The sequence below is a fragment of the Lucilia sericata genome, unplaced genomic scaffold (assembly GCF_015586225.1).
Source record: "Lucilia sericata isolate MDLA Ls3-8-SP2 unplaced genomic scaffold, ASM1558622v1 Contig000336F_arrow, whole genome shotgun sequence".
NCBI classification, from domain to species: Eukaryota; Metazoa; Arthropoda; class Insecta; order Diptera; family Calliphoridae; genus Lucilia; species Lucilia sericata.
In genome coordinates this window covers 233,356-305,444 of record NW_023994356.1, presented here as the reverse complement: position 1 = coordinate 305,444, position 72,089 = coordinate 233,356, and the positions used below count along the sequence as shown (strand labels likewise).

Here is a 72,089-nt window from a genome sequence, read left to right as displayed (position 1 = left end):
ACGAACGAACGAACGAACGAACGAACGAACGAAACGAACGAACGAACGAACGAACGAACGAACGAACGAACGAAGCGAACGAGAGAAACGAACGAAACGAACGAACGAACGAAACGAACGAACGAACGAACGAACGAACGAACGAACGAACGAACGAACGAACGAACGAACGAACGAACGAACGAACGAACGAAAACGACGAACGAACGAACGAACGAACGAACGAACGAACGACGAACGAACGAACGAACGAACGAACGAACGAACGAAGAAGAACGACGAAGAACGAACGAACGAACGAAGAACGAACGAACGAACGAACGAACGAACGAAACGAACGAACGAACGAACGAATAACGAACGAACGAAACGAACAAAACGAAACGGAACGTAAACGAACGAACGAACGAACGAAACGAACGAACGACCGAACGAACGAACGAACGAGAACGAACGACGAACGAAACGAACGAACGAACGAACGAAAGAACGAACGAACGAAACGAACCGTAACGAAACGATAACGAACGAAACTTAACGAACGAACGAACGAACGAACAAGAAACGAAACGAACGAATACGAACGAACGAACGAACGAACGAACGAACGAACGAAAGAACAACGAACGAACGAACGAACGAACGAACGAAGAACGAACGAACGAACGAACGAACGAACGAACGAACGAACGAACGAACGAACGAACGAACGAACGAACCGAAACGAACGAAACGAACGAACGAACGAACGGAACGAACGAACGAACTAACGAACGAACACTTAATAACAGAACGAACTAACTAACGAACGAACTAATACTAACTAACCTAAACTAAACGAACTGAACGAACTAACTTAACTAACTAAACGACCGAAACGAAAACGTAACGAACTGAACTAATACTAACTAACTAACTAACTAACTACTAACTAAGAACTAACTAACTAACTAACTAACTAACTAACTAACTAACTAACGAACTAACGAACTACTAACTAACTGAACTGAACTAAACTAACCTAACGAACTAAAGAACTAACTAACGAACTAACTAACGAACGAACTAAACTAAACTAACGAACCTAACTAACTAAACTACCTAACTAACTAACTAACTAACTAACTAACTAACTAACTAACTAACGTGAGCGTGTTTTAGTAACAAACAGATGGACATAGCTAAATATTTGGAATTCCGATAATGCAGTAGTGCAGCCAATGACAAAATTTTAATCATATTTTCTATTATTGCTCTTGTTTCGTACGACCATTTCTCTCAACTTTTTTTATAAAGTATTAAGCAGAACTTTTCGCATTAATAACTTAGTGTTGTAAATGTTGCTGTCAATACAAACAGTTTTTGCAACGAATTACATCCGCCATGTAAAACTTATTTATTTGTTTTTTTCTTGCTATGGTGTTGAACGACACTTACAGCAGGAATTAGAATGACAAATTAGTTTACATTTTGTTGGTTTGTTTATGGTTTTACATATAAAGTTTATCATTGTACCCTACAACACCAGGGTAATATGAGTTTGTGTTAATGTGTGTAAATTACTGTTTAATTATTAAATGATTGTCAATATTAGCAGGTTATCGCATTTTCTCAATCATTGATATTCTATCAAACACGACGTATACGTGTTAATATTGGTAAACAAAATTAAGTATACGCTTCATGTTCAGTGTGTCCAGGTCTCAAAAAATGTTGCGTGTTTTTAAGTGTTTTTATGAACAATTCATATTAATTTGTAACTGAAATTCATTGTAATTTATAACAAGTAAGAAAGTATATTCTGCCGGGGCACAGTGGGGCAGAATGGAAATTTTTTGGAAATAAATCTGGCATTTCTAAACGGCTGATCCGATCGGGATAAAATTTGGCGTGAGCGTAGCCAAGGAGTATTCGAGTTTAAGTTTTGAAGATGAACCCTGCAGATGCCCCAGGGACGGCGCTGTGGCGGCTCAAAGTAGGGTACCTACGACATGTAAAATTTTTAAACTCGTGCCATTTTTTCACCCAAATACAAAGATTTTTATATTTTGTGAAAGCGCTCGACGAGATCTTGAAAAAACATGCTTGGACATACTACTTATCTCTTATAATATCCGAGTTATAGGCATTTAAAAATTTAGTGATACAAAATTTACCATACCTTGGTCCGCCTTTTTTTGAATACCGGGCGTAATTTTGGACCAAATGGACTAAATTTTTTCTTGTTAGTTAGACAACAAAATTTCCAATAATATACAAAAAATTTCAGATCAATATTGTTTACAGATCCAAAAATATACGTTTTTTAATCTAAAAATTCAAAAAATTTTAGATTTTTGGCGTTTTTTTGCCAAAAATGTGTCTTAACTCTTTTATTAATAAAATAAAATTTTTATTAAGAACATATAACAATTTTATAGTTTTCTAAAAGGTATCTTTACGCAGAACGCTTTGGCGTAAAAAACTTGTCCTATTTTTTGAAAATGTTGCCACTGCGTCCTTCCGAATATGACCTATTTTTTATCAAAACTTCAACTTTGGGCGACATGTTCTAAAATCCCAAAGCTGGGATCAGAAAACTGAAAGCAGTTTTGGAAACCTCAATATGTTTTCTATTTACTCCAAAAGTATTTTCCCAGCCCTGAAAGAAATGTGGACCCTATGGGCAAAAAAGTAAAAAATCCCATTTTTGGGATTTTCATTCCTATTTTTGGGAATTGCGGGATGCCCTTTGACCTTTTCAATTTTGCATATTCTTATTTGAAATGACAAATTTAACAAGCGTTGAAAATTTCATTGAGTTTTGTTCATAAATAAAGATTTTGTCATATATTACATATTTGTTTAATTTCTAAAACTATGATTTATATCAAAATTTTAATAGGATCGCAGATAGCTACAACAATTTAGTCCATATTTATCCCTTAATATCATTTTTTAGTTAGATATGGAAATTATCGACCCTTTACAAAAAATTTCAAGCCAATATCTCAATTACATTCAAAAATATGTTCATTTAAACCTGTGTCCTTTAATTTCATCTTTTTCATATTTTAGTATTAAGTATGACAGCACATATTTAAATCTTATATTTACCTATTTTCTATTTGTTTGCTTATCCTTATAATTGAAAGGTCCTATTATGCTTAAATTTTCAAAAATGTATAACTATTTTTTACCTAAATTTTTTCGACAGATCATTTCGTTCTGTTTCGTTTATGATCATGTAGGTAAAAATATACAGGTAAAATTATAAAAACTACATATAGTAGAAAAGTAGACAAAACAGGCATATCAAAAATTGAAAACTTTTTGATGTAAAAAGTAAGTCTGTGGATGGAAATCAAAAGAAATTTCGATTAAAATTTTGTAGTTGGATGGAAACTACTACGGAAATCTCAACTTACAACACATCAACAGGAGCGCCTTGAAAGTCATACGAAGACTTATGTTCCAGGTCAAAAAAAAGAGGGTCACACAAAAACTTTTTTCAATCTCAAATGAGGAAATTGCTGATACATTTAACGAAATGCTGAAAAAGGAAAACCAACCTATGGATGTCGTACATATTGCAACTATTCTTCCTAATGCATCACCAAGACGACTTAAGCGAATTGTGGAAAGTATACCAACTCCAACATCATAATCAAATTTTACTGAAGAGGAAGCAATAGCGCTTATGTTGGAACTGGATCTCAGTCGAAATAAGTACCAAATATTAAGGAAAGCTCTGCATGAAAAAGGACACAATATATTACCATCATACAAGGCGATCCAGGAAAAAAAAAAACTATCCTACTAAATCAACAAAAAATAATGAAGAATTGAAAGAACTGAGAGCTGCGGAAAAAAGCAGAATCCAAGAAGAATTTAAAGTTCAGATGGGATTAAACATCGACAAACCACTTTCAAGTTGCGGTAGTACAAATGACGGTAATACGGCGAGAAGGTTTTTTCGTGATTTTGAAATTACTTCAAAAATAACTGTAATCGACAAGGAGTTGCTTCGAAGAGTTAACACTATTTTAATGGCACTGAATAGTAAACATAAAATTAATGGAAATCGATTTGGGGAATACACATCTGAAATTTCTAAATTACTTGTATCTCTGTATCCATGGAGGGAACTAACACCAACAGTACACAAAGTATTGTGTCATGGTCAAATAATAATTGAATCGAATATTCTTCCACTTGGAGAGTTAACAGAAGAAGCCCAGGAAGCGAGGAATCGAGATTTTAAGCATGTTCAACTATTCAGTTCAAGAAAATGCTCCAGGCAATCACAGAATGAATATATTTTTAATAGTTTACTTTTATCTTCTGATCCTGTTCTTTCAACTATGCGAAAAAGATGGATTTGTTATGAAACTCTATCATCTCAAAACAAGGAAGATTTAAAGGACTTATATTACCTTCTGGATATGTATACCGATATGACAGATTATTTTATAGAAAATAAGTAGTGTTAGGAATTAACAATATAAGTAGGTTGTAAGAATTAATTGTATTATGTTTAAGATAAACAGTTCAAATAAAAAAAGCTATTATACTAACTGATGATATTGTGTTTTATATTTCGGTGGGCGGGAAAGGTAATTTGTGTGGGGTGATTTAGGTGTTGTTGTGCGTGGCTCATAATAAAATTATAATTTTTTAGTTAATATACAATATTATAATAAAATAATTAACTAAATAATTTTTAAAAATTGTCCAAATATTTTATTCAACACCAAATGTATGTTCTGTCATACTTAATACTAAAATATGAAAAAGATGAAATTAAAGGACACAGGTTTAAATGAACATATTTTTGAATGTAATTGAGATATTGGCTTGAAATTTTTTTGTAAAGGGTCGATAATTTCCATATCTAACTAAAAAATGATATTAAGGGATTAAAATTTTGATATAAATCATAGTCTTAGAAATTAAACAAATATGTAATATATGACAAAATCTTTATTTATGAACAAAACTCAATGAAATTTTCAACGCTTGTTAAATTTGTCATTTCAAATAAGAATATGCAAAATTGAAAAGGTCAAAGGGCATCCCGCAATTCCCAAAAATAGGAATGAAAATCCCAAAAATGGGATTTTTTACTTTTTTGCCCATAGGGTCCACATTTCTTTCAGGGCTGGGAAAATACTTTTGGAGTAAATAGAAAACATATTGAGGTTTCCAAAACTGCTTTCAGTTTTCTGATCCCAGCTTTGGGATTTTAGAACATGTCGCCCAAAGTTGAAGTTTTGATAAAAAATAGGTCATATTCGGAAGGACGCAGTGGCAACATTTTCAAAAAATAGGACAAGTTTTTTACGCCAAAGCGTTCTGCGTAAAGATACCTTTTAGAAAACTATAAAATTGTTATATGTTCTTAATAAAAATTTTATTTTATTAATAAAAGAGTTAAGACACATTTTTGGCAAAAAAACGCCAAAAATCTAAAATTTTTTGAATTTTTAAATTAAAAAACGTATATTTTTGGATCTGTAAACGATATTGATCTGAAATTTTTTGTATATTATTGGAAATTTTGTTGTCTAACTAACAAGAAAGTCCATTTGGTCCAAAATTACGCCCGGTATTCAAAAAAAGGCGGACCAAGGTATGGTAAATTTTGTATCACTAAATTTTTAAATGCCTATAACTCGGATATTATAAGAGATAAGTAGTATGTCCAAGCATGTTTTTTCAAGATCTCGTCGAGCGCTCTCACAAAATATAAAAATCTTTGTATTTGGGTGAAAAACAAAAAAATGGCACGAGTTTAAAAATTTTACATGTCGTAGGTACCCTACTTTGAGCCGCCACAGCGCCGTCCCTGGGGCATCTGCAGGGTTCATCTTCAAAACTCGAATACTCCTTGGCTACGCTCACGCCAAATTTTATCCCGATCGGATCAGCCGTTTAGAAATGCCAGATTTATTTCCAAAAAATTTCCATTCTGCCCCACTGTGCGGGGCTAGGTAAAATAAAGGACGGACTTTAACCATTTTTAAAAGGTTTTGTCATTGGATCAAAAAGCATACGTGCTTATTGTTTTGATAATTTCAACCTCTACCAGACGGTCAGACTTACATGGCTTAATCGATTCAGAAAATGATTCTTAACCGATTAGTATACTCAGACGTAGTATTGTGGAGTAGGGTAAAAAATTAAGTTCCGTGGTATTAAGATAAACGGAAATGCTAAAAATTTTTTCAAAATTTTTGTAAATTTAGCAATATGTAATGTCTCTAACTTTAAAATATTTCTGAATGCAAAAATTACATTAAAACTCTATTAATTACACTAGTTGCTCATGGTATATGTGTTTTTGGAAGGAAAAGTATAATATATCCAGTTTTACTTTTTTATATAAACAATTTTATTTGTCTTCCTCAAAACACTTTAAAAATGGTTTTCATGTCACAAAAATATTGAAAATTCCGTTGAAATAATTTTAAATCTCGGTGAATAGATGTCAGGTTTATAACTCATACTTCCAAGATTTTTTCGGAAAAATATATATGAGAATGTATGAAAGTAAAGTATTCACTTGTATTGGCGTAATTTTAAGTTATTTATCTTTATGAAGCTTTTTGCATTATTTTGAATTACTGTGTAAATTATTACATTTCTCATATTTCTTGTTGCTTGTGTTTGGGTAGACATTTAATTCTGATTTTTTCCGGTTAAACCTATTTCCAATATAAATCTTTTTTACAAAAATTTGTCTTTTGTTTTTTGTTTATATACTAAAATTGCAAAAAAAGCTAAAAATGCTAAAAATATTTTATAAAAATGCTAAATAAAATGCCAAATGCTAAATTAAAATTTTACAGCTAAATCAAAAAAAAAAAAATGCTAAATCTAGCTGCAAAAATGCCAAAATGGTCACACTGTTCATGTTACAGACGTTGGCGCTTAACTTATAGTACTAATTTATTAATGAAAAGCTTTTAGTATTAAGGTTTTTATGGTGTTTAATTAGTTAATATTTTGAAACTATATTTAATAAAAAAATTCATTATGATTAAGTTATAAACGAATAAAATTGTCAATGCAATTATAACATTAATAAGCAACATAAGGATTTAAGTAATTTTATTTATTCTTATTTCAAAGTTTATTTAACAGATTGCAGATTCAGTTGAATAAAACCTTAAAAACTAGTTTACATGACACAAATGATGTTAAGTTTAATTTCAATTTGTTAAAAAAAAACATTAATTTGAATAAAAAATCCGCATGCAACTAAAGCAGACATTCAGCAACTATATGACGAAGGAAAAAAAAACAACAAAATCGTAAATAGATATATAAACAACAAAACTTTTTAAAACCGCAAAAGTTTTCTTCATGTTTATCTACTATTCTAGTTATGTTTTTAATTCTTTTTCCCATTTGTGCAGTTGAAATTTTGATCCTATAATAAGTAAAATTTACATTGAAAGAGACAAAATGACAAATAAACACCTGTTCTTGGATATAACCACATCTGTAAACAAACACTTACATTGATATATACATACATATGTATATAAGTAAGTAGTGCTTTTGTTTATATCTTTGTATGTATATTTTTGTATTATTTTCTAGTCTTCATTTTAATTAAAATATTCTTCAACAAATATACAGGTCTTTTCTGAGAGATTAAAATATTAAAGGCCTTATTCATAAACAAATTTTTATTTTATAAACAGTTTATAAATCAAATTTTGTATGGAAATTTTGTTCTATAAACCTTTTATAAAATAAAATGTTGTTTATGAATAAGGGGGTAAAAATAAAAATGCTTTTTCTTTAGCATTTTAACTTATTACTTTAACACGGTGATGACATTATAGGCAAGTACAAATAACTTCTTAAATAAGTACTTACAAATAGGTAGTTATAAAGCCGTTTTACGCCTAACACCTTATTTTTGTTCGTTAGTTGGCTATCGTACTCACAACACCGCGACTTACATATGAGCATTATTGGTGTCTTCCGATTTGGATTTGCTCCAAGTGTAGTACTATTGGTAGCCGAGAAACCTTAGAGGTTTTAATGGCCGCTCACTTTCCAGGCTGTCAATCCTCGGAAAACGGGACTGATATGCAGTTAATAAATCTCCCAGTTAATACAGGAATATCCATAAATAAAGATAGGATCAACTGGGCGATAAACTGCTTCGACCTCTACAAATCAACGGGTCCTGACGGTGTTTATCTCATGCCTTGGCTAATGCGGATATATAATACCTACCTAAATGGTCTTATATACCCGAACCTAGGATCAAATGCACAATGGTCTTCATACCCAAAGAAGGAAAGACCTCTCACACGAAGTCAAAGGATTGTAGTCCAATTAGTCTATCTTCCTTTCTTCTTAAAACGTTGGAAAGAATAATTGATCTACATCTTAGAATGCATATCAAATGCATAGAACTCCACAAGGTGGAGTTCTATCTCCACTTCTGTGGAACCTAGCGTTGAATACACTTCTCATGGATCTTAGGTCTATGGGATTTAGGGTCATTGCGTATGCGGACGATGTGTCTGTAGTAGTATCTGTCAAATATCTGGATACTATATCGCAAAGGATGGAGATTGCACTCAAGTCACTCAGTACATGTAGCACAAGTAGTGGCCTTGGTGTAAATCCATCGAAAACGGAACTTGTTCTCTTTACTAAGAAGTACAAGGTACCTATCTTCACTCTTCCACGATTAAATTGGATATAATTGAAGTTATCTGATAGTGCCAAATATCTGGGAGTGATCCTGGATTCAAAACTATCGTGGCATTTGAACACTCAATCTAGGATGTCAAAAGCGGCTGCGTCCTTATACTCGTGTAAGAGAGCAATAGTTAAGTCATGGGACATAAACTCCAAGAATACCAAATGAATCTTTGATATGGTAGTTAAGCCCATACTATTATATGGTGCAGTCATCTGGTGGAAGTCTGTACAAAAAGACTCACATCGCAAAAGCTTTGAAGGAACCCTTCGTACATCAGCTCTGCTGATAACGGGGATGGGATGGCTACCTATTGATCTAATGGCCCAAGAGGCTATTAGACTCAACACAACTGTGGCATATGATTCAGTCAGGTCACTCTACTATTCTCAATTGTCTGGGAGAAATCCCTGACAATCCCTGACTGGGAGAAATCCCTGACAATATTGACTATTGCATCGCCAAACCATCTTTTGGTAGAAGCTTTTCAGTAACTATCCAACAGGATCCAAATATGATGGAAACAATCCTCCATGACGGATCGTATAAGGTATTCACCGATATTTTATTTATTTATTGATTTATTAATTCATTTACAGATATTCTTATTCCTAGTCCCGCGAAGTTTAAATAGCTTGTCTGCAGGATAGCCAGGAAGCCCTTAAGGTTCTAAGTTGTGTCTACACACCATCAAACTTAGTCCTAGAATGCCGGGCATCCCTTAATGAGATGGCGAAACATTGCACAATAGGACTGTATTGGATTTCAGGACATTAACAAATTCCATTGCGGACTCTCTTGCCAAGTTGGGTTCCTCACTTTCAAGAGAGCACACCGACCCTTTCGTCGGCATACCGCTTTCAACTTGCAAATGCTCTATACGTAAAAACTATATGAGCTTGCGCAATTCAGATGGTCGATTGAGGCCAACTGCAGACAGGCGAGGCTGTCTGCAGAAAGATGTGACCATCATTCAACCCACAAAGATCCGAAGCCCTTCTTCATATTCCGAGAGTTAATCTACGGAACTTAACGGCGATGGTAACTGGCCACTGGCCCTTCGGGCTCCATGCAAGAAGACTTAAGTTACCCAGTAATGATTTCTGCGGGTGCTGCCAGGATGAAGAGGAAGAAGAGAGTATAGCTCACATTATCCCGCCCTAGCAGATAGAATGAGTCTGCTAGATAGCTACTTCTTGCATGACTTAGCGGATCTATTGAAGGTCGATATCCGAAAGATAGATTCCTATATTCGTGCGACAAACTGGTTCGGTTTAGGAAATCAGAGTAATTAGGTCGAAGTGTACTAACACGCTGACCTTTTTCTCTCGTTTCAGGTATCACAAAGGGATCAATTCACTGGACCCAAGTGTGTCCCCAGTGAAGACATCGCGATCTGACAACCCAACCTACTACTATTAGATTGCAGTCCAGACACAGCTCTATCGGTCAAGAACTGTCGGCGTTAGAGAGGGTCAAAATTAGTCATACAGCGTTTTTTCAAATGAGTGTAACTTTTCACCTATAATTTAAATGAGTAATGTTTAAATTACTCAGAATAGTCCTGTATATTTGCTTTATAGTGTGTAATATTATAATTAATATAATTTTTTGAATACGATGCAGATGTAATAATCATTTAGAAGCACATTTTGTTTTATGTTATATAACTTTTTATCTTAGTTGTAGTAAATTGTAAAACAAAAACTTAAATCCACAACACTTGTTATTCACTTTATTCTTTACACAAATACATAATTGGATGCAAGATTTATACAGTCTAAAGAGTTGAAGTTATTAATAATGTCATATCTTATTTTTTGGAAAATTATATAATTACATTTGTTGTAAATACTTTAGCAAATTTTACTTTACTTTTATAAAAATAATTAATCTAGTTTTACTATGTTTTTATGTTTTAAAATTTTCTATGAAAATTAAATATTTTTTCACTTCGTATTGAGATACCAAATAGAAATATTGCCTTTCACTTTTCAATAGGTTATGGGCCTTACTCATCATTGATTTTTTGATTGTGCAATTCGGTTTTCTTAGAATTATACGTGAGTGATAATTTGTTAAAAATGGCAAGCGCGAACGCAATTATGCAATTGGAAAAATTGGTTGGATCCGAAAATTGGTCCACGTGGTGTTTTGCGTTGAAGGCTCAGTTCGAGTTGGAGAACTTGTGGTGCTGTATTTAAGGTACGTGCGAAGATGCTGTGAAGGAAACACAAGCAAGATGCCGTATCATTCTGGCAATTCACAAGGATTTGTACGTGTACGTGCAAGAAGCTCTTACTGCTAAAGAGATTTTCGAGAAATTGAAGAACTTATTTCAAGATTCTGGTTTGGACAGACGTATTGGACTACTGCGGAAACTATGTTCAATACAGATGATGGAATGTAATTCTGTTGCACATTATGTTTCAGAAGTAGTGTCAACCGCACAGAAGCTAAATGGTATTGGGTTTGGAGTATCTGATGAATGGATAGCGTCAATTTTGTTGAAAGGTTTACCAGCGGAATATAATCCCATGATTATGAGCATGGAGAGTTCGGGTAAGGTGTTAACAGCAGATGCTGTCAAGTCAAAATTATTACAAGATGTCAAGTATGAAACTCAAATGCCAAATTCAGCCCTAACTAGCAAAAAAGCCAACAAAAAGAAGGATATAAAAAACATCAAGTGCTATAATTGTAATAAATATGGCCACTATGCAACAAAATGTCCAAATAAAGGTTCTGAAAAGAAGAATCAGTCTTTGTTTGCTGCCTATGTTGTAAAAGGTTTAAGCCGAGATGAATGGTACTTCGATAGCGGTGCATCCGTACATATGGTCCAGTCTAAAGAATATTTCAAAAATATACAAGCATATAATGGTGAAGTACTTATTGCTAATGACAAAACATTAAAAGCAGTTGGTAAAGGCACGGTTGTAATCGATGTTTCAATTCCTGGTGGAAGCCAGAAGGTTACAATCAAAGATGTTTTGTATGTGCCAGAGCTTGGAGCTAATTTATTATCAATAAGCGAAATTATAAGACGAAATAAAAGAGTAGTTTTTGATAAAACTGGTTGTAAAGTCCTAGATGAGCAAAATAAATTGGTGGCTTCTGGAAAATTGGTCGATGGTATGTATAAGTTATGCACACCTACTAATCAACGTGTTTATTTGGCTAGTGAATCATCAAATTTCGAAACGTGGCATAGACGTTTAGGTCATGTGAATCAACAGTCTATGGAGAAGATGAAATCTGATGGTATGTTAAAATACGATGGTCCTGTTACCCTAAATTGTATGGCATGTGCTCAAGGAAAGCATGCAAAATCCAAATTCCCCAAAGAAGATTCAAGAGCTAGTGAGATTTTGGAAATAGTTCACACGGATTTGTGCGGGCCTATGGAGGTCAAATCAAATGCTGGAAGTTTATATATGCTGACGTTTACTGATGACTTTAGTCGAAAAGTATTCACATATTTTTTGAAAAATAAAAGTTTGGTGTTTGAAACATTTGTCAATTTCAAAACCTTCGCCGAAAGGCAAACCGGAAAGAAGCTAAAATGTCTTCGTTCAGATAATGGCGGCGAATTTGTTAATCAAAAGATGTCGGATTTTCTTAAAAAGTGTGGAATTATGCATCAGAAAAGTGTGGCTTATAATCCGCAGCAAAATGGTCTCGCAGAGCGGATGAATAGATCATTAATTGAAAAAACCCGTTGTATGTTATATGAAGCCAAACTTCCGAAAAGTTTTTGGGCAGAAGCGGCATCCACAGCTAGTTATTTGATAAATCGTATTCCACATCGTATTCTTCAAAAATGTCCAGATGAAATATGGTATGGAAGAAAGCCAGGTGTTGGTCACTTACGAGTTTTCGGCTGTAATGCTATGATGCATATACCTCATCAGAAAAGGAGAAAGCTTGATGCAAAATCTAAGAAGATGATATTCATAGGTTATTGCAATGAATCGAAGGGATATCGCTTATTTGATCCAGTTAATAAGTCCGTCACTATAAGTCGTGATGTCATATTTTTTGAAGAAGAATTCATGTCATTGAATAAAGAAAAGTCGATTGATGAATATTGGTCCTCAATTCCTCCTCCTGCTTTAGAGCAAAATATTGTTGATGAAACTCCTGATTTAGAGCAAAATCACATTGAAGAAATTTCAGACAATACAGGTAACATTGTCGATAACGATTCATTATTATTCTCTTCGTTTACAGAGGATAACAATGAAGTGGGGGAAGTAATCGACAACGAAAATGCTTCAAATTCAAGTACACTAAATGAAGCATTTGAGTCTGAAATCGTAGTTGCAGTTCCTAGACGAAGTGAACGTTTAGCGGAAAAAGCTCAAAAAGGTCTTATAGTATCATGTGGTATTGCAGAAGATCCGTTAACCTACGAAGAAGCTTTGAATAGTCCAGATAGAGAAAAATGGTTGAAAGCAATTAAGAGTGAAGTCAATTCATTGGAAACCAACAACACTTGGACAGAAGTCAGTAGTTCTAGTTGCCAAAACGCAATAAAAACCAGGTGGGTTTTTAAGATTAAGGACGAGCCAGATGGATCTAAAAGGTATAAAGCCCGTTTGGTTGTAAAGGGGTACACTCAGAAAAAAGGCATCGATTACGAAGAAACATATTCTCCAGTGATTCGTTATACATCTTTAAGAATGTTGATGGCTTTAGCAGTAAAATATAAACTTGAAATAGAACAAATGGATGCTGTAACGGCGTTTTTGCAAGGAGAATTGAGTGAAGATATATTTATCCATCAGCCAGAAGGTGTAAAATGTGCAAATCCAAACTCAGTCCTTAAACTTAACAAGGCTTTATACGGTTTAAAGCAGGCAAGTTTAGTATGGAATAGCAAATTAGATAAAGTTTTACTCAAGATTGGATTTAAGAAATCTAAAATTGATCCATGTGTGTATTATCATATTGAAAATACAAATCGAACATATCTGGCAATTTATGTTGACGACATGTTGTTATTAAGTAATGATTCAACATTTCGTGAAGCCATAAAACTGAAGCTGTGTCAAGAACTACACATGAAGTTGCTTGGAAAAGCTAAAAAGTGTTTAAATATCAGAATTACCAAAGAAAAGAACGTGATATATTTGGATCAAGAAAGTTATATTGATCAAATACTGGAAAAGTTTAACATGTCTGACTGTAATGCTGTTCAAGTACCTATGGATCCAAATCAAAAGCTTAGTAAGAAAGATGAAGGTATGGGCGCAAGTAATGTTTATCCATATCAGCAAGCCATTGGAAGCCTGATGTATCTTACACAGTGTACTAGACCAGATATATGCCACGCAGTAAGTTATTTAAGTCGATTCAACAACAATCCTAGCCAAGAACATTGGAATGCTGTGAAAAGAGTGTTTCGATATTTGAAAGGAACAAAACACTCTAAACTTTGCTACAGACAGGATGGTAATAATGAGCTAATAGCATATTCAGATGCTGATTGGGCCAATGACGTTGATGAGAGAAAATCAATTACTGGCTATGCTGTTATTCTCCAATCCGGTGCCATCTCATGGAGCAGCAAGAAACAACAGACAGTAGCCTTGTCTTCAACCGAGGCGGAATATATGGCAATGTCTGCAGTAACCCAAGAAGTAGTCTGTTTAAGAGAACTATTTTATGAACTCGTGCCAGACATTCCAAACAAACCAACTCCTATTTTATGTGACAACAGAAGTGCAATAGCTTTGTCATCCAGTAATGTTTATCGAGCCCGTTCGAAACATATTGATGTGCGTCATCATTTTTTGAGAGAGAAGAAGAATGCCAAACAAGTAGAATATTTCCCTATCAAGACTGATGAGATGATAGCAGATTCTTTGACTAAAGCTACAACTGCACCAAAACATAACTTTTGTTTTCAGAAACTGGGTTTAATTATTATAAAGTAAATTTGAGTGGGGGTGTTGTAAATACTTTAGCAAATTTTACTTTACTTTTATAAAAATAATTAATCTAGTTTTACTATGTTTTTATGTTTTAAAATTTTCTATGAAAATTAAATATTTTTTCACTTCGTATTGAGATACCAAATAGAAATATTGCCTTTCACTTTTCAATAACATTTAGGAATAGAATTTTAAGTAAAAAGTCATATTTTAAAAAATTTCACGTTTTGTCATCCTCCTATATCCATTCCATTTTGTGAACATCATCGCGACATATCTCAAACGACGCGTACTTATTTCAGTTTTGATCTGGTGTACAAAACTGTTATTAATACGAGTGTACGTTGGTTTCCTGGTAAAGAAATTGTAAAATTTTTAAAATTAAAAAAATCGTACTCAAGACTTTAACATCATATAACTCATCAGTCACAAGCAATTTTTTGAGAAATTTTAACTGTGACTTTTCGCAGCATTTTTTGCATTTCAGGTGACGATATGTAGTTGTTTAGTTCAAATTGTACGATTGTCTCTATTTGTATACATTTTGCTGATATGTTTAAATCTTCATTTTTTGAAGAAATTATATTTTTAAAACTCATTGTCATTGTTTTTATTTTATAGTGAACCTTACTGTAATACACCACCACGTATACTTAATTTATAACGTCGCGTATACGTCGTGCTCGAAAATGATTAACATTTGAAATATTTTTATCTACTAAAACGATTGCAATGAGATAAGAGTTTATCCAGTTTAATCTTTTATTTATTTATATTTAGTTAAATGTATATGTGTTATTCAAAATGTTAATCGAGTAAACCCAAAAACAGACCTACTAAAGATGAAGTTATTTCGTATTGTGGTTCTTGCAGCAAACGTTCTTCTATAAAGCTCAAAACTACAAAAACCCATCGTATATTAATGACAAATTTTGTTCTGAAATATTTATTAAGTAATGAAATATTTCTTTTCAGTTAATTTTCTAAGGTGAACTTCATTACATACATATATTAAATGTTGTAGGCTGACTCTTATCTTGATTCTTGTTTGAACACTTGTAATTTTTAATACATGAGTTTGTTAACGCTGATTAATGATGATAAAAAGTAAAAGCACAAGTATTAACTTGTTCAATAAGTACACAAATAAATACTTTCCCATACTAAAGGAAAAACTGTCCTTTTTTTGTTATTGTTAAAGAAAAATGTCCTTACTTTTATTAATAGTCACTTAAGTTAAAAAGTATTTAACCTTATCAGTTTGTACTATTTATTGTAATAGGATTTTTTGGTTTATTTTACGCTCTCTTTTTTGAGTGTGTGTGTGTACCAAGAAACCATGAACTTAAAGCACATAATTTGGAAAAACATACACAAAAGCGTTGTCAATGGAATACTGTAGTTAATACCTCCATTTAAAAACAGCGTTATTTTCTATTCGTATACCAATTATGTATTTCCAAAAAGGATATTTTTGTTAATTATGTATATTTTTAAACAGTTATTTCAAGGCCCGAAAATCAATTTATATTAAACATGTTGAAAGAATTGACAAATTATTTAGACAAATTTGGTAAATTGTAAAACTTGAATTAAATAAAAGCTATTTCACGTTGCATGTATATTATTTGGTAGTTTTGATTAGAAATTATACAGACAGAGTAATTTTTAATCCAGAGACGAATGTATACTTTTCTAAAGGACTGATTTGAAGTTGTCTTGGCGCTATTATAACGTCTTAAAAACTCACAAAAAATGTAATTTATAATTTTAGGACACATTATTTCAAATCCCAGTTATGATGGAGAAAATCTGATTCGTATTCATCGCGGCTCAATCTTTTAGAAAGTTATAACTTGATATCAGGTTTTCAACTTTTTTAATATTTTGTCGACCAGTGCTATTCAAGTGCAGTGCTATAGTGTTCTTTAAAACAATGAAAAGTGAAGGTTTTCAGCCAACAATTATTTAGCTACAACTAAAATTTCCTCTAACTTAGGAAATAAATTTCTCATTTTTATGTTTAGAAGATTTTGTTTTTGGTTAAAAGTTTTTTGTTAAAAAGGAAACAAATGTAATTAGACCTAAAAAAGCACGTGATCTGTAAACAAAATATTAAAGTTGTTTATTCTGATATTTTTGGTTTCATTGAAAAAAAGTTCTTATTTGAACGCAATACTTTTTATTTAAATGTCTGGTTTTTGAAATGAACTTTTAAGCAAATTTGAGGTGCTTTTTAATTTGTGTACAATATAAAAATGTTTATCAAAAATTAATGACCATACGTGACTTAATAACATGATGATTTTATTTAGTATATCGAAAGATGGCATTAAATTGGAATTCCAATATTAAAGAGTTAAAATGTATATTAGTTTATTTCAGATTATTATACCCTACACCACTTCAGTGGGGAGGGTATATTGGGTTTGTGCTGATGTTTGTAACGCACAATAATATTGGTCCTATACCCACCTTAAAGTATACCAATCGGCTCAGAATCATTTTCTGAGTCGATTTAGCTATGTCCGTCCGTCTGTCCGTCTGTAAACCTTGTAATCAAACTACAGGTCGCAATTTTGAAGATAATTCAATGAAATTTGGTACATGATCTTCTATTATCCCAGGGACGAAGCCTATTGAAAATGGTTAACATCGGTCCATTATTTCACCTAGCCCCCATACGACTGAACCCCCCGAATAGGGCTTTTAAACTTTGTAATCAAACTACAGGTCGCAATTTTGGAGATAATTCAATGAAATTTGGCACATGATCTTTTATGGTACCGTAGACGAAGCCTATTGAAAATGGTTAAGATCGGTCCATTATTTCACCTAGCTCCCATACAACTGAACCCCCGAATAGGGCTTTTAAACTTTGTGATCAAACTACAGGTCGCAATTTTGGAGATAATTCAATAAAATTTGGCATATGATATTTTATGGTACCGTAGACAAAGTCTATTGAAAATGGTTAACATCGGTCCATTATTTCACCTAGCCTCCATACGACTGAACCCCCCGAATAGGGCTTTTAAACTTTATAATCAAACTACAGGTTGCAATTTTGGAGATAATTCAATGAAATTTGGCACATGATATTTTATGATACCGTAAACGAAGCCTGTTGAAAATGGTGTACATCGGTCCATTATTTCACCTAGCTCACATACAACTGAACCCGCCGAATAGGGCTTTTAAGTTCATAATTATGTTTAATATACTCATATCTCGACAAAAAGCTGCAAAAACCAAGTTCTATACAAGATTTGATGACCCTCACGAATTCCATAATAATAGGTCCTCATATGACCCTAGCCCCTATGAAAAGCCTCCATCAAAATTTCACTTAAATGCCCACAATTTTATTCAACAATAAACGGTTTAAGTATGTATATCTGAGGCAAGGTACAATTCAATTTAAATGCTTTATTATGGCAAATAAATCACATTAAATTTTTGTCAAAGGTGTAGGGTATTATATGGTCGGCCTCGCCCGACTATAATTTCTTACTTGTTTAAATTTAAATTTATAAATTTTTTGTTGACTTGTAAAAAAAATACTACAATTAGATTGATTTACCTATTGGCAAAAAATAGCAAATGCCGAAATTGTACTTCACAACGTATACTTGATAAATAATATGTTTTAGAAATATATAACTCATACGACGTGTAGTGCTAGTGACAAATTAACAATATTATTCATCCGAACATAAGCATGTATGATATATATGTATGTATTTCATGGCATTAAGGATAAAAAATTTATTTTTTAATGCAAGTTGTTTGCTGCTGCAACCAGTGTTGCAACCAAACAGAACTCTTTTTAATGTTGACAAATTAAAAGCAATAACGATTATTTGTTGGTTTTTACTCACAGCAAGTAATGTTAGTGATTAATAAGTTCAAAGCTGCTACAAATTCTAAGATAAAACATGAATGTTACGTTATTTTAAATTGTTTCTTAAACTTCTATTTTAAAATAATTTCCTTTAAAATTCAAACTTTAAAAATGTTGCCCACACACAAAAGCATTTCCTTGCATGCACTTTCCATCAAAACCTTGTTTGCCACAGCCATTTAAATAATCACTAGTTGCAGTTTTATTTTTATTCTATTTTACAAAAATAATATCGAAATTAAAGTAATGGCCAAATGGTGACATAAACATGACCGCCATATTTGTAAATGGCTAATGGTGGAAGTTGCGAATATGCGGAAACAAACAAATGTTTAAAACAGACATTTACAGTTCTAGATTTCAAAATATTACTGTGTGAATAATTCTAAATAATTAGAGGAAGCAATTTTTATCATCATATACAATAAGCTTTTTGTACCCAACGATCCCATTATGGAAATAAAAAGTTTTTTAAGAAACTACATAATTGCTTCATAGTTGGGTCTTCTTTTCATAAAATAACTTTAAAATTCCTAACTTGCTTCAAAATGCCAGTATAGCAATGAAATTCGTCAAAAATAAGTTTTATTGAAACTAAACACCTATAATCTAAGGCCCATAACTGGCTTAAAACTACCAGTTGTTGTTCAGATCTTAACTCACCTTTGGACATTTTTTCATAATTTTTGAGAAAATAGTTTTATTTAGAAAAATATATTGCTTCTTATTTATTTACATAGATAACCAATAACACTTGATTAAAAATCAACATGGTGCTCCTTGGAATGATAAAATGAAGATTCTAAAGAAACAGGAATCTCATTTAAATTCAAGGGTTCCCTTTTGGCTAACAGTTTACGATTTTTGGAACTGTAATCCAAATCAATTTTCATGCACATGATTTTCCTTAGCTAATAGCAGATAGTCCTCGGCGGCAAACCATTCACTGTAGACTTCAATTGGATCAAGTTGCCAAAATTTGTGAAACGAAACTGGCGGCTCTTGCTGTAGTAACTCCAAGGGATAGTCATTAGTGCGAGCCTAAAATGAAAAGAAAGTATAACACGTATAATTTTATTTGAGAAAAATTAAAGTTTAATAAAATATTAATGAACGAATGCAAATTTAAACTTACCTGATGAAACCTTGACGAGTGCAAAGCTTTCAATTGAAGTGAATGCAAACAAGAGCCTAAAATCTTATCACCAGGCGCCGTAGCTGAAGGACACGAACAATGCTGCAAAATAAGTTTAACCACTGGCAATGAGAATGCAATGTCAACACCATCTGTGATATAATTGAAAGCATCTTCAACATATAAACGATAGCCGTAGCGTTCACTCAAATAAATTTCATCCATTGAATTTTAGCAACTAAGTACTTGGCAAACACCTGAAACGCTAAAAACGTAAACCAGAAAAAAAGAAGAAATTTCATTACGATGGCGAAACACTTTTAAGGTTTAATGATGTTTGTATGTGAAAATTGTATATCATTGAAAGAAGTGATAAAGAAATAAGACTGACAATCGCTGAAATATTGATGGCAGTTCAAGAAAATTTTTGTTACATAACCGCAGACATTAGTTCTTTTGAAAACTATGTTTAGAACAGAAATCATAAAATTTTTATACAAGATCCTATAACCTATGAGGATTAAAATGCCGTCAAAATATTTTTTATCACAATTTGATTTAATATTGAAATCAATGAGGCAAATACGTATAAAATCAAGTTAAAAATTTAAATTTGATTTAGTTAATTTGAAGTTTTGCCAAAACTCAACATAAATTTTCTTAAATAGTATAGTCTCTTTTGATTTCATTGCCATATACACTTTACAATCAACTGACTATCACTTACATACCTTAATAAAGTATCATCACCAGTAGGGAATAACCACTGTATTTGATGATTCTCATGTTTTGCTTGATTAACTTAAAGCAGTTTGAGTTGTTTGTTATCGTAGTTTTCAATATCCCTCAGAGCTAATTCTAGAATTTGTAATGTTTTAGCACAATGTTCCATCTCAACATTTGTTATACCAGTGTTTATTGTTGGTATTGTGTTAACATTGATATTGAAGTGATTATATCTTTACTGATAGAGCTTGCAATCCAAGATTTCCTGGTGAATTGGATAGTCACCATGCTTAGAATTATCACATCAATCCTAGAGGATTAATACGTTAGGAGAAAGGTTATCAGAGGGACAGTAAAGGGAGGAAGGAGTACTATCTTTAATCATATGGTTATAAGCGATTAACGATATTCTTAGAAAGATGGTCGTTTGGTCGATGGTAAGGAAAATATTTTATCCATAATCAGTTATATCATGCAGACTGCATTGAACGAACTCTCATGGTGGGCGTAGGTAAAAGGACTTTCTGTAAACTGAACTATAGTGCTTTATCAGATGGAACAAGATAGATGACTTTAGGCTTCCTACGCTAGATGGTGTCGAGTAACGATTATCTAGTGGAGCTAAGTATTTAGCTACCATCCAAAATAATAAATTATCATGGAAGAAAAATACTTAAGAAAGATTGAAGAAGGAGACTCGACGTCTACTACACTTGCAAGAATTTCATTGGCGGGAAATTGGGCTTTGTGTCCTGATATGATAAACTGGATTTAGATGTGCCTATCTAGGCATCACAATGATGAAAATCACATGCTCAAAGTAAGACATCACAGGCACTGTAAAAAGTACACCACAGGATGCTTTGAATACCTTCCAATATCTGATCCCTATAAAATATAATCTAGGGTGTGTAGCTGTAAGGATTGTGCTAAAGCACTATGAGTTACATTGGTTAAACCTTCGAGTGATAACCACACAAAAATCTTATACGAAATGGATCTATAAGACCAGGATAACATTTAAAACATAAGATAACGATATTAGCTATAAGATAGGGAATAATGGAGTAGACCCTTTAAGCTGTTTAAAGAGTATGCGATATTTAGCGACGTATCCAAGATGGTGCCGGTGTCTACATTGCTGACATGGAACTTTAAGACTCCCTAATGAATGCTGTGTTCTCCAAGTAGAAATCCTAGCGATCTGGAAAGTGGCTGAACTGTTGTGAAAGCATATACTATATATTTTTCAGCTGCAATTAGAGCATTTACATATACATATGTTATACGCTATTCCTGTGACTAATCGTAGAATGTAGATGTGTTATTGTAGTGATATTGCGAGGCTGTTTACTATAAGTCTGTGTTGGGTGATAGACCACAGCAATGTACAGGGTAATGATGTAGCGGACGAACATGCAACGCAAGGTTCGAACCTTGAACTAAATGTAAGTGACAGAGGGGTCAAATTAGCCATTTGTCACTATTAGAGGGTTATTGCTTTGCTTAGCCAAATATTCATGTAAAGGCTTTGAACTTTTATCTTCTAAATTACTAAAATATTTGATATTTTTGGCGTATTGTGCCCAGGAGTTGTGTATTATTGGCAAACTTTCTTGATGATATTTTAAACATGTCGTAACAGCAATATAAATTTCTTCACTTTTACTAGGAAGCTGTAAAAGAAGAATGTGAAACTTTAATATTTTGTTCACATTGTTGCGGGTAATATAACCAATTTATTAAAGGTGTGAAAATAATTTATATTAAAACTTTTGTTTTCAATTATCCATCACATTTTGTAAAGGAAATTCTTGTAAACTCCACTGGACAATCATATATTAAAGTCTTAAAGGAAAATTTATTTAATTGAATATTTATTATATGTTCTCAAATTTCAAAACAAAACCATGCAATAACCTAATGTACCTGACTGAAATTTTTAGGGTTAAATGAAGAAGTTTATATGTATTTTATACGATTTTGTAATTCTTCTCATGGCTACTTACACATGTCATTGATAATGCTGCATTTTTTGTTTGTTCACCATACATGGCACATATTTCACTATCATTATAGTGCTTGTTTTTGTTGTTCTTCATGCTTCCAGTCTACCATGTGGCTACTGGGCAAATGTATGAAGCTTTCTTTAAAATTATTTTCTGTTCTTGTGTATTCATACGAGGATTATAGTTGTCTAGGTTCGCAGTAATAAGTGTCGTATGAAAGTTAGTATGTGGCAGGTCGGAATCATTAGATAAAGTTGTAGTACGTGTTTTATTCGTTGTCATTGAAATTCGTAAATTATCATAAACGAAACGAGACAACTCATGGGCGGCATCAATACTAAATTCCGAGTTTTGTAATTGTTTTTGGTTATTATGATTTTCGTAAGTATCGGTAATACTATTTTAATTTGTTTAAAAAGAATTAATAAAGTATTTTAAACTATATGGATACTCAGAATATCCAGTAAGTTCATATTTTTGATCCGATTGTATAAACATACCTTTTGAATAGTGACATACTAAAAACGGTCTATCTTGGTAGAGCTCTTTTTCATGATCTGGACTGTTTCAGAGATACGTACGTCACTAATAAACATGATGGGTTTTATTAGAAGCACCGGCTGGCTTTCACGTAAACCGAACGAACCAAGTAGTCAATGAAATAAGGGAGGGAAACCATTCTCTCAATATTAGGGAATGGCAATTCTAAGGGTATCACAATGGGCCACAAGGTCTCTGAGTAAACTCGCCTACTAGCGAGCAACACACGTAACCTAACCTAAAAACTACACCAGCCCGCAGCAGTGGGTACTTAAACCATTTAGGATTTTCAATGAATGCAAAATGATAGATGATTATAGGCTCACTATCATATAATGCATGTTCCAAATATAAAAGCTGGTAGAAGAAATAAAAGTAAAATTTAAGAATTTAAAATATATCTTTGCCTATAACCCAGGCAAACAAATGTTTAACCAAGACACCAAAGCTTTGCAAAGTATACTTCTCTAAATGATTGAGAAAAGCATTCAAATCTGGCCTCAGAATTTCTCCTTCATAACAGGTTTTTGAAATATCGTATCCTAAAAACAAAAATGTATTCATACTTTGCTATCTGGGTTTCGAAATTTTTTAAATTTTTTTGTTCTGTGTAGTTATTGGCAAATCAATATAAATAAAGCATCTGCGATTTTTGTGATTTTCATCATTTAGTTTTTCCATAATTAACCTTAATAAACATTTGTCCTTTCTTCACAAAATACCACCCATCTTGTGTTGTCACTGATTATTTCCATTTGTTAATTAGTATTCGCAGTTGTACTCGTTTTCATGTTCTTTTGAAGTTACAATAGTTTTGGTATTAAAATATGTATTGTCCAGTCTCCTGGGTAATTGAATAGTTCATCCAGTACATGTGCTTTAATTCTATATTTTGGTTGTAATTCCTTTGATTGTTTGTTTATAATCTTCTTTAGATTTTTACTTAATTCATTATTATGTTTTGTGTCTTGGCTTTGTATAAAGAAGACAACATCGATAGGTGATGCTGCAAAAGTATAGAAAATTGTTAAGATCCTTGCTCGGTTGTCGTTTACTACAAAACTTATGGAAAGGATAGATCAATAGAGAACTCATTCAATTAGGTTGTAGAAATATGGACACTCAATTTGTTTGGAATATATAAATATGAATTCAGTTCTCCTTACCGATCACATAAGACATGTGTATATATAGTCCTGATGGAATTTTTTCGATCCTCCTTTGGTACATCTTCTAAAGATCTTCATATTTATATTTTAAATTTCATCAGATTCTTAACCACTGTGTGTTATATGATAGTCTGATATTTTAATTAACACAGGCCAACAAAATTTTAAAACCCAGTGATACATTTCTACAGGATTAAGCTGCGCTAAATTTCTACTAACTACAAAATTTGCTATTAGTCCCGATTTTTCAGATATCTCAGCAAACTATACTCTGATCACAGCGTTAAAAATGTGCTGATCTGTGTAATTTAAAACAAACTTGTACAAGAATGCAAATCATTTAACTAAATGTAAGATGAGTGTGTGTGAATAGAACAATAAAGTTAATCAAGAATGAATAAACAATTACAATTGATGTTTGACAATTGTATGTTTTCAATATGAATAAATATCATTTAGAAATTATAAACAAATATTTAAATTAAGGTGGGTCAATTGACAATTACACAGTTATTTCTGTTAGTTTTTGCAATTTACTTTTCATGTAGGCTCTAAAAGAGGCTATAAATGTGGTTAATAAAATCATCACATTATATGATCGATCTACCATGTCCGACTATATTGACTTATTTGTTTTGTCTAGTATTTGTCTTGTAAATTGTCACTGCGCCAATAACTAGACGGAATCAGTTGAAATTTATAAATTTATCATATTATTTATTACTTTGATATGCAAGTTGACATTGAAATTTTGCATCCTTTGTCATTGTAAAAATATATTGTTATATTTTATGTTCGAATTTTTTTATTATTCAACACGTGTTTCTCTCTAATTATTTCGTTTGGTGCACAGGTTTATGATCCGTTGCTATTGATGCTCCTACATCAACTGTTTCTTAATATTTTATTTGAAGACACTATTTACATGAATTCAATTTCACTCATTGTAGTTGGAGTTTTTCGTTTATTGCGCATAATCAAATATTTTGTGATTTTATGAATGAAAATATATACATGCACATGTAAGTATAACTTTGACTTGTTCACAAGAAAGTTATGTGACTAAAGTCATATTGCCAATATTCAGTTTTATCATATTCATTGTATGAGTATCATCAACAAATGTTACAAAAGGTTGTAATTTTGTAGTTTTTGAAGATTTTTATAAATTTGTCTTAATTGTGTGATTTTGTTTTCTTTTTAACTTTCAACGGAGCGTATGCTCATTGAAATTGTGTGTGTAAATTACTCATACGACCCGTGGACTGCAAACCATTTGCATACTTGGTATATAAATAACCTTTTTTTGTATAAATTCAAAATGAATCACGATGGAAAATTGAATATTCGGTTTTAGTTTTTAATAGACAAAATAGATGCCAAATACAAAACCATAAAACTGAAGAAATAATACTTATTATTTATTTGAATTATTAAATAAAATTTATTTATTTCCTGCATCTATAGAAGATTCTTACAGAATACTTAATTTAATCAATTAATTATACAATACAAATAAGTTTAATTTATATAAATTAAAACTGACATTAAAATTTATTATAGGACAACTTCTATTATATAATTTTAGGTATCTTTTAAAATATTAAGGTAAAAATAAATTTAAAGATGAACTTAGTTACCAAATAGAAGAGTAATTAGTATGTTAGATAAGAAAAAAGATACACATATATGTAAATCCAAAGTGATAAAAAACCAGATAAAATATAAAAGTGAATGATGTGATGTACTTTGCAAATTAAAGACTTATTTTTAAGCAAAAACAAAATCTTTTCTAATTGCAGGCAGCACATACTATACACAACATTTTGTATCTAAATAAACAAGACCTGTATATTTGTCTTCTGATGGGGAATATTTTAATTAATATGAGAAAGAAGTAAACTACTATAAAATGATATAAATACATATATAGAAGTATACATATACACATGTATGCAAATCTATATAATTAATAGGCAAGACGATTTTTGTGACCCCTTTTACTCTTACAGTATACATCTGATCTTGGCAAAAAATATATCATTTTAAAGGTATTTGTTCACAGATGTGCACAATATATATATTAATGAGATCGGTTCAGAATTTTAGGAGCTATAAACGTTTAAAGTTGTTACTAATACATAAAAACAATAGTCACACGTACGTATTCTTGAAATTAAAAACAAACAAACAAAGCAAGAAACAAAACAAAAAAAGTAAACAACACGGCTTTTTGAAAAAAGAGAGGAGAGTGCAGAAACGTTTAATTTCTCTGTTTTCTTTTTGTATTTTGCATGATATTTGTTTTTGTTGTTTGTTTTAATAAGATTTTTGTAAACAAATAAGTATGTAAACAGGCTTAGACAATGCGAAAATAGGATTTTATCTATATATATAAAATTCTAACGTTACTGACTGACTGACTGACTGACTGACTGATTGACTGATTCATCATCGCACAGCCTAAACGGTTAAAGCTAAAGAGCTGAAATTTGGACAGGGGGTTGGTCTCCCACCAAATAGATCCACTAAGACGGGATTTTTGGAAATTCGAATGTTTAGGGGGTAAAAAAGGGTAAAAATGGGTAAAATCGGTAACCTCATATCTCCTAAACTAGAAAAGATACAAAAATAGTTTAAAGCTTATCGTCGTTCATTTAAAAAATAAGCAGACAGGTGTCTGGTACTTTTTTCAATTTCGGCCCCTTTAGGAAATAAACGGGTAAAAACTGCATTTTGGTACTTTTTTTGCACCCCATGTATCTTTTAAACCAGTGAACATTCAAACAATATTTTTGACTCCTTCATAACTTGACGAAAAAATAAAAATATAAATTTAGTACTTTTTTGTTATTCGGATGTTTAAGGGGTGAAAATTGTACCTATTTTTGGTACTTTTTTCATAAAACATTGATTTTGGTTTATTAACTTATAACTTATAAATACATAATAACGGGCTCCCACTACGATGTTGCAACATTTTGGAATATAATTTTTATTTCGTTATTGGGTAGAAAAAAAGTACCAAAAGGGGTAAAAACGGGAAATTTGATTTTATTCAAACACAATGATCCAATTTAGATAAAATTTTTAGATTTAGAAACACTAAATATGGAACCCCGGTACCAAGTGATATTTTTTGGTACTTTTTCATTCTCCATCTGGTACTTTTTGAGTTTTCTTTGATATTGAAATCGAAACATGAAATTAATAATAAAGAGACTTTTTGGTACTTTTTCGATCTACACAGGTATTTTGTTGAGTTTTCTTTAAAATTAAACCTAGAAGCATGAAATTAAGCATGTAGAGCCCGGAGTAAGTGAGAATCTATAAAAGGGGACTTTTTGGTACTTTTTCGTACTTCGACTGGTACTTTTTGAATTTTCTATAATATTGAACCTAGAAACATGAAATTAAGCATGTAGAGCACGTAGTAAATGAGAATCTATAAAAGCTGACTTTTTGGTACTTTTTCGTTCTACAAAAGGTACTTTTTGAGTTTTCTATAGAATTTAAACTAGAAAAATGAAATTAAGCATGTAGAGCTCGGAGTAAATGAGAATCTATAAAAGGGGACTTTTTGGTACTTTTTCGTTCTTCAAAAGGTACTTTTTGAGTTTTCTATAAAATTTAACCTAGAAACATGAAATTAAGCATGTAGAGCCCGGAGTAAATGAGAATCTATAAAAGCGGACTTTTTAGTACTTTTTCGTTCTGCAAAAGGTATTTTTTGAGTTTTCTATAAAATTTAACCTAGAAAAATGAAATTAAGCATGTAGAGCCCGTAGTAAAGGAGAATCTATAAAAGCGGACTTTTTGGTACTTTTTCGTTCTACAAAAGGTACTTTTTGAGTTTTCTATAAAATTTAACCTGGAAAAATGAAATTAAGCATGTAGAGCCCGGAGTAAATGAGAATCTATAAAAGGGAACTTTTTGGTACTTTTTCGTTCTTCAAAAGTTACTTTTTGAATTTCCTATAATATTGAACCTAGAAACATGAAATTAATTATGTAGAGGATGGATTAAGTGAGAACCTATAAAAGGGGACTTTTGGTACTTTTTCGTTCTTCAAAAGGTACTTTTTGGATTTTTGTATAATATTGAACCTAGAAACATGAAATTAAGCATGTAGAGCCCGGATTAAATGAGAATCTATAAAAGGAGACTTTTTGGTACTGTTTCGTTCTACAAAAGGTACTTTTTGAGTTTTCTATAAAATTTAACCTAGAAACATGAAATTAGAATGTAGAGCCCGGAGTAAATGAGAATCTATAAAAGAGGACTTTTCGTTCATCAAAAGGTACTTTTTGAATTTTTGTATTATATTGAACCTAGAAACATGAAATTAAGCGTTTAGAGCCTGGATTAAGTGAGAACCTATAAATGGGCACTTTTTCGTTCTTCAAAAGGTACTTTTTGTGTTTTTAATAATATTCATCCTAGAAACATGAAATTAAGCATGTGGAGCCCGGTGTTAATTAGAATCTATAAAAGCAATCAGGGACTTGAGTGAATGAAAATTTAAACTGGAATATTTTCTGGTACTTTTTGAATTTTCTATAATATTGAACTTAGGAACATGAAATTAAATAAAATAGGTCTTTTGGTACTTTTTCGTACTTCACTGGTACTGGTACTTTTAGAGTTTTCTAAAATATAGAATATATAAACATAAAATTAAACACGCAGTATCCCAATTGAACGAAAATTGAAAAAGGATACTCTGGTACTTTTTTGTTCTTTTACTAATACTTTTCGAATTTTCTATAATATTGAACCTAAAAACATAAAATTGGACATGTAGCTTCCTGATCGTATAAAAATCTTTATGCGATTTTTTTGGTTTCTGGTTGAAAATTAAACATGCGTCATCCTGATTTAATGAAAATATATAAAAAGGAACTGTCTGGTACTTTTCGTTCTTCAACTGTTTTTTTTAATTTTCTGTAATATTGAGACTAGAATCATAAAATCAAACTTAAAGAGTTCTCTAAAAGGGGAATTTTTGATATTGCAGATATATATACATTTACAATAATGATATTTATTTTATTCCATTACGATGAGGGTAGCGAAGCACACTGGGTATAGCTAGTTGTTTTATATTTTTGTGTAAAGTGCTAAATTATGAATGAGATAATGATCTATTTTGTTATAATATCGTTACGATTGTTACCAAATCGAAAGAAATATGTTTATAAGACTTCAGTTTTATTTTTCGATTGGAAGTTTTTCGTTAATTAAACTTTTCAAAATAGTTAAATTGAAGGACATTCCCGAGGAAACAACGAACTGGGAATATAAAAACATGTGTAAATAATGCTTGGGGACACCTAAAGATATGCCAAACAATGTACTGATATTGGTGTTTGACCTGGAAAATTATTGGTAGGACATCAGTACCGGAATTCAGTAATTTTTTTTGGAATTTTAAGTATTGATATCGTATAGTAATGACAAATATCAGTTACATTAACGAATTTTCAATTCCCTAACTTTTTAACGACCGTAGAATATTTTAAAGGCAAATATCGGAAAAATACAAGAATGTCAAAAGTTATGTATTGAAATATTTTTAAAATATAAAATTATTAACGTGAACTTTTTATTAATTTTTTATTTTTTCGATTATGTTTAACGAAGAAAAATCGGTGAAATGAAATTCAGAATACATACCACACAACGACAATTATTGTTAACTTAAGAATTTTTACTATTTAATGACAAAATGTTGTAGTTAAAAAAATAGTGTTATAAGGGGGAATTTATACAGCATATACCTGATGGATGGACTACTAATGACATCCAAATAAAATTTATTTATAATTAGATTAGACATTATTTATTTTAAATATTTTTATTGTTTTGACAAATTCTTTAGAACATTTCAAATCTGTATTTTGAACAGCTAACATTTCTTTACTGGTGTGTACACTGTACAGTAGAGTACTCCAGCATTGTGAACGATGCGTAAATATGTAGGGGATAATAAGTCGATAGAAGAAATGTTCGTTATTTTTTATTTTTAAAATAGTTGAAATACTTTTGTAAAATAAGTTGTATAACTAATTTTGACAATTGAGTTTTTAAACTTCTGATGGGACTTTTACTAAAACCCATCACATTTTCTAAAAGAAAACATTATTCAAAGCAAATTATACACTTTGATAATATCAATAAAGTTAATTTTTTACCACAGATTTGAACTACAAAAATAGGGTTTTATTTTAGCTTATTTATGCAATTTTTCCAGCATTGGTTCTGGTCGAATTTCGACCGCTGGGCGAACTCTAGTTAATATAGATATGCCAAATTAACGTTTCCCTAGCACAATTTTGTTTTACCCACAGGAAGATTCTTTTAATATTGATTTCTTTTAAGTACTCTGAAAACCAAAACATCATGACTATCCATTTTTTATGTGAAAATAAAGAGAAACTTACATTTTTCCAAGCATTAATTACCATTGTAATGATGTCGTCTTGATTTATCGCGTATTAACTTATTGTAGTAAGATTTATTTAAAAAAATTTGTTTTTTTCTTATTTTGAAAATATTTTGAAGTTTAAAAAAATATTTTTATTGCTATAATATCATCTATGCGATAACATAACGATATCCTAAACGTATTGCGTAGGATGAAAATCCTCTTACAGAAATAAATACAACAATTTGGCAACAAAAAATACTTTACAAAATCAAAAAAATATCAATTTAAATATTTGTATTGTTTATTGCCGATTTTACTTTTAAATATTAACATTGCGATATCAAAAAAATATTGCTTCCAAATGTTTGTAGGGATGTTGCTGCCATTAATTTTACACAAAAACGAGTTGCCGAACTTAGGAAAATGTTTAAGAATTGGAGTGTAGATATAAAAACATATGTAAGTATGGAATAGAAAGGCATATGACTCTCACCTACACCACTATAATTTTAAGGGTATTATGGATTCTATTATTTCACCTCGTCCTTATAAAAGCAAACCCACTATATAGGGCACACATTATAAGTTGATTAATATACCAAAAAGTGGTAGGTAGTAGATGCTTTCTTTGTGACGTTAGACTTATGATTTACACTGATATCAGGTCTTTCTCTTTTATACACAGCCCAAAACTGTAGATAAAATTAATATTATTTTATTTTCTCTAAGATTCAAGTATTCTTCATATTTTCTTATGATATTGCAAATCTTGCAATTTTCGAATATATCAAAGACGGATTTTTTATTAAATTTATTTAGAATTTTTTCCTTTACATGTAAAACAAAATAAAGTAAAAAATATTTTAACAACAGTCATGAAATGACGCAATGATTTCCTGAAACCTTTAAAACATACATTTCATTTATATTCATTATCTTATGATGAAAAACATCAAAAGGAATTGTTGAAAAGTTTTTCAAGTATGTTATGGAATCTTATGCCTCTTACATTTTTACTTATGTATATCAGGAATTCATAGGATAATTTTTTGTGTTTCACACGTGAAGAAATTTATTTCTCTGTCCTTCAAATTAATTTATTTTCAATTATCAAGAAGTACATATGGCATTTTACTTTTTTTTAGCGAATAACAAAAAATTTTGATAATTTTTTTTAGCTTCAGAAAATCTTATTGCAGATTGTATTGAATCGAACAATTTGTAAAAACAATTAGTTGAAAATAGCTATTTTTTTGTAGTGTCACTTAAAACAAATCAAATTTATGAAAATTATTATCAAAATTGTTTAAAGGTCCATCATTTAACCACCATTTTCAATTTCAAGGCTCAAACATTAATACTTAAAAGAAAATTTTGAAATAGAATAAAATTGCTGCTTTTCTTTTCGTAGACGACTTGATGAAAAAGTTTGCAAATTGCACTTTATTAACAGAAACAAAAAAGAAAAAAAGTTTTATGTTTAATTTTCTTGCTGGCATAACTCTGTTAATTTTCTAGAAAGCTTCAGGCCATTTGAAATAAAAACAGACAAAGGTCAAAACATGCCAACACTTACGAGTCAATCTTCCTTAAATTATGGATGAATATTTCTTAGTGTTACAAACTCTATCACCAACAATGCTGGTGGATAGTATACAGAATGAACATGTTTAGAACCTCTGTTATATTTGTTTCAAGTAAATAAAAATGTTTTATGTCTGCTATTGAAGTTATATAGAGGTGGTTATTTACTAGCTTGTCTATTTAATCACGAGTTTTACTTATTATATGATTAAATTTTCAAGATTGGAAGGATTTACATTTATAAAAGACACAATCATTAAACACAACATGAAACAGAAAAGCAGAGAAAATAAAACCAAAGAAAACTTTAGTGGTTTAATAATTTCTTCCAAATGTTGTGTATTTTATAAAAAAGCCATGTTTACCCTCTAGCACCTTCAATCATTATCCAGGAGAGAAACGTAAGTAAATAGAACAATTCAAATGTCTTGAAAAGTTATAATATTTTCATTCCTAGAATCCGCTAGACAAATATTCAAGAAGAGCAGTTCGTTTCCTTGCGTTTTTTTTCCAAAATTCTATATTATTTAAATCTTACACTTTGCACATTTCCTATTTCTTACACTTTAATCATCTCTGTATTTCTCTTCAAAGAGATGACGAATTCTAAAATGAAAACACATATACCCCAAAGATATATTTCGTGTTTTTCAGCAATGAATCCCAAGTGTTATGTGCTATTTTTTAAACTTTATGTACAAAAAATAGAAATATATAAAAATGGTTTGAAAAAGAAAGCAGGTATCGAAAGGAGGAAATACTAGTCGGAAAAAAATTTCTAAGAGTAACTATTTTTATTATAATTTTAAATCTTTATTTAAATAATTTAAATGAACGGAAAATGAACTTAAATTTGAATATGTTGAATGTGGGTAGACAAATTCTGTGTTCATTAACACAAGTTTTTTTGTGAAATTTCTATAAATTACATTCGGCACAAGATGCACGTGTACAACTCATTTGTCATAACTTATAGTTTTACTTATAGTTTAGCCTGCGAACTTTAAATTGCCATTTTATTTTACTTTTATACAACCACAATAATACATCTTTTTATTACACCACACTATAGAGAAGACAGTATTATGAATTTGTGATGATGTTTGTAACGCTCAAAACAATTATCGCTATATGCACACTAAAATGCCCAAATATGATTAGAATCTGCCTCAATTTTACGCTAAATTCATCAATAGAAGTCACCGAAATCAAAATTCTCCTAGATCAGTTCTGTGTAGTTAGGAGATTTATTCAAGATAGTAGACCAAATAATCACTTCTTAGGGCAAAATTAAAAAGTACTCTTCATGAGGTCAAGAGGTTGTATAAGCTTTTTCTAGAATTTATATTTCAGTCTTCTCACATTTTACTCATCCTGCAAAAAACTTTTATTGTAAGAACAGAAGCTGAAATTAAAAAATTGCTTTCTCGTTTGTATTTTTAGTCATTATCTCTGTTTTCCTCTTCAAAATGAAAACTCATATTCCTCAAGAATTTGTTTATGGTTCATGTGCAATGAATCCCAAGTGTGGTGTGGAAAGTTTTAAGCAATGATATCGTTGGAGGTTATTATTTACCATTAACGCTTAATAGTTATCTATAAATTGTCGATGTATATAGGGTGAAAAAATGTATACCGTTTTCTAAGATTCTCGATAAAGAAGACATATATAGTTTTGTTCACAGTTTAAACATATTCATATTTCAGAAATTCTACTCAGTTTTTGGTTTCATAAGGGTATCTTGTCTGATACCTATAGGGTAAAAATAAAATATAAAACCTCCAAATAATATTCGTACCTACATAACACAAGAAATGTACATTATTTGGTCAATATGTGAAAAATCATCTTTATTACATGTTACAGCACATACAGCAATATACTGATTCTAAGTCTGTGCCCGTTGTTATTGTTTTTGTCACTTGTTGGCAAAATACAAACAACATTTGCAGCAATTGGTGAAACGTTTAGAATTTATTATAAACTTTGGGAATAAAGTTTAAATGTTTCTCATTTTTATTTTTGGCAGATTTCTTTTTCGATGGAAGTTTTTTGTGTATTTTAAATGGAAACAAATAGAAGGAGAGTTAAAAGTTTTTTTGTGTTTTAAACTACGTGATCTGTGTACAAATTAATAAATGTTGTCATTTTCTGGAGGTATAATACAGTTATATAAGTAGGTGATTCCATTAAAAAAAACATTTAATCCTTTTATTTTAATGTCCCCTTTTTATAATGAACTTGTAAATATATTGTTTATTTCAAGGTACTTTTTGATATACACATCATTAAAAATGTTTTAAATTATAAATGCTCAAACGTGATTTTTGCTTAAAATGTGTAACAGTTGTATCCCGAATGGCTTCAGAAAATAAGAATTTACATTAATCAAAGTTAAAGTCTTGATATACCATGTACGTATGTACATACGTACTATGGTTTACAACGAATACTAAATAAATTTCGTTTAAATAACTCATACGCCGTGTTGACATACAAATTTACAAACGATTAATATAAATATTAATAGTTTATTAGAGTCATTAAGAACTTTGTGAATATGTATATTCTCTGTACTCAGAGTGTTGACGAATGAATGGTTGGAAGGATATACACATTAAAATTTAAAACTTTTTTAAGAAATACGTGTTGGCTCTTACCTTTATTCTAGTATAAATACATGTAATTTTTAACTTCTATTATTAACGGTGATTAATGATTGTGGTAGGCGAAGAATAAGTACATATTAAAGTGTTCAATAACATAAGCAAAAGTTTTGTCGTTCAAAAAGGAAATATTTTCTTTATTTTGTTATTGTTAAAGAAAAAACACCTACCTTTTAATAACAGTCTACTAGTTCAAAAAGTATTTAATCTTTACAGAGTGTATTATTTGTTCTAAATACGATAAAATCTGATAAGAAGTGTTAATGCGATTTTTCGATTTATTTTTCTTTTACTATTTTTTGTTTTGACCAAATAACCATGAACCATGAAAAATATACAGCAAAATATAAATATTTTAGTTAATGCTTAAATTTTAAGAAGCATTTAACAAAGCAAAAGAGATTGCAATCGTTTAGGTCACTAGAGAGTCAATAAGAACATAACTTCAAATTGCGATAGAGAGAGGCTTATTGCAATAATTGATACCTTGTAAAACTCTTAACATTTCTAATTTAATACTTTAACTAAGGATTGCATCCACGAATATAAAAGTTCGCAATCATTAGATTGCTGCTGAAGACTGCCAGTTTACATGAAAATCTAAAAATTTCCGTATGGGACAATGAGGGGTTCTCAAGTTTAACTTTTAGTAAAACTTTTAACTTTTAGTAAAATAATCCACAGTTCGCAATCATTAGATTGCTGCTAAAGACTCCCAGTGTACATGAAATTATTCCTCTAAGATTAACATATATTTAGCCAAATTAACATAAAGAATATCCATATCTCTGGTGTACTTCAAGTGACATTGTTATTTGTATAAGTACAATTTAAAATATGTTAGTTTTTTTTTGAAGATTATCTACTTCTCCTAAATGACTTGACGAAAATATTTGCTAATTTCACTTTCCCAACCAATAGTAAAAAAGGAAGAAAGTATCAAACTTTCTTTGCTTTTATGTATTTTCTCGCCATATTTTAAAAAACCTCCAGGACTTTTAAAATTAAAACAAACTAACATTTAAGATCCATTCAGTCTTACTTTAGATGGAACTGTTATATAATTTACTAACTAATTAGAAGACTTAAAACATAATATTAAAACAACATGCATAAGCATTTCTACACCTTCTTCAACCTTGTATATTTAATGTGTAATCTTTTAATTACTCAAAATAAATAGACCTTTATATTTATCTTTTAGTGTGTAATATTTTAATGAAAATGAAGAAGAATTGAAAAAATTCTTAAAATGTTTTACTATTTCTTTTGAAAAAACATATACAGGTGTTTTCTACAAATTGTACAATTGTAATTTTTTGCTCATTATATGATTAGATTTTCATCTTTTAAAGGAAACGCAGTAATAAAACATTCATGTAAAACACTCAGTTAATAGTAAAAAATATAAAAAATATATTAACAATACGTGTTGTTTTAAATGACAAACTTTTTTTAAGTAACTAATACCATATACAGACCTACAAAAAATATAAGTTATTTTGTATTGTGGTTACTGCTGCAGCATTGTGCAAACCTTAATATATAACACAAAACAACAAAACCTATTTTTATTGTGATTCTGGTCCGTAATGCCGCAAATGTTTGTATTAACAACAACATTAACAGCTGTAATATGAATATTTGTGTGGACAAGAGAAAGAGGAAATATATATTTTTTAATCTAAATGGTAAAATTAAAATAAGAAATTCATGTTTATTTATGTATTAAATATTTAACTTCTAACTTCTTATAAAACAAACCATCTTCAGTATTAAAGTATTATCGCAGCATTAAAAAAGTAAGTATATTTATCCAACATTTTCTGGGCAAACTTCTACCTATACAAACAAAAGAATATTTTACAAAGAATTTTAGTGGAAATGTGATGTTTGTATATGCAAATTTTACGCTATTGAAAATAGTGATACAAATAAGGCTGACAATCAGTGCCCGTAGAAATATTGACGAGTGGTTAACCAACAAATTTGTTGCCACAGGACCACCACAAAAATTGGAACCCTTCAATAATGAGATGGGAATGGAAAATTGAAAATATATAAAACGAATGAACTGTATGACATATGTATACAAATATAACTATACGAAAATATTCTATATTGCAATTTAATTGAATATTGAAATCGATGAGGTGAATACACTCAATCCCGTTAAAAGAAATTAAAAATGTATATTGAAATAAAATGTAAAATTTCAATACAATTAAAGTCTAAACACTGAATGCAAGAAATGTGAATTTAAAAAAATTATTTAGTTATTCTAAAAACATATTGGAAGCAATCGGCTTAAAAATTTATATATTTGAGTAATAAGCATTACCATTATCATCAATTGACTTACATGTACCATCATCTGTAAGAAATAATCATTGTCTGGTATTGTTATACCCTACACCACTTTAGTGGGGAGGGTATATTGAGTTTGTGCTGATGTTTGTAACGCACAATAATATTGATCCTATACCCACCTTAAAGTATACCAATCGGCTTAAAATAATTTTCTGAGTCGATTTAGCTATGTCCGTCCGTCCATGTAAACCTTGTAATCAAACTACAGGTCGCAATATTGAAGATAATTCAATGAAATTTGGCACATGATCTTTTATGGTACCGTAGATGAAGCCTGTTGAAAATGGTTTACATCGGTCCATTATTTCACCTAGCCCCCATACAACTGAATCCGCCGAATAGGGCTTTTAAGTTCATAATTATGTTTAATATGCTCATATCTCGACAAAATTTGGCACATGATCTTCTATTGTCCCAGGAACGAAGCCTGTTGAAAATGGTTAAGATCGGTCCATTATTTCACCTAGCCCCCATACAACTTAACCCCGGAATAGGGCTTATAAACCTTGTAATCAAACTACAGGTCGCAATTTTGATGATAATTCAATGAAATTTGACACATGATCTTCTATGGTACTGGAGACAAAGCCTATTGAAAATGGTTAACATCGGTCCATTATTTCACCTAGCCCCCATACAACTGAACCCCGCAATTGGGCTTGTAAACCTTGTAATCAAACTACAGGTCGCAATTTTGGAGATAATTCAATGAAATTTGGCACATGATCTTTTATGGTACCGTAGATGAAGCCTGTTGAAAATGGTTTACATCGGTCCATTATTTCACCTAGCCCCCATACAACTGAATCCGCCGAATAGGGCTTTTAAGTTCATAATTATGTTTAATATGCTCATATCTCGACAAAAAGCTGCAATAACCAAGTTGTATACAAGACTTGATGACCCCCACGAATTCCATAATAATAGGTTCTCATATGACCCTAGCCCCTATGAAAAGCCCCCATCAAAATTTCACTTAAATGTCCACAATTTTATTCAACAATAAACGGCTTAAGTATGTATATCTAAGGCAAGGTACAATTAACTTAAATGCTTTATTATGGGAACTAAATCACATTATATTTTTGTCAAAGGTGTAGGGTATTATATGGTCGGCCTCGCCCGACTATAATTTCTTACTTGTTTGTAATTGTTAAAGAAAAATGTCAATATTTTGTTAATAGTCACTTAAGTTAAAAAGTATTTAACCTTATCAGTTTGTACACAGAAAAAACTGAAAATGTGTTTTAATTATCAAATTGATTGTATCAAGCAAGTTTTGCACCTATCAACAAAATTATGATATCAATTATGAAATTTGTAAAAAAACATTTTTTCCAATTAAAGAAATAATCAAAACAATTAACATCAGTAATTAAATTTAAAATTTAAAATTAGTTAATTCATTAATTGGATAAATTAAATATTTAATAAAATTAAACTTACATTTTAATTAGTTTATTAATCAAATAAATTGAACAGTTTGGTTAAAAATGTATTAAAAATCAATAAAGTCGATGATTGAAACAATCAAAGCATTAATTGAATGCTTACAACATTAAAGGATTCCTTTACCTTTAACAATGCGTTATGCACTCTCAAAAATATCTCTTTATTGTCACATTTGAACAAATAAAGTGATTTATAAATATTAAAATATTTATGAAACTTCAACTTCTTATGCTTAAAATATTATTGACTATTTGAGAATTATTTTCCGTTATAAATAATGAAATTATTTAAATAAAATATCAAAACAAAAAACCAAAATAAAAAAGTAGGCTGGAAAAACTTTTTCAGCCAATTAAAAAATTAATTGATTCAATTAAAAGTTTAATCAAATTTGTATACTTAGGATCAAAACAATGAGATAATTATGACAATTAAAAAATTGTTTAAATAAAAGTTAAAGAAAGAGGAAAACATGTTAATTGAAAATAAACTACCGATAATTTTTTCTGTGTACTATTTATTGTAATAGGATTTTTGATTTATTTTACGCTCTCTTTTTTGGGTGTGTGTAGCCAAGAAACCATGAACTTAAAGCACATAATTTGGAAAAAACACACAAAAGCATTGTCAATGGAATACTGTAGTTAATACCTCTATTTAAAAACAGCGTTATTTTCTATTCGTATATTTATATTTTTGTTAATTAGGTATACCTTTAAACACTTATTTCCAGGCCCGAAAGTAAATTTATATTAAACATGTTGAAAGAATTGACAAATGATTTAAACAAATTTGGTAAATTGTAAAACTTGAATCAAATGAAACCTATTTTTTACGTTGCATATAATTACATGATTTGGTAGTTTTTATTAGAAATTACACAGACAGAATAATTTTTAACCCAGAAACGAAAGTATACTTTTGAAGTTGTCTTGGCGATATTATAACGTCTTAAAAACTCACAAAAAATTTCGTTTTTAAACTTTAGGACACGATGTTTCAAATCCCAGTTATGATGGAGAAAATCTGATTCGTATCCATCGCGGCTCAATCTTTTAGAAAATTATTACTTGGTATCAGGTTTTCGACTTTTTTAAATTTTTGCTATTGAAGTGCAGTGCTTTAGTGTTCTTTAAAACCATGAAGAGTGAAGGTTCTCAATTATTTAGCTAGTAATAGAATTTCCCCTAATTTTGGAAATATATTTCTAATTTTTATGTTTAGAAGATTTTGTTTTTAGTTAAAAGTTTTTGTTAAAAAGGAAAAAATGTATTCAGACCTAAAAAAGCGCGTGATCTGTAAACAAAATATCAAACTTGTTTATTCTGTTATTTTTGGTTTTATTGAAAAAAATAGAAGTTTTTATTTGAAGGCATTATGCAATTTTTATTTAAATATCTGGTTTTTATAATGAACTTTTAAACAACTTTGAGGTGCTTTTTAATTTGTGTACAATATAAAAATATTTATCAAAAATTAATGACCATACGTGACTTAAATTTAGAGTGATAAAACATCTCTTCCTTAATAACTTGATGATTTTATTTAGTATATCGAAAGATGGCATTAAATTGGAATTCCAATATTAAAGAGTTAAAATGTATGTATTTTAGTTTATTTCAGATTATTTAAATTAAAAATTTATAAATATAAATAATATATTTTAGAAATGAAAAACTCATACGACGTGTAGTGCTAGTAACAAATTAACAATATTATTCATGCCGACCATAAGTATGTATGTATTTCATGGCAATTAGGATGAAAAAACATATAACTAATAAATCTTGATTTTTTTAATGCAATTTATTTGCTGCTGCAACCCGACATTGCAACCGAACAGAGCCCACACACATAAACATTCCTCTGCATGCACTTTCCATCAAAACCTTGTTTGCCACAGCCATTTAAATAATCACTAGTTGCAGTTTTATATTTTTCCTACTTTACAAAAATAATATCGAAATTAAAGTAATGGCCAAATGGTTGCATAAACATGACCACCATATTTGTAAATGGCTAAAGGTGGAAGTTGTGAACGTGAATATGCGGTGACAAACAAATGTGTAAAATAGATATTTTCAGTTCTAGATTTCAAAACATTATTGTGAAAAAAAATCTAAATAATTAAAGGAAACAATTGTTATCATTATATACAACTAGCTTTTTGTACCCAAATTTGCCATTATGGAAATAAAAAGTTTTTAGAGAAACTACACAATTGGTTCATAATTGGGTCTACTCCTCATATAAAGTCCTCTTTATAAAATAGCTTTAAAACTCCTAACTTGCTTCAAAATGCCAGTAAAGCAATACAATTCGTCATAAATAAGTTTTATTGAAACTAAACACCCATACTCTAACGCCCATAACTGTCTTAGAAATACCAATTGTTATTCAGATCTGAACTCACCTTGGGACATTTTTTTATAATTTTTAAGAAAATGGTTTTATTTAGAAAAATATATTGCTTCTTATTTATTTACATAGATATAAAAAACACTTGATTAAAGATCAACATGGTGTTCCTTGGAATGATAAAATGAAGTTCCTAAAGTAACAGGAATCTTTTTATACCCTCCACCACCATCAGTGGTGATAGAGGGTATATATAACTTTGTCATTCCGTGTGTAACAACAAGAAATATTCATCTGAGACCCAAAAGAGTATATATATTTTTGGACCTTATGAAATTCTGAGTCGATTTAGCTATGTCCGTCTGTCCGTCCATCCGTCCGTCTGTCTGTCTGTATAAAACATTCTCACGTTAACACGAAGCAACAAAAATTAACGAAATTCACCCAAAATATTTACTATTGTCCTGGGCAGTTTGGTATTGAAAATGAGCAAAATCGGTTCTCATCGGGAAAAGTTATGAATCAAAATTTGAAACAACCTCGAAAAAAATAAGCATTTTTTACACATTCTAATGTAATTTTCTCGAAAACTATGAAAGAAAATTCCATCAAAATCAGCATACATTCGTTTCTACACAAGAGCTTGACTTCTGATGAAAATTGCCAGAATCGGTCCACAATTTCATATACCTTCCATACAAAAGTACATATTCCCGGAAAATGGGTTTTTTGTTAATAATTTTCGTCACAATGTCGAAATCTTTACAAAATTTTACAAATTAAAATCTTATGTCAATAGAATTCATTCAGAGAAAAAATTTTCTGGATCGGTCCATAATTGGACATGGCTCCCATACAACGTCCCCTCCCGAAAATAACTTAAACGCAAATAATTCATTTCTAAATCAAGTTATCTATATAAAATTTGGTACATGTATTACTCTCACATACAGAAATATTACTGAGATATTTTTTTTCTGATCGGTCCATAATTGGTCATAGCTCCCATACACGGTCCCCTCCCGAAAATCACTTAAACGCACATAACTTATTAACAAATTAAGACATCTATATAAAATTTGGTACAAGTATTGTTCATATGCACAAAAATATTACTGTAAATTTTTTTTCCGATCGGTTCATAATTGGTCATAGCTCCCACTCAAGGTCCCCTCCCGAAAATCACTTAAACGCACATAACTCATTACTAAATTAAGATATCCATATAAAATTTGGTACAAGTACTGCTCATATGCACAGAAATATTACTGTGAAAGGTTCCCTCCCAAAATCACATAAACGCACATAACACATTACAAAATATTGATATCCATACATTTAGCACAACAGAATTTTTAAATTTTGTCTTTATATACACAATTGGTCATAGCTCCCATACAAGGTCCTCTTTAGAAAATCTCTTAAATGTACATTGCTCATTACCAAATAAAGCTATTGATACAAAATTCTATTTCAAGATTTTTGCACTATCGGTTCATAACACACATTACTTATTACTAAATTACGATATAGATACAAAATTTTACTGAAATATAGCTTTCATGTCCAGAAGTTTTGCTTAAAGAATTTTTTACGATCGGTCTATAATTGGTCATATCTCCCATACTAGGTACTGTCCCTAAAACAAATAGTTGCATTATCAATTTGTGTAGAACAAAATTATATATATGTATTTTGAAAATCCTTAAATCTTTCACACATGCAAATTAATAAAAACCGCCAAGCGTTGGTAATGTTCAATAAACCTTGGAATTGTAATAGATTTGAGCTGTTTGAATCTAGGGATTATTCTATTTAAGATATGAGAAAACTTATTTCTACAAATATTTGATAAATTAGAAAAGAATTAATATAAAAGTAGCTGGTGGAGGGTATTTAAGATTCGGCTCAGCCGAATATAGCACTCTAACTTGTTTAAATTCAAAGGTTCCGTTTTGGCTAACAGTTTACGATTCTTGGAACTATAATCCAAATTAAAAAGATTTTCATGCACATGATTTTCCTTGGCTAATAGTTGATGATCCTCAGCGTCAAACCATTCACTGTAGACTTCAATTGGATCAATTTGCCAAAATTTGTGAAACGAAACTGGTGGCTCTTGCTGCAATAACTCCAAGGGATAGTCATTAGGGAGAGCCTTTAATGGATAGAAAATAAATCATGTATAGTTTTTATTTAAGAAAAATTAAAGTTTAATAAAATAGTAATGAACGAATGCAAATTTAAACTTCCCTGATGAAACCTTGACGAGTGCAAAGCTTTCAATTGCAGTGAATGCAAATAAGAGCCCAAAATCATATCATGAGGCGCGGTAGCTGAAGGGCACGAACAAAGCTGCAAAATAAGTTTATCCAATGGCAATGAAATACTAACGAAAACCATAAAAAAGAAGAAAATTCATTACGATGGCGAAACATTTTTAAAGTTTAATGATGTTTGTATGTGAAAATTGTATATCATTGAAAGAAGTGATAAAGAAATAAAAAAATTTCAAGAAAATATTTGTTACCTACACAGAAAAAAGTTTGAGCATAAATATTATGAACAGCTTTCATTGACTAAAGTTAATAGCATAGAAAAGGTATACATAGAACTGAAACTGAGTATGACAAAACCTAAGTCTGCTGTCAAAAACCTAAGTCGTGAGAATGTATTAGTTGAAAAATATGTAACCCAACAAACACAAACTCTTTCGTTTAAAAAGTTTTTATATTTTTGTTTGATATTATATTTCGATATTTTATGAAATAATGGTTTGAATTAGCCATTTTTATTCAATATCAGTTGACCAATGTAAGAAAGATCTTCATTAAAAATTATTTTTAATTTTAAATAAACTCTTTGTGGTTGCTGGGTTGAGTCAATATTGACACTTGAAAATAATATTAAAAAATAAAAACGATTGAAAAATTTGTTTTTTTTTTCTGAAAATGTTTTCAATAATTTTATGGGAAAACATAACTTTTAGCAGTGTTTATTGCAGCAGCAGGGGCTATTTTGCCAAAGGAATTGTGCTAATGCTAAAATTAACGCTTGATATGAACGATTATTGTTAATTTCAAAGCAGCCCAAATGCAGTCAAAATACACCCTACACCACACTAATGGGAACGGTATTTTGTTTACGTCTTAAAGTTTGTAACACCTGCGTCGATGTAATGATGTAATCCGCCCATAAATTAGCCTATTGAACTTTTTTGTAAGCGGTACATGCTATACAAGAATAGAGTATTTATAAAATTCGACTCAACAAATTTTATATATACGAAATTTTGACTATATATTGTTATAATGAGTAGTACATTCATTAATTAAGCAAACATCAATCTCTTGAATATAACTTCTACATTAAAAAATACTAAATAACTTATTGCTACTTACTCGCAATGTGGTAGGGTATGGTGTATTCGGATACATTTTGTACTTTCATATTTTTGTTATTTTATGTAAACAAAAATAAAAATACTCATACAATTGTATTAAAATCACACAGAACCTGTACATGTGAGAGAGTAATATTTCTTATTCTCAGTTTCAGTTCTATTTATTTTTCTATGGTTAATAGTATTTAAGAATAAGTTCCTAAATTGTATGAATTTTTTCATTTTTATTTTTTTTTAAATAATCTAGAAGCCTTGACTTAAAAAATTAAAAATTTTCTTTCTATTTTTCTATTTGTTAAAAAATGTTTGAAATTTTCTTTGGAAAATTTTTTATTTCTTTATGATTTTTAGATTGAAAACAATGAAAATGCGCGTAACTTGCAGGATTGTCTGAAGAATGGATGTTTAGCTATATTTCTGATGTTTTTTTATTTCATATTTTGTTTTCCAATATTTTTATTTATTTTTCATAAAAATTCGCTAATTATTATTATTTTATTTTCTAAAAAAATGGAACATTGGATATTTATTGCAATGTGGATATTTATTGCAATTTTTTATGAAAATCAAAGAAAATAAGAAAAAAAAAACCAAAAAGTTCATTCATGTACAAATTCATACATTTTATGAACTTTTAATATTCCGAATGAAAATGGTTTGGGAAAAAAAAGGCATGTTCGATTCATACAATTTATTACAAAATTCATTCTAGTTATGTATTATTTTTTTCTGTGTAACTGCAAACATTGTTTCTTTTGAAAACTGTGTATAGAATGGAAATCATAAAATATTTATACAAGATCCTCTAACTAATGAAGATTAAAATGCCATCAAAATATTTTTTATCACAGTTTGATTTAATATTGAAATCAATTAGTCAAATACGTAGAAAAACAAGCTAAAAATTTCAATTTAATTTATTTCATTTGAAGATTTGCCAACACTCAACATATATTTTCATAAATAGTATAGTATTTTTTGATTTCATTGCCAGATACACCTAACAAGCAACTGACTATCACTTACATACCTTAATAAAGTATCATCACCAGTAAGGAATAACCACTGTATTTGATGATTCTCATGTTTTGCTTGATTAACTTGATACAGTCTGTGCTGTTTATTATTGTAGTTTTCAATATCCCTCAGAGCTAATTTTAGAATTTGTATTGATTTAGCACAATGTTCCATCTCAACATGTGTTTATTGTTGGTATTGTGTTATCATAAATATATACAAAAATTAATTTCAAGGGAGCTTTCAATAATATTGTGATTGAAGTGATTAGAGATTCGCTGATAGAGCTTGGAATCCAAGACTTCTTGGTGAATTGGATAGTCTACATGCTTAGAATTATCAATTGAATCCTAGAGGATTACTATATTAGGAGATGGTCATTAGCGATTAACGCTATACTAAGGCAGTTTGAATGCAAATGTATAAAGATTGTCGTTTATGCGGATGATGTTGTATTACTGTTTAAGGGAACATTTGTGTCCATAATCAGTGATATCATGCAGACTGCATTGGATGAACTCTCATGGTGGACGAAGGTAAAAGGACTTTCTGTAAATTGAACTAGCATGCTTTACCAGACGAAACAAGATAGATGACTTTAGGCTTCCTACGTTAGATGGTGTCGAGTGAAGCTTATCTAGTGGAGCTAAGTATTTAGCGACCATCCTAGATAATAAATTATCATGGAAGAAAAATATTCAGGAAAGATTGAAGAAGGAGACTCAACGTCTACTACAAATGCAAGAATTCCATTGGCGAGAAATTTGGGTCTGCGGCCTGATATGATAAACTTGATTTAGAAGTGCTTATGTAGGCATCACAAAGGTGTGCATCACAGGCTCAAAGTAAGGCATCACAGGCACCTTAAAAACTACACCAAAGGATGCTTTGAATATCAATATCTGATCCCTATAGAACATAATGTATGGAGTGTAGCTGCAAGAATTGTGCTAAAGCACTATGAGTTACATTGGTAAACTTTCGCGTGATAACCACACAAAAATCTTATACGAAATGGGTCTATAAGATCAGGATAACAATTCTAGTAGACTTTCAAAACATAAGATAACGATATTTGATATTATATAGGGTTCTTCCCTTTTAGATCCTTTAAACTGTTTAAATGCAGTATTTAGCGACGTATCCAAGATGGTGCCGGTATCTACATTGCTGACATGGACATAAAGAAAACTTTGAATCTCCCTAATTAATGCTGTGTTCTCCAAGTAGAAATCCTAGTGATCTGGAAAGTGGCGGAACAGTTACGAAAGCATATACTATATATCAACCTGCAATTATCACATTTCCATATAGATATGTTATACGGTGCACCTGTGCCTAATCGTAGAATGTAAATGTGTTCTAAGTAATATTGTGAGGCTGTTTAATATAAGTCTGTTTTGGATACCAGAACACTGCAATGTACAGGGTAATGATGCAGCGGACGAACATGCAACGCAAGGTTCAAACCTTGAACTAAATGGAAGTGATAGAAGGGTTAAGTTACCCATTTGTCATTATTGGAGGGTTATTGGTTTGCGTGGCCAAAGGTTGATGCAAAGGCTTTGAACTGGTATCATCTCTTATCTTATAAATCACTAAAATATTTGACATGTTTGGCATATTGTGCCCAGGTGTTGTGTATTACTGGCAAATTTTCTTGATGATATTTTAAACATGTTGTAACAGTGATATAAATTTCTTAATTTTTTATTTAAAAGTTGTAAAGGTAGAATGTAAAACTTTAATATTATGTTCACATTGTATCAGGTAATAGAAACGATTTAGTAAAGGTGTAAAAATAATGTATATCAAAACTTTTGTTTTTAATTTTCTATCACATTTTGTAAAGGAAATTCTTGTAAACTCCACTGGACAATCAAATATTGAAGTCTTTAAGGAAAATTTTTTAATTTGTTATTTATTATGTGTTCTCAAATACTGAAAGAAAATGAAAGCAACGCTTTTGCTATACCTGACTGATATTTTTAGGGTTAAACGAAGAAGTTTATATGTATTTTATACGTTTTTGCAATTCTTCTCACGATTACTTACACATGTCATTGATTTGTCATTTTCATTGCATTTGTTGTTTGTTCACCATACATGACACATGCTTCATTATCATTATAGTGCTTGTTTTTGTTGTACTTCATGCTTCCGGTCTCCCAGGTGGTTACTGGGCAAACGTATGAAACATTCTTTAAAATTATTTTCTATTTTTGTGTATCCATACGAGGCTTATAGTTGTCTAGGTTCGCTTTAATAGTTGTCGTATGAAAGTCAGTATGCGGCAGGTCGGAATCATTAGATGAAGTTGTAGTACGTGTTTTATTCGTTGTCATTGAAATTCGTAAATTATCATAAACGAAACGAGACAACTCATGGGCGCATCAATACTAAATTCCGAATTTTGTAATTGTTTTTTGTTATTATGATTTTCGTAAATATCGGCAATACTGTTTTAATTTGTTTAAAACGAATTGATAAAGTATTTTAAACAATATGTATACTCAGAAAACCCGGTAAGTTCATATTTTTGTTCCGATTGTATAAACATACCTTTTGAATAGTGACATACTAAAAACGATCGATCTTGGTAGAGCTCTTTTCCATGATCTGGACTGTCTCAGAGATACGTCACAAGTAAACATGATTGGTTTTATCAGAAGAACCAGCTGGTTTTCACGGAGACCAAACGAGCCAAGTAGTCAACGAAATAAGGAAGGGAAACCATTCTATTAATATTAGGGAATGGCAATTCTAAGTGTATCACAATGGGCCACAAGGTCTCCGAGTAAGCTCACTTACTAGCGTGCAACCCACGTAATCTAACCTAAAAACTACACCAGCCCACAGAGGTGGGTACTTAAACAATTTAGGTTTTTCAAAAAATGCAAAATGATGCATGATTGTAGGCTCACTATCTAAATTGCATGTCTCAAATATAAAAGCTGATAGAAGAAATAAAAGTGAAATATAAGCACACGTTCAAATTAAAACAAATTAATTTAAAATATGAATTATTTCACAAAATCATTGCCTATAACACAGGCCAACAAATGTTTAACCCAGAAACCAAAGCTTTGCAAGGTATACTTCTCTAAATGATTGAGCAAAGCATTCAAATCTGGCCTCAGAATTTCTCCATTAAAACAGGTTTTTGAAATATCGTATCCTAAAAACTAAAATGCATACTTTGCTATCTGGGTTTCGAATTTTTAAATTTTGTTGGCCTGTGTAGTTATTGGCAAATTAATATACATAAAGTATCTGTGATTATTGTGATTTTCATCATTTAGTTTTTCCATAATTAACCTAAATAAACATTTGTCCTTTCCTAACAAAATACCACCCATCTTGTGTTGTCACTGATTATTTCCATTTGTTGATTATTATACGCAGTTGTACTCGTTTTCGTGTTCATGTTCTTTTGGAGTAACAATAGTTTTGGTATTAAATTATGTATTGTCCAGTCTCCTGGGTAATTGAATAGTTCATGCAGTACATGTTATCTAATTCTATACTTTGGTTGTTATTCCTTTGATTGCTTGTTTACATTTTCCTTTAGATTTTAACTTAATTCATTATGATGTTTTGTGTCTTGACTTTGTATAAAGAAAACAACATCGATAGGTGGTGCTGGAAAAGTGTAGAAAATTGTTAAGATCATTGTTCGTTTGTCGTTAAAGTGACACATATCGTTCATTTACTACAAACCTTATGGAAAGGATAGATCAATAGAAAACTCATTCAATGAGATTGTAGAAATATGGAGACTCAACTTGTTTGCAATATATAAATATGAATTATGTTCTCTTTTCGCATCACATAAGACATGTGTATATTCCTTATGGGTTTTATTCGATCTTCCCATATTCTTTTGTAGATATTCTCAATGTTTATTTATGTTTTAAAATTTAACAGATTCTTAACCACTGTGTGTTATATGATAGTGTGATATGTTAATTAACACAGGCCAACAAAATTTTAAAACCCAGTGATACATTTCTACAGGATTAAGCTGCGCTAAATTTCTACTAACTACAAAATTTGCTATTAATCCAGATTTTTCAGATATCTCAGCGAACTACACTCTGATCATAGCGTAAAAATGTGCTGACCTGTGTAATTTAAAATAAACAAGCACAAGAATGCAAATTATTTAACTAAATGTAAGCTGAGTGTGTGTGAATAGAACAATGAAATTAATCAAGAATGAATAAACAATTACAATTGACAATTGTTTGTTTTCAATATGAATAAATGTCATTTATATGAAAATGATAAACAAATATTTAAATTAAGGTGGGTCAATTGACAATTACCCAGTTATTTATGTTAATTATTACAATGTGCTTTTCATGTAGGATCTTAAAGAGGGTATAAATGTGGTTAATATAAACATCACATTATATGATCTACCATACACATCTATATTGCCTTATTTGTTTCGTGTAGCATTTGGCTTGTAAATTGTCAATTTGCCAAAAAATTGACGGCATCTGTTGAAATTTATAAATTTATCATATTTATTACTTTGATATGCAAGTTGACATTGATATTTCGCATTCTTTGTCTTTGTAAAATATATATTGTTATATTTTATGTTTGGATGTTTTGTATTATCCAACACGTGTTTCTCATCTAATTAATTCGTTTGGTGAAAAGCTTTATGATCCGTTGCTATTGATGCACCTACATCAACTGTTTCTTAATATTTCATTTGAAGACACAATTTACATGAATTCAATTTCACTCATTGTAGTTGGAGTTTTTCGTTTATTGCGCATAATCAAATATTTTTTGATTTTATGAATGAAGATATACACATACATATGTATGTATAACTTTGACTTGTTTACAAGAAAGTTATGTGACTAAAGTCATATTGCCAATATTCAGTTTTATCATATTCATTGTATGAGTATCATCAACAAATGTTATAAAAGGTTGTAATTTTGTATTTTTTAAGATTTTTATTATAAATTTGTTTTAATTGTGTGTTTTTGTTTTCTTATTTACTTTTAACGGAGCGTATACTCATTGAAATTGCGGATGTAAATTACTCATACGACCCGTAGACTGCAAACCATTTGCATACTTAGCATGTATATGAATAACCGTTTTTTTTTGTATAAATTCAAAATGAATCACGATGGAAAAATGCATATTCGGTTTTAGTTTTTATTAGACAAAATAGATCCCAAATATAAAACCTTAAAATGAAAGTAGTAAGATTTATTAATTATTGGAATTATTAAATCAAATTTATTTATATCTTTCATCTATAGAAAATTTTTAAAGATTACTTAATTTAATTAATTAATTATACAATACAAATAAATTTAATTTATCTATATATTATGTATATAAAAGAGTAGCGTTACTTACTGACTGATTCATCATCGCACAGCCCAAACGGCTGAACCTAGAATCATGAAATTTTGACAGTAGATGCATTTTTGGTTATAAAGATCCACTAACGAGGGATTTTTGGAAATTTGTACATTTAGGGATAAAAAGGGATAAAACTGATAAAACAGCTTTTCTTAATTATCTTACCTAATATTAGTGATACAATAAAAATTTTAAATGAACATGTATCTACTCTTAAAATAAGCAGATGGGTGTCTGGTACTTTTTTGAAATTCGTACTTCTAAGGGGTGAAAATGTGTAACAAAGATGATTTTGGTACCTTTTTTGGCCCTTTATAACTTTTTAACTAATAATCAGAATAACACTTTTGTAAATATTTTTCGTACTTTTTTAAAATTCAGCCTTTTTTTGTGTAAAAGGGAGAAAACTGTATTTTTGGTACTTTTTTTTAGCACATTAACAAAACTTTTTCGATTTATTGAAGTATTCCTATTAAATTACGGACTAACTCTGTAATATTTATTGAAACAAAATGTTTGCTATTTGACTGGGGAAAAAAGTACCAACAAAGGTAAAAACGGGAAATTTAATTTTATTCAAACTCCAATTTTTATAAAATTTGAAAAAGTAGTTTATTTACACACACAAAATAAGCTGTTGGTATATTATTTTAGAATTTGAGTACTAAGGCCTATATAGGACCAAATTCGTGTAAATTGTTTGGTACTTTTTGAAAGCACAATTTTTGTGGAACAAGTTAATGATTTTTGAATCGTTTGAGTTTTATCTGTGATATATAGATTTAAATACGGAACATTTTGTAAACTTATTTCTCAAAAAAGTATATTTCTAAGAGAAAGGGGAAAAATTGTACTATTTTTATTAGTACTTTCCACTAAGGTAGAATTTATTCCACTTTTGGTACTTTTTCTTTCTTCAAATGATACTCTGTATGTTTTATAATAAGAATTCAAAACACATGCTTATTAAACATACACGGTCCTCATTGAATAAGATTCTTTAAAAGAGAACTTTTTAGTACTTTTTATCTCATAAGTGGTATTTTTTGAATTTTCTAAAATATTCAACCTAGGAACATACATGGTCTTGACTGAATAATATTCTGTTAGTAGGTTCTCTTTGGTACTTTTCCATTCTTCAAATGGTACCTTTTGTTTTCTCTATAATGGTTAACCGGAACACATCCTTATTATATTATTATAATGAGAATTTATTGAGAGAGATTTTTGCACTTTTTCGTTTTTCCGGTGGTATTTTTTGAAATTTTTACGATATTGAACATAGAAATATAAAATTTAAAATATAGGGACTTTAGTGAATGAGAATCTGCTAAAAGGGCTAAATTGTCTATAATGTTGAACACAGAAACATAAAATTTTTGATTAAATAAGAGGTATTTTGTAGTACTTTTTTTTTCAAATAGTAATTTTGAAATTTTCTATAATGTGGAAGCTCAACGAATCAAACTAAAAATACAAGCGAATGTATTCACGTGATATTGAACGTAAAAACTGAAACATTAAAAAATTTTTAAATCAATTTAAATTTTCTATAAAAGTAAACAAAATTTTGTATTTATTTAATTTTGGTTAGGGTAGCGAAGCACCCATGGTATGCTAGTATTAATTAAAACTGACATATAAATTTAGTATAGGAAAACAATTTTATTATATAAGTTTAGGTATCTTTTAAAATATTAAGGTAAAAATAAATTTAAAGACGAGCTAAATTTCCAAATAGAAGAGTAATTAGTATATTAGATATGAAAAAAAAACACATATATAAATCCAAAGTGATAAAAAGTGAGATAAAATATAAAAGTAAATAATGTGATGTACTTTGCAGATTAAAGACTTATTTTTAAGCAAAAGCAAAATCCTTTCTAATTGTAGGCATCACATACTATACACAACATTTTGTATCTAAATAAACAAGACCTGTATATTTGTCTTCTGATGAGGAATATTTTAATTAATATGAGAAAGAAGTAGATTACTATTAAAGGATATAAATACATATATAGAGGTATATACACACGTATGCAAATATGTATTTCTAGAAGTAAATAATTATCCTTTGGAGTTCGTTTACTTATTACCTCTTTTTTAAATTAGATAAAATAAATCTACATTTGAAACAAAATGAGACCTGCTAATGTATGTTATTAAGAGATTTTAACTTTTAAAATCCTTCTTGTTTTTGATGACATACTTATGTGTACATACTTATGTATGTATATGATCAAATTTAAGTAAATGTTTAAGGTTTTTGAAATAATTAGACTATTTTTAATATTTTTGATATTTTCTTATTTTGACCCAATCTTTCAGAACACGGTATTCTACTAGATTTTGTGTTATTTTCAAATACGTGCAGTGTTATTGTTTTCAACATGAGAAATCTGACGGAGATGATGATATTAAATGCACACAACACTTATGTAGATGTTGTGAAAATAATTAAATAAATATTTACTGTGGTTTTGTAGCTGAAAAGATTAATGAACTTTCATTGATCCCCAATAATGCCAAAGACTACAGTATTCCGGAACCCTTTTTTAAAAAGAACTTATATCACCAAATTATATCGTTAGCAACTATTTTGTCACAAGAGTATATTTGCTAGTTCGCTAGAATTTTCTGGTCTTTTATGGTTGTATAAAAAACAGCCTATCTTATAGGTATTTATATATTGTAGTTAGGTGTTATGATATCAGTCAGTTATCAAAAGTCATTGGAATTTTGGAAACCATGCACATAAGCCTTGTTTATAATTACTTCTGCTGAAGTTGTCAAAGTGAAGATGAAGAGGAAAATGTAAATCATGTTTAGTGCAATTTTCACAGGGAATTACAACCTTATATATATCCTCTATCAATATTGAGGGTGGTGAAGGATATTGGAAGAAAATAAATAGTTTTTATCTAAGTTATGTAAATCTATACTACAACTAGTATTGTGTTAAAGAAAAAGTCATATGAACACAAACATTAAGAAATTTAAATATTTTTTATGTGTTATTTTCACTAGCCCCCTTGAACCATGGATATTTGTTATATGTTCATGAAAATGCAGTAATATATCACATTGATTTTTCTGAAAATCCCAGATGGTTTCGCTATCGAATGCTTCATTCTAGTGCGCATTTAATATGAAATTCACTGACATTATTCAAAAGGTATGTATGCACAATGTTTTCATCTTTAAATTTATTTACAATAATTTTAAGATTTCTCCGTAGGTTTACTCTAAAAAGTTTTATTTGTGACTAGATATCTTCTTATATGTTTTATTGGTTATTCACAAGATTTTGATTCAAAGTTATATCAGGCTATTTTGGGGATAAAATTTTCATAAAATTTATAGGTGCATCTGTGCGTTTTTTGTGCTGCAGTGTTAATGTGTGATGTAAAGTATTACTGCTATGATTTCGAAAAGCTGCAGTGATTTATTTGTGTTTGTTTTTCGACCTGTTGTTCCATTTTTACCTGCTGGTTATATACATGTGTAGGTATATTACGGTCATTAAATTTACACAAAAATAAGTTGCCGAACTTGTAGGGAAATTTATAAAGATTGCCGTCTAAAAATATACGTAAACAATGAACAGAAAGGCATATGATTCTACCCTACACCACTATAGTTGGAAGGGCATTATGGTTTTACCTTTCGCACGAGTATTGAGTATTATGGAAATCGGGCTATTATTTCACCTCGTCTTTATACAACCAAATCCACTTAATTGGACTATGAAGCTCATAATTATTTTAAATATATAAATAACTCCACTAAAATATGCAGAAATAAGTTTTATTTAAGCCTTAACTGTAATGATCAGGCTTCATTTGATCTTAGCTCTTGTATAAAAAATCTTATTAGAAAATGACTAGAAGGTTCATAACTCACTCATAAGTATCACTGTGGAATTCGATATAAACAAATTTTATGGAGACTTACCCCCATTTTCTCAATGTTTTGTTATTTTTTATCGAAACGATATTTTGACTGTTTTCATACAAAAAATATTTTAACCGGCTTTGACTTCCACCCCTTGCTAGTGTCTATGTATGTTGCAAGTAAAACCCACGACCTATGGTTTTACGGACTAAAATACTAACTATTAACCTAACGGAAGTACATATTACAAGTTGATTTATATACCAAAAAGTGATGAGATCTTTTCATTGGAACATTATACTTATGGTTTACACTGATATTAGGTCTTTCTCTTTTAAACACAACCCAAAATTGCACGTCAAATTAATACTATTTTAAATCTTTACTATTTTTACTCTCTGTAAAGGTTTTTCATATTTTCTTATGATATGGCAAATATTCCAATTTTCGAATATATCAAAGACGGATTTTTATTAAATTTATTCAGAATTTTTTCCTTTAAATACATGTAAAATAAAATAAGGTAAAAAATATTTCATTATCTTTCGTGAAATGACGTAATGATTTGCTGAAGCCTTTAAAACATACATTTTATTTATATTCATTATCTTAAAATGAAAAATATGAAAAAAATTGTTAAAAAGTTTTTCAAGTACATTATGGAATTTCACGCCTCTTAAAATTTTACTTATGTTTATTTATCAGGAATTGTTGGAAAAATACTCTTTGGGTATGTGTGTCACATGTGAAGAAATTGATTTTTCTGTCCTTTAAATTAATTCTTTTCAGTTATCAAGAAGTACATATGGCATTTTACTTTTTTTTAGCGAATTACGAAAAATTTTGATAATTTTTTTAGCTTCAGAAAATCTAATTGCAGATTGTATCGAATCGAACATTTTGTAAAAAGAATTAGTTGAAAATAGCTATTTTTTTAGTGCCACTTAAAACAAATCACATTTTCGAAAATTATCAAAATTGTTTAAAGGTCCATCATTTAACCACCATTTTCAATTTCAAGGCTTAAACATTAATATTTAAAAGAAAACTTTGAAATAGAATAAAATTGCTGCTTTTCTTTTCATAGATGACTTGATGAAAAAGTTTGCAAATTGCATGAACATGTTTAGAATCTCTTATATTTGTTTCAAGTAAATAAAAATGTTTTATTTCTGCTATGGAAATTATTTACAGGTGCTTATTTACTTCGTTGTCTCTTTTATCACGAGTTTTACTTAGTATATAATTAAATTTTCAACTTTGGAAGGATTTACATTTATAAAAGACACAATCATTAAACAGAACATGAAACAGAAAAGCAGAGAAAATAAAACCAATGAAAACTTTAGTGGTTTAAAAAATTTGGTGGTTTGTATGTATGTGAGCTAACAATTTGTCTTATCATTAATACACATGTAAGTAGGATTTTTCTAATTATTTCTTTATTTATACAAATTGCAAATAACTTTAGCTTCTGTTTGTGTGATGTATTAAAGTCTTTAAACCCTGAAAACACAACTCAATGCAACTCCATCCTTTTAAATTTTGTCGATCTGTGTAATATCTTTATACATAAGATTTGTTAATAAAACTTATTTTGAAAAGTTAAGTTTAAACTTTTCAAAATAACAATTTGTCTATTTTCAACGTATTTATTAACTTTAATCGCGACATTTCTTCCAAATGTTGTGTCTTTTATAAAAAAGCCATGTTTACACTCTAGCACATCATTATCCAGGAGAGAAACGAAAGTAAATAGAACAATTCAAATGTCTTGAAAAGTTATAATATTTTCATTCCTAGAATCCTCTAGACAAATATTCAAGAAATGTCATTCGTTTACTTGCGTTTTTTTTTCCAAAATTCTATATTATTTAAATCTTACACTTTGCACATTTCCTATTTCTTACACTTTAATCATCTCTGTATTTTTCTTCAAAGAGATGAGCAATTCTAAAATGAAAACACATATTCCCCAAAGATATATTTTGTGTTTTTGAGCAATGAATTCAAAGTGTTATGTGCTATTTTTTAAATTTCATGCAAAAAAAAAAGAGAAATATATAACAATGATTTGAAAAAGAAAAGGAGGTATCGAAAGGAGGCCGAGCATAAAATACGGAAAAAATTTTCTAAGAGTAAATATTTTTGTTAAATTTTTAAATCTTTATTTAAACAATTTAAATGAACGGAAAATGAACTTAAATTTGAAGATGTTGCATGTTGGTAGACAAATTCTTCGTTCATTAACACAAGTTTTTTTTGAGAAATTTCTATAAATCACATTTGGTACCAGTTGTACGTGAACAACTCATTTGTCACATCTTATAGTTTTACTCATCGTTTAGTCTGCGAACTTTAAATTGCCATTTTATTTTCCTTTTTATATAACCACAATAATACATTTTTTTGTTACAACACTATCGAGAGGATAGAATTATGAATTTGTGCTAATGTTTGTAACGCTCAAAACAACAATAGCTATATACGCAATAAAATGTCCAAATATGATTAGAATCCGCCTCAATTTTACGCTAAAGTCACCAATAGAAATCACCGAAGTCAAAATTGCCCTAGATTAGTACTGTGTAGTTAGAAGATCCGTTCAAGATAGTAGACCAAGTAATCACTTCTAAGGGCAAACTTGAAAAGTGATCTCAATGCTATCAAGAGGTTGTATGAGCTTTTTCTTGGACAGAATTTCTATTTTAGTCTTCCCACATTTTACCCATCCTGCAAAAAACTTTTATTGTAAGAACAGAAGTTGAAATAAAAAAATACTTTCTCGTTTGTATTTTTAGTCATTATCTCTGTATTCCTCTTCAAAATGAAAACACATATTCCTCAAGAATTTTTTTATGGTTCATGTGCAATGAATCCCAAGTGTGGTGTGGAAAGTTTTAAACAATGATATTAAACAATTATATAAATTGTCGATGTATATGGAGTGAAAAAATGTATACCGTTTTCTAAGATTCTCGATAAAGAAGCTATATATAGTTTTCTTCACAGTTTAAACATATTCATATTTCAAAAATTCTACTCAGTTTTTGGTTTCCTAAGAGTATCTTGTCTGACACCTATAGGGTAAAAATAAAATATAAAACCTCCAAATAATATTCGTACCTACATAACACAAGAAATCTACATTATTTGGTCAATTTATTCGAAAGCACTTGTAGTAGATGTGCTGTAAAAACCAATGCCGTGTTCTGATTCTGAGTCTTCCCCTGCTGTTGTTTTGTCACTTGTTGGCAAAATATAAGCAACATTTACAGCAATTGGGAAAACGTTTAGAATTTATTTTAAACTTTGGGAATGAAGTTTAAACGTTTCTCATTTATATTTTTTGGCAAATTTCTTTTTCGATGAAATTTTTTTCTGTTTAAAGTTAAACAAATGAACTGAGAGTTAAAAGTTTTTTTGTATCTTAAAGTACGTGATCTGTGTACAAAATAACAAAAGCTGTAATATTCTAGGGTATTGTTAATACAAATAAATAAGTAGGTGAAATAATATAAACATAATATTTAATCCTTTTATCTGTTTTTATAATGAACTTAAAATACATTAATTTTTTCGAGGTTCTTTTTTTGACATACACATCATTAAAATTGTTTTATATTATTAATGAGAAAACGTGATTGTAGCCTAAAATGGGTAACAGTCACAATGTCTGCACAAATAAGAATTTACATTAATTAAAGTTAATGTGTTGATATACATAATAATGACGATTTGACGTCTATTTAAAATGCCTGTTCATAATTTCTTCTGTAAAGGAAATCTTTGCGATCTTATATAATTTTTAAAAGCTCCTAAAAGAAAACTTAACACACATAATTGACTTTGTTGTGATAATTAAAATCTTTTAGAAATGATTATGGTTTACGTTACTCGTTTAAATAACTCATACGCCGTGTTTACATACAAATTACCAAACGATTAATAAAGTTATTTATGGTTTTTTAGAGTCATTGAGAACTGTGTGTATAAGAGATTTAGTATAAATTTCAGTTAGGTCCGTAAAAATAGCAATTTACAAAAAGTTTAAAAATTGCACTACACACGCATTCCATCGCATGCCCTAACCAACATATATATATAACCGTTATGCTATGTTTCCACTGAGGCGTTTTGAGCGAATCTAGTGGATTTGGACAAAACTAGTTGAAATCATGTAGATTTGCCATACAGTTTTGACAAATCCAAATCTACTTAATCTACTAGATTTGATTTAAAACATGTCGAAAATTTATTTTTTCGAACAAGATTTGTTTATACAACACTGCATTGTGTCTAGGATAAGCAAATATAACTATAGGCTATCCAATCAAGTTGAATGTTTTCATCGATAAAGTGACTTTTCATTTCGAAATAAAAACAAAACAAATTATAATTTTAAAATTAGTGGCATTTAATAAACAAATTTATACTTTTACAGTTGTAATTTTGTATTTTTAATGTTTAAATTTGAAAGAAATTAACATTATTGTCGTTATATCAAAACAAAATTTGTTCGAAAATTCGAATATCAAAAACGAGTAAGCTCAGTGGAGACACCTTGAAGAGGTTTAAGCAAATCTAGTAGATTTCAAGCCAGTGGAAACATAGTATTAGACACAATTTTTAAATTATTTTTATATTAAAAAAAAAATAAAAATGTTGAATATTCTTTATTTAAAAGTGCGGTATCAATAACAAGGCATATTAGCATCATAAAACTTGAACAAAATATTCTGAAAATGTTTAAGACTAAAAAATAGGAAAGGCCGCATTAAGGGAACATAAGAAAATAGTGGTACACAACAACTGTCTATAGAGTGTTGACGAATGTTTGCCCAAGGAAATAAGGATTAGGAATTACAGATAGAAATTTATTTTTTATAAAAATGACTTTTTTATGTGTAGCAATTATGTGTTGGCTTTTATCTTGATTCTAGAGAAAATATTTGTATTATTATAATAACTTGTATTATTAACGGTGATTAATGATTGTGCCAGACGAAGAGGTGTTCAAAAGTTTTGTCGTTCAAAAAGAAAATATTTTCTTTATTTTGTTATTGTTAAAGAAACAACACCTACCTTTTAATAACAGTCTACTAGTTTTAAAAGTATTTAATCTTTAAAGAGTGTATGATTTATTCTAAATACGATAAAATCTGATAAGAAGTGAAAATGCGATTTTTCGATTTATTATACCTTCCACCACCATCAGTGGTGATAGAGGGTATATATAAGTTTGTCGTTCCGTGTGTAACACCAAGAAATATTCATCTAAGACCCAACAAAGTATATATATTCTGGGTCCTTATCAAATTCTGAGTCGATTTAGCTATGTCCGTCTGTCCGTCTGTCTGTCTGTCTGTCTGTGTAAAACACGCTCACGTTAAAACTAAGCAAAGGATATAAACCAAATTCACCCAAAATATTTATTATTATCCTAAGCAGTTTGGTATTGAAAATGAGCAAAATCGATTCACATCGTAAAAAGTTATCAGTAAAAGTTTCAGACTACCTCGAAAAAAATTACGTTTTTTATACCCTCCACCACCATCAGTGGTGATAGAGGGTATATATAACTTTGTCATTCCGTGTGTAACACCAAGAAATATTCATCTGAGACCCAACAAAGTATATATATTCTGGGTCCTTATCAAATTCTGAGTCGATTTAGCTATGTCTGTCCGTCCGTCTGTCCGTCTCTCCGTCTGTCTGTCTGTCTGCCTAAAACACGCTCACGTTAAAACGAAGCAAAGGAAGTACACCAAATTCACCGAAAATATTCATTGTTGTCCTAAGCAGTTTGGTATTGAAAATGAGTGAAATCCGTTCACACCGGGAAAAGTTATGAATCAAAATTTAAAACAACCTCGAAAAAAATAAGCATTTTTTACACATTCTGATGTAATTTTCTCAAAAACTATGCAAGATAATTTCATGAAAGTCAGCAAACATTCGTTTCTGCACAAGATCTTGACTCCTGCTGCAATTGCCAGAATCGGTCCACAATTTCATATACCTCCCATACAAAAGTACATATTCCCGGAAAATGGGTTTTTTGTAATTAACTTCCGTTACAATATAGATATCTTCACAAAATTTTATAAATTAAAATCTTATGTCAATTGAATTCATTCAGAGAAAAAATTTACTGGATCGGACCATAATTGGACATAGCTCCCATACAAGGTCCCCTCCCGAAAATCACTTAAACGCGCATAACTCATTACTAAATAAAGATATCCATATAAAATTTGGAATAAGTATTTCTCATATGCACAGAAATATTATTCTTAAATTATTTTCCGATCGGTCCATAATTGGTCATAGCTCCCATACAAGATCCCCTCCCGAAAATCACTTAAAACCACATAACTCATTAGTAAATGAAGATATCCATATAAAATTTGGTGCAAGTATTGCTCTTATATACAGAAATATTACTATGAAAGTTTTTTTGGATCGATCCATAATTGGTCATAGCTCCCATACAAGGTGCCCTCCCGAAATTCACTTAAAACCACATAACTCATTAGTAAATGAAGATATCCATATAAAATTTGGTGCAAGTATTGCTCTTATATACAGAAATATTACTATGAAAGTTTTTTCCGATCGGTCCATAATTGGTGATAACTCCCATACAAGGTCCCCTCCCGAAAATCACTTAAACGCACATAACTCATTACTAAAGTAAGATATCCATATAAAAGTTTGTACAAGTATTGCTTATATGCACAGAAATATTACTGAAAAATTTTTTTCCGATCGGTCCATAATTGGTCATGGCTCCCATACAAGGTCCCCTCCCGAAAATCACTTAAACGCACATAACTCATTACTAAATTAAGATATCCATATAAAGTTTGTCACAAGTATTGCTCATATATAAAGAAATATTATTTGAAAGTTTTTTTTCGGATCGGTTCATAATTGGTCATAGCTCCCATACAAGGTCCCCTCCCGAAAATCACTTAAACGCACATAACTCATAAGTTAATGAAGATATCCATATAAAATTTGGTACAAGTATTGCTTATATGCACAGAAATGTTACTGTGAAAATGTTTTCCTATCGGTCCATAATTGATCATAGCTCCCAACAAGGTCCCTTTCAAAAAAACACTTAAAGGCACATAGCTTATTGCCTAATAGTGATGCCCATAAAATATTTGGCATAAATACTATTTTTGTTCACATAAATGTTATTTCAAAATTTTTTCACGATCGGTCCAACCTTGGTCATAGCTCTCACACAAGGTTTCCTCCCGAAAATCACTTAAACGCACATAACTCATTACCAAATATTAGTATCCATACATTTAGCAAAAATGTTGATCTTATATACATAAATTATACTATAAAATTGTTTTACGATCGGTCCATATTTGGTCATAGCTCTCATACTAGGTCCCTTCCAGAAAATCACTTAAATGCACAATATTCATTACCAAAAATGATATAGATACAGAATTTTGAAATTTTCTTTATATACATAATTGGTCATAGCTCCCATACAAGGTCCTTTTACGAAAATCTCTTAAACGCACATTACTCATTACCAAATAAAGCTATTGATACAAAATTTGGCACAAATATTAGTTTTGTATACAAAAATTCTATTTCAAGATATTTTCACGATCGGTTCATAACATGGGTGCGGTCGGTCCCATACAAGTTTTCCTTCAGAAAATCACTTAAACACTCATAACTTATTACAAAATTACGATATAGATACAAAATTTGACTGAAATATAGCTTTTATGTACAGAAATTTTGCTTAAAGATTTTTTTTTGTGATCGGTCTATAATTGGTCATATCTCCAATACAAGTTGCAATATGAATTTGTGTAGAACAAAATTATATATATATGTATTTTGAAAATCCTGAAATCTTTCACACACACGCATACATGCAAATTACTAAATATCGCTAAGCACGATTAAAATGTAAAGAAAATGGCGTTTGTAATGTTCAATAAATCTTGGAATTGTAATAGATTTAAGCTGTTTAAATTTGGGATTTTTTCTATTTAAGACATGAGAAAACTTATTTCTACATATATTTGATCAATTAGAAAAGTATTAATATAAAAGTAGCTGGTGGAGGGTATTTAAGATTCGGCTCAGCCGAATATAGCACTCTAACTTGTTTCATAATTCTTTTGAAGTTTTCTCAGAAACTACCAAAGATATTTCGATGAATTTTGTCATACATTATCTTTTCAGGGTATAGATCAATTATATTCAAAATCTTTACAATCGATCCAATATTTCCCATAGCCCCCATACAAAGTTATATATTCCCGGAAATTAGTTTATCGTTAATAACTCCCTCAAATATATGGGTATCAACACGAAATTTTGTACATGTAAATATAATATGAACAGAAATTATACTGTCAACGTAGATCTCAGTCGGTCCACAATTGGTCATAGCTTCCATATAAGGTCCACTTCCGAAAATCACCTAAACGCACATATTTCATTGATGAATAAAGCTATTGTGATAAAATTCAAGTTGAATATGTTTTGTGTACATACAAATCATTCTACCAAATTTTTTACGGATCGGTCCATTATTGGTCATAGCTCCCATATAAGGCCCACTTCCGAAAATCATTTAAAAGCTCATATTTCATTGTCAACTAAAGCTATTTTGATGAAATTCGACACAAATATGTTTAGTCAAAATATAAAACACTCTACGAAATTTTTTCCGGATAGGTCCATAGTTGGTCATAGCTCCCACATAAGGTCCACTTCCGAAAATCACTTAAACGCATATATTTCATTGAATTATAAAGCTATCGGGATAAAATTCGACAGAAATCTGTTTTGTATACATACAAATCATTCTACAAAATGTTTTACGGATCGGTCCATAATTGGTCATAGATCCCATATAAGGCCCACTTCCGAAAATCACTTAAAAGCACATATTTCAATGCCAAGTAAAGCTATATTGATAAAATTCGACACAAATATGTTTTACCTAAACATTAATCATTCTACGAATTTTTTTCCGGATAGGCCCATAATTGGTCATAGCTCCCATATAAGGTCCACTTCCGAAAATCACTTAAACGCATATATTTCATTGAATTCTAAAGCTATTGGGATAATATTCGACTTGAATATGTTTTGTGTACGTACAAATCATTTTATAAATTTTTTACTGGTCGGTCCATTTTTGCTCATAACTCCCATATAAGGTCCACTTACGAAAATCACTTAAAAGCACATATTTCATTATCAAATAAAGTTATCTTGATAAAATTCGACACAAACACGTTTTGTCCAAAGATGAATTACTCTACGAAATGTTTCCCGAATAGGCCCATAATTGGTCATAGTTCCCTTATAAGGTCCACTTCCTAAAATCACTTATACGCATATATTTCATTGAATTCTAAAGCTATAGAATTCGACTTGAATAAGTTTTGTGTACATATGAATCATTCTACCACTTTTTTCTCGGATCGGTCCATTATTGGTCATAGCTTCCATATAAGGTCCACTTCTGAGAGTCACTTAAACACACATATTTTATTGTCAAATAAAGTTAATTTGAGAAAATTCGACATAAATATGTTTTGTCTTTACATAAATCACTCTACGAATTTTTTTGCGGATAGGCATATAAAACATTGTACCAAATTTTTTCTGGATGGGTCCATATTTGGTAATAGGTCCACTTCAAAAAATCCCTTAAATGCACATATTTAATTATCAAATAAAGATATCTTGATAAAATATGATTTGTGCACATATGAGTCACTCTGCGAAATTTTTCCGGATAGGCCCTTAATTGCTCATAGCTCCTATATAAAGTCCACTTCCTAAAGTCACCTAAACTCACATATTTCATTGATTAATAAAGCTATTGAAGTAGAATTAGACTTGATCTTTTTCTGCATAAAAATCATTATACTAAATTGTTTCCTGATCAGTCCATAATTGGTCACAACTCCCATATTCTGTGTATAGCTACATCATTCTATTAAAATATTTTCGAACTGTCGTATTAGTATACATTTTTTTGGACCTAATCAAAATTAGTTCGACAAAAATTTTGGCAAGTTATCTAAAAATTAGATAGTTAGATGGGTTTCAATAAAAAGTAGCTGGTGGAGGGTATTTAAGATTCGGCATAGCCGAATATAGCACTCTAACTTGTTTTTCTTTTACTATTTTTTGTTTTGACCAAATAACCATGAACTTTAAGCACTTAATTTTTTAAAAATTTACAGTAAAATATTATTGAACAAATATTTTAGTTAATGCTTAAGTTTTAAGAAGCATTTAACAAAGCAAAAGAGATTTCAATCGTTTAGGTCATTAGTGAGTCAATAAGAACATAACTTCAAATTGTGATAGCGAGGGGCTTATTGCAATAATTACTACCTTCCCTACAAGAACAGTGACAGTCATTTGATAGGTCATTTGACTGGCACTACTGATGTATTATTTCTATCACAGCGTAAAGCAAAGTTTCTATCAGTTTCTTAAGGCAATTGGACAAAAGTGATGGAAACATTTGTGTACATGTGATTTTTCTTCTCCCTTGCACTTATGAATTCTATCGACTTTAAAACATATATTTGAACTCCTCACTCTTTTGTTGTTTACTAACCAAGGATGGCATAAATATTAGTCAGGATTGACTGATCATGCTTGATGGATATATCTATCACAGTTAACAAATTAAAAATTATGTATTTATCGGTCATTGTTGACTAATCATATGTGATGAATATATTCGTCAAATGTGACGGCTATACCAATTTATAATAAAACACAACTTATTAATATTTTAAGATATATATTTGTTAATTTTATTAATATAATAAGCATGTACATAAATTAACAATCATTTCACCATTTTACATATCTCGCAGGATCTTAAATCCGCTGATGCTCCTTTTAATTTGTGGAAATAAGTTGTCTGTAAGAAATACATATAAATATCGAAATATAAAAATTAAAAGTAAGTAATCATGTTACCATAGATTGATTAAACTCCGAAGTGTTTATCTTCAGCTCCACTTCCTGCACTATTTTTAAATTCTGTTTATAATAATTCTCTTTTTTTTAATTTTTTATAGACTTTGTAAATTTTTAAATTTTTCGCTTCTTGATCTTTGGCTTTTACAGAAATAATTAATTTATAACGTCGAAAAATATAACTCTAAAACACAGTAACATTCAAATGTAGTTGTTTCACTCTTTCATATGCAAATGAAACCCTTTACCACACTTTGGGTACATCAACAGTGATTTTACCGGTCATTTGACTGTCATTATTGATGGAATTATCCATTAACTATTTTTTTTTTAGCAATTTTATAAAAAAAAATGTTGCAAGAGTGTTAGTGAAATCATTTTGTATGTGTTAGTTTCGGTCATACATTTCTTGTAGGGTTATAAGGGTCTTAAGATTTCTAATTTAATACTTTAACTAACTATTGCATCCACGAATATGCAATTCTAAATAATTAAAGGAAGCAATTTTTTTTACCAGCTTTTTCTACCCAACGATGCCATTATGGAAATAAAAAGTTTTTAAAGAAACTACACAATTGGTTCATAATTGGGTCTACTCCTCATATAAAGTCCTCTTCATAAAATAATTTTAAAACACCTAACTTGCTTCAAAATGCCAGTATAGCAATGCAATTCGTCATAAATAAGTTTTATTGAAACTAAACAGTCATACCCTAACGCCCAAAACTGTCTTAGAAATGCCAGTTGTTGTTCAGATCTTAACTCACTTGGGACATTTTTTTAAATTTTTGGGAAAAAGGTTTTATTTAGAAAAATATATGGCTTCTTATTTATTTACATAGATAACGAAAAAAAAACACTTGATTAAAGATCAACATGTTGTTCCTTGGAATGATAAAATGAAGTTTCTAAAGTAACAGGAATCTCATTTAAATTGAAGGGTTCCGTTTTGGCTAACAGTTTACGATTCTTGGAACTATAATCCAAATCAATAAGATTTTCATGTACATGATTTTCCTTAGCTAACAGCTGATGGTCCTCAGCGCCAATCCATTCACTGTAGACTTCAATTGGATCAATTTGCCAAAATTTGTGAAACGAAACTGGCGGTTCTAGCTGCAGTAACTCCAAGGGATAGTCATTAGGGCGAGCCTTTAATGGATAGAAAATAAAACATGTATAGTTATTATTTGAGAAAAATTAAAGTTTAATAAAATATTAATGAACGAATGCAAATTTAAACTTACCTGATGAAACCTTGACGAGTGCAAAGCTTTCAATTGAAGTGAATGCAAACAAGAGCCCAAAATCATATCATCAGGCGCCGTAGCTGAAGGACACGAACAATGCTGCAAAATAAGTTTAACCACTGGCAATGAGAAGGTAATGCCACCACCACCCGTAATATAATTGAAACCATCTTCAGCATATGAACTATAGCCGTAGCGTTCACCCAAATAAATTTCCTCCATTGAATTGTAACAACCAAGTACTTGGCAAACACCTGAAATGCTAACGTAAACCAGAAAAGAGAAAAAAATACATTATGATGGCGAAACATTTTTAATGTTTAATGATGTTTGTATATGAAAATTTTCTATCATTGAAAGAAGTGATAAAGAAATAAGACTGGCAATCGCTGAAATATTGATGGCAGTTCAAGAAAAATTTTGTTACCTAACCGCAGACATTGGTTCTTTTGAAAACTGTGTATAGAATGGAAATCATAAAATATTTATACAAGATCCTCTAACCAATGAAGATTAAAATGCCATCAAAATATTTTTTATCACAATTTGATTTAATATTGAAATCACTGAGGCAAATACGTATAAAGTCAAGCTAAAAATTTAAATAAAATTTATTTAATTTGAAGTTTTGCAAACACTCAACATAAATTTTCTTAAATAGTGAAACCTTTTTTGATTTCATTACCATATACACTTTACAATCAACTGACTATCACTTACATACCTTAACAAAGTACCATCTTAATCAATAAGGAATAACCACTGTATTTGATGATTCTCATGTTTTGCTTGATTACCTTAATGCAGTTTAGGGATGCCAATCCCGAAATCCCGATCCCGAAAATCCCGGGATTTTTCGGGATTGGCAAATCCCGAATCCCGGGATTTGCAAAATAAATCCCGGGATTTTTTCGGGATTAGGATTTGTTTCAAAAAACTGTTTTTATTTTCTTTTTTTGAGCCATAATTTTCATTAATTTGAAAATTACGATCTTATTTTATTTTTGACTCATGCAAAACAAAATTCCGCAGAGCTAATTTTATACATATTTGAACCTTTTATTTTTTAAAGTGGTATGAGTCCATACACATAGCACATATAAATTTATTTATTCACTTCGTTTTTATACCTTACACCACTTTAGTGGGGAGGGTATATTGGGTTTGTGCTGATGTTTGTTACACACAATAATATTGGTCCTATACCTTAAAGTATACCAATCGGCTCAGAATCATTTTCTGAGTCGATTTAGCTATGTCCTTCCGTCCGTCCGTGTAAACCTTGTAATCAAACTACAGCAATTTTGAAGATAATTCAATGAAATTTTGCATGATCTTCTATTGTACTAGAGACGGATCCTATTAAAAATGGATAACATCGGTCCAATATTTGACCTAGCCCCCATACAACTGAACCCCCCAAATAGGGTTTTTAAGTTCATAATTATGTTCAATATACTCGTCACTCGACAAAAAGCTGCAAAACCAAGTTCTATACTAGCCTTCATGACCCTGATGTATTTTTTGATGATGCGGCCTCATTTGACCCTAGCCCCTATGCAAAGCCCCCTTCGAAATATGACTTAAATGTACACAATTTTATTCAACAAAAAATAGCTAAATTATATCTGAGGCAAGGTACAATTTATAACTGGTGTAGGGTATTATATGGTAGGCTTCGCCCAACTATAACTTTTTACTTGTTAGCACATTGCAATGTTGGTCGTAGACCGACCCAAAAAGTATACACATTCTGTGTCTGTAAGCTGAAAACACGAGTTAGAAGACTCATTCTATTTGGGCTGCAAATTTGGACCAAAATTGACACAAAAAAACCTAATTGGACCTCCTCTGAAAATCACATTGATGCTGATATTAATATCAATACATTACAATATTTTGATGGTGTGTATTTAATTTCGGCACAGTCGAATACAAACTTTATTTTTCAATACTAGAGGATTTTACATTTCTAACTTTCTACAAATCTGAATGATACCGGTAAAGGTAAATTACCTTGTTCTGAATGCACCTAAAATTTTAAATTAATACTACGAATATAATAATATGTTCCAAAACTAATATGTATTTTGAGTAAAATTCCAAATATTTTTCAAAGAATAGGTTCTAAATTGATGTTCGAATAATTGAATTGGTATCTGTTATAATTATTAGTTCACATGGAACAGTAGGAGGTTTTAAAAAGTGCTTATGTCTAATTTCGGAACTTGATATTTATTTTTATTTAGGAAGTAAGTATGTATTTAAAAAGTTTCAGAAATTATGCAATTCTGAAAGTTTTTATTTAAAAATTGGAATTAATTGGATTGTTTTAATTTAAATATATCTTCTGTCTGTTAAATTTCCACAAAATTAAACAATTTTCTTTACAAATATGATGATTTAAAGATTTTCATATATAAAATAATTAAATTCATGTAATCCCGAAATCCCGTAAAATCCCGAAATACCGAAAAATCCCGGGATCCCGAAAAATCCCGGGATCCCGAAATATCCCGGGATCCCGGGATTGCAATTTTCAAAATCCCGAATCCCGGGATTTGTAAAAGCCAGTCCCGTTTGGCATCCCTAATGCAGTTTGAGTTGTTTGTTATTGTAGTTTTCAATTTTCCTCAGAGCTAATTTTAGAATTGGTATTGTTTTAGCACAATGTTCCATCTCAACATTTGGTATGTTAGTTTTAATTGTTGGTATTGTGTTAACATAAAAATATACAAAAATTAATTTCAAGGGAGCTTTCAATAACATTGCGATTGAAGTGATAGAGCTTGGAATCCAAGACTTACTGGTGAACTAGATAGTATTCATGCTTAGAATTATCAATTGAATCCTAAGGGATTACTATGTTAGGAGAAAGGTTATCAAAAGGAACAGCAAAGGGAGGAGTACTATCTCCCATCCTATGGTTATTAGCGATTAACACTATTCTAAGGCAGTTTGAATCCAAATGTAGAAAGATTGTCGTTTATGCGGATGATGTAGTATTACTGGTTAAGGAAAAATTGTTATCCACTATCAGTGATATCATCCAAACTGCATTGGACGAACTCTCATGGTGGGCGTAGGTAAAAGGACTTTCTATAAACTGAACTAGCACACTTTACCAGACGGAACATGGATAGATGACTTTAGGCTTCCTACGTTAGACGGTGTCGTGTAAATCTTATCTAGTGGAGCTAAGTATTTAGCTATCATCCTAGATAATAAATTATCATGGAAGAAAAATACTCAGGAAAAATTGAGGAAGGAGACTCAACGCCTACTAACTACACTTGCAAGAATTTCATTGGCAAGAAATTGGGTTCTGCGGCTTGATATGATAAACTAGATTTAGAAGTGCTTATCTAGACATCACAAAGATGTGCATCACAGGCTCAAAGTAAGGCATCACAGGCACCGTAGGAAGTACAAAGTGATTTGAATATCTTCCAATATCTAATCCCTATAGAACATAATGTAAGGCGCGTAACTGTAAGGATTATGCTAAAGCAATATGAGTTACATTGGTTAAACCTTCGCGTGATAACCACACAAAAATCTTATACGAAATTGATCTATAAGATCAGGATAACATTTCTAGTAGAATTTCAAAACATAAGATAACGATATTAGATATTATATAAGGAAGAATAGAGTAGAACCTTTAAGCTGTTTAAAGGGTATGCAGGATTTAGCGACGTATCCAAGATGTTACCGATGTCTACATTGCTGACATGGACATAAAGAGATCTTTGAGACTCCCTAATGAATGCTACGTTCGCCAAGTAGAAATCCTTAGCGATCTGGAAAGCGACTGAACTGTTACGAATTCATGTACTATATATATATATATATATATATATAGCTGCAATTAGAATATACATATGTTATACGATGCACCTGAGCTTAATAGTAGAAAGTAGATGTGTTCTAGGTGATACTGTAAGGCTTTTTACTGTAAGTATGTGTTGGATACCAGAACACTGCAATGTACAGGGTAATGATGTAGCGGACGAACATGCAACGCAAGGTTCGAACCTTGAACTAAATGTAAGTGACAGAGGGGTTAAATTAGCCATTTGTCACTATTACAGGGTTATTGGTTTGCGTGACAAAAGGTTGATGTAAAGGCTTTGAACTGGTATCATCTCTTATCTTATAAAACACTAAAATATTTGACATTTTTGGTGTATTGTGCTCGGGAGTTGTGTATTATTGGCAAACTTTCTTGATGATATTTAAGACATGTTTTAAAAGCGATATAAATTTCTTCACTTTTAACAGGAAGTTGTAAAAGAAGAATGTAAAACTTTAATATTATGTTCACATTGTTGCAGGTAATAGAGACAATTTAGTAAAGTTGTGAAAATAATATAGGTGGCCTCCGGTAGGTTAGTGGTTAGTGTTCTAGACTGGTAGACCGGAGGTGGTGGGTTCGATTCCCACCTGAGGCACTGGTTAAGGAGCGCACAACAGGCCCGATAGAGGCCTAGGTGTATTTCTTCGGATTTGATGTATATACATTCTCCTTTCAAACTAACTAACTAACTATCACAACTTTTGTTTTTAATTTTCTATCACATTTTGTAAAGGAAATTCTTGTAAGGTCAACTTGACATTCATATATTGAAGTCTTAAAAGATAATTTATTTAATTGAAATTTATTATATGTTTTCAATTACTGAAGAAAAATGCAAGCAACGCTTTTGCTATATCTAAATCAAATTTTTAGGGTTAAACGAGGAAGTTAATATGTATTTTATACGTTTTTGCAATTCTTCTCACGACTACTTACACATGTCATTGATAATGCTGCATTTGTTGTTTGTTCACCATACATGGCACATGTTTCATTATCATTATAGTGCTTGTTTTTGTTGTTCCTCGTGCTTCCGGTCTCCCAGGTGGCCTCAGGGATATGTATTAAGCTTTCTTTAAAATTATTTTCTGTGCATTCATATGAGGCTTATAGTTGTCTAGGTTCGCATTAATAGTCGTATGAAAGTCAGATGTATGATTTTAGACTCACTATATTGTTCCAAGTATAAAAGCTGATAGAAGAAATAAAAGTAAAATTTAAGCACACGTTGAAATTAAAACAAACGATTTTAAAATATG

General features: G+C 30.3%; 1 protein-coding gene and 1 pseudogene across 1 annotated transcript; both read right to left on the bottom strand.

Moving 5' to 3' along the window:
* Positions 1–19,311: 19,311 nt before the first annotated feature.
* Positions 19,312–66,497, bottom strand: LOC119603788 (annotated as a pseudogene).
* Positions 66,498–66,585: 88 nt separating this feature from the next.
* On the bottom strand, positions 66,586–69,740 carry LOC119603787 (beta-1,3-glucosyltransferase-like). Its single transcript, XM_037955959.1, has 3 exons — positions 69,568–69,740; positions 66,969–67,233; positions 66,586–66,873 (listed from the first exon to the last, which is right to left on the bottom strand). The coding sequence occupies exons 1-3, from the start codon at positions 69,738–69,740 to the stop codon at positions 66,586–66,588; spliced, it is 726 nt and encodes a 241-aa protein (XP_037811887.1).
* Between the last annotated feature and the right edge of the window lie 2,349 nt (positions 69,741–72,089).

What these genes read in the sequence shown, in the direction of transcription:
- LOC119603787 (XM_037955959.1), bottom strand. Translation starts at nt 69,740, where the DNA reads ATGTTATTGAAAGCTCCCTTGAAATTAATTTTTGTATATTTTTATGTT. An exon ending in AATAACAAACAACTCAAACT is followed by an intron (nt 67,234 to 69,567) that starts GCATTAGGGATG and finishes GGTTTACGTTAG; the next exon opens with CATTTCAGGTGTTTGCCAAG. An exon ending in ACTCGTCAAGGTTTCATCAG is followed by an intron (nt 66,874 to 66,968) that starts GTAAGTTTAAAT and finishes TATCCATTAAAG; the next exon opens with GCTCGCCCTAATGACTATCC.